The sequence below is a fragment of the Pongo abelii genome, chromosome 22 (genome assembly GCF_028885655.2).
Source record: "Pongo abelii isolate AG06213 chromosome 22, NHGRI_mPonAbe1-v2.0_pri, whole genome shotgun sequence".
NCBI lineage: Eukaryota > Metazoa > Chordata > Mammalia > Primates > Hominidae > Pongo > Pongo abelii.
Window position 1 is genome coordinate 882,533 of NC_072007.2, and position 72,089 is coordinate 954,621.

The window sequence follows — 72,089 nt, forward strand, 5'->3', positions numbered from 1 at the left end:
ACAATGCTCCCTGTGGGCAGCACCAAGGCGAGAGTATAGAGTCACATCACCTACGTTCTAGGTCCAATGATATGTCCCTATTTTATTTGTGAGCTGGGCTTAAACAGAAGGGTCTAATCACTCAGGTGCTGGACAAATGTGTATGTTTGTCACAATGACACCTGCAGGAAGTTCCAGAGATGAGATTAATCACGCACATATTCTGGTTTTAGGCATGAGAGTGATCACCTTCTATATGTTTGATCTAAGTACACAAGTCACTATCTCAATATGGACTAAATTTGTGCATGGCAGCCCCATTTTCTCTTGCAGACTTTCTCCCCTAATTGAAATCACAGATTCCCAGGTGTGCTGACTCATGATCTGAGAGTCATCAACACATCTGTGATTCTCACACACGAGAGTCAGTTTTTCAACTTTTTTCTATTGTACTTTAAGTTTTAGAGTACATGTGCACAATGTGTAGGTTTGTTACATATGTAAACATGTGCCATGTTGGTGTGCTGCTCCCATTATCTCCTCATTTACATTAGGCGTATCTTCTAATGCTATCCCTTCCCCATCCCGCATCCCAAAACAGGCCTCGGTGTGTGACGTTCCCCTTCCTGTGTCCAAGTGTTCTCATTGTTCAGTTCCCACCTAGGAGTGAGAACATGCGGTGTTTGGTTATTTGTCCTTGCGATAGTTTGCTGAGAATGATGGTTTCCATCTTCATCCATGTCCCTACAAAGGACATGAACTCATCATTTTTTATGGCTGCATAGTATTTCATGGTGTATATGTACCACATTTTCTTAATCCAGCTTATCATTGTTGGACATTTAGGTTGGTTCCAAGTCTTTGCTATTGTGAACAGTGCCGCAATAAACATAAGTGTGCATGTGTCTTTTTAGCAGCACAGCATGGTACTGGTACCAAATCAGAGATATAGACCTCAGAAATAATGCCACACATCTGCAACTATCTGATCTTTGACAAACCTGACAAAGACAAGAAATGGGGAAAGGATTCCCTTTTTAATAAATGGTGCTGGGAAAACTGGCTAGCCATACGTAGAAAGCTGAAACTGGATCCCTTCCTTACACCATACACAAAAATTAATTCAAGATGGATTAAAGACTTAAATGTTAGACCTAAAACCATAAAAACCCTAGAAGAAAACCTAGGCGATACCATTCAGGACACAGGCATGGGCAAGGACTTCATGTCTAAAACACCAAAAGCAATGCCAACAAAAGCCACAATTGACAAATGGGATCTAACTAAACTAAAGAGCTTCTGCACAGCAAAAGAAACTACCATCAGAGTGAACAGACAACCTACAGAATGGGAGAAAATCTTTGCAATCTACTCATCTGACAAAAGGCTAATATCCAGAATCTACAAAGAACTCAAACAAATTTACAAGAAAAAAGCAAACAACCCCACCAACAAGTGGGCCAAGGATATGACCAGACAGTGCTCAAAAGAAGACATTTATGCAGCCAAAAGACACAGGAAAAAAATGCTCAATTTTTCAACTTTTGAAACTGCCTTAGAGTATGTCATTCAGAGCCTCAAAAGTGAAATATGATCATGTGAAAGAACGACAATCTTCAATGTTGGCTGGGTGTGCATCCCAATGTCATTATATTACTGTGTGCTGAGCCCTATTAGGACTTTCTGTGTTGCACCTGAGGGTTTTATATGGTATGCATGACAGTCTCAATTCTTTCTGAGATTTTCATGCTGGTGTGGACCCATGATCAAACCTGTGGCCTTAAGACTACATATGAGTCAACATCTTTACAATTGGCGGGGTCCAGATAAGAGAATCATCACCTTTCTATGTGCTGGGTTTATAACGAAGTTCCCATTCCAACTGTGGTCAGATCTTTACATATGAGAGCCACAATTCCAACTGTAAACTGCATTCATCTGTGAAATTCAGGACCTCACCAGTGGATTCTGTTTATATGTGAGGGTGAAAATCATAATGGTCAGGAGGGTGCAGGGGGTGAATAGGAGAAAAAAATTTCACTTCTGTGCTGGGCCCTGTAATGAGACTCTGTATCACGTGAGAGATTTATGTAATATGTGAGAGAGTGGATGGTCTTAACGAGGAGAACCAGGGATTTTTTTTTTTTTCATTTCCCTAAGTGTAGGTAGGAGAAGCAGGATCTCTCCTATTGGCTTGTTTGACATATGAAAGTCATTATTGCACCTGTGAATTGTGCTCCAAGATATATGTCACAATTACACCTGCATATAGAAAGAGAGCAGGAGAGTAAAATCAGTTGGACGTCGGGTCAGGGATATGTCCTTTCCCTGAGAAAAGGGACCAGGCAACAGAGTCACATTATCTGAATGCTCGGGCATGGGTATGTTGCAATCCACTCCTCAAATTAGGACCCAGGCAGCAGAGTCACATCATCTGGGTGCTGGATCTAGCAATACGTCACAATACTCTCTGTGGTCAGGATGCAGGTAGAAGAGTCACATCTTCTTGGTGATGAATGCAGAAATACGTCACAAGTTTCTCTGTGTATAAGGTAGAGGAAAAAACCTTTTATCCCCTAAGTGTTGGGCCCAGGGATATGTCAAAATACCCAAAATATGCAAACCCAGGGAAAAGAGAACAGTCACATCACCTTGGTGGTAGGGTCAGTGATATGTCACAATCCCCTCTTTTGGAAGGGCCCAGATAAGAGTGGAGAGTCACATCACCTAGGCAATGAATAGAAATGTATGTCATAATACCCCTGTTGGCAAGATCTATGCAGAAGAATCACATCACCTACGTGTTCAACCCAGATATGTGTTACCATACACCATGTATGCAGGGCCCAGGCAAGAGAAAAGGCCACATCAGCTCGGTTCTGGGCCCAGCAATATATCACAATACCCTCTAAGAGGAGGTAAAAGACAGGAGAGTCACATCACCTAGGTCAGAGGAGCAGAGCTATATGGTAATGCCCTGGGTGTGTGGGCCCAAAAATAGAGGAGAGTTACATCACCTGAAGACTGCACCCAGCTATAAGTCACAATGACCCTTGTGGGCAGCACCCAGGCGTGAGAAGAGAGTACCATCATGTAGGTGCTGTGCCAGGCTGTATTTCACAATCTCCACTATGGATAGGTTTCAGGGAGAATAGGAGCGTCACAGCATCTAGTTGATGAGTCTAGAGATATGTCAAAATGAACCCTCTGAAGAGACCAGGATGCAGAATCACATGATCTGTGTGCTGGGCCTAGCAATAACTCACTCTCCCTTCTGTAAACGCGGCCAAGGCAGAAGATGAGGGTCACATCTTTAAGGTGATGAACGTGGAAATATTTCACAAGGCTCCCTGTGACAAGACCCAGGCAGGAGATTCCCTTCCCTCAGTTGTTGGGACCAGAAATACATCACAATGTGGGGCTCAAGCAAAAAACAAAAGAAACATCACCTATTTTCTGGGCTTAAAATTATGTCTCACTCTCTCCTAAGGGCAAAGCCTTTGTTAAAAAAGTAGAGTCTTGTCAAATACTTGATGGGCTCAGAGATATGTCCCAACGCCATATGTTACAAATTGCTGTAGGCAGGGTTCAGGCAGGAGACTCACTTTGGTGTTGGGCCCAATAATGTGTCACAGTGCTTTCTGCTTGCAGGGCAAAGTCAACAGATTAATGTCATCTAGGAGTTGGACCCAACAATGTATCACAATCTCCTTCCAAACAAATCCTAAAACACAAAAGAAAAGTAAGATGAGCTAGGTGCTGGGCACAGTGATATGGCACAATCCCTTCTTTAAGCAGGGACTAGGCAGGAGAAGAAAATCACACCACATGGGTGATGGGCACATAGATATTTCACAATGTCCCCTTAGGCAAAGCTCAGGAAAGAGAGGTAGATCATCTAGGTTTCGGATGCAACAATATGTCAAAATGGCCATTGTTGACAGGACACCGGGAGAAGAGTCACATAACCTGGATGTGGGAACCAGCAATACATCACAATGCCCCTGTGAGTAGCACTAATGCAACAGAGAAAACTTACATTACCTGGGTGCAAGGCCAAGTGATAAGTCCCAATGTCCCCTGTGGGTAGCACCAAGGCAGGGGATAAAAGTCACATCACCTGGGTGCTGGCTTCAGTGATATGTCAGAATCCCATCTGTGAGCTGGGCACAGGAAACAGAGCTAAAATACTCGGGAGCTGGGCAGAGATGTATGTCACAATCCCTCCTGTAGAAAGCGACAGGGATGAGATGAACAACTCCACATATGTCCAGATTCCAGGTATGAGAATTTGTATGTTGGGCCTAAGTACACCAGTCCCAATCTCAGCAGTGAACTGGATTCATAAATGAGTCTTCTCTGGCTGAATGTGTCCCCTTAGGAGAGTTACATTCTCACAGATGTGATGAATTTTGTTCTGAGAGTCACCCACCTACCTGTGGAAAAGATCATTTTATGAGAGTCAATTTTCTTTTTTTTTCTTTCTTTCTCTCTTTCTTTCTTTCTTTCTTTCTTTCTTTCTTTCTTTCTTTCTTTCTTTCTTTCTCTCTCTCTCTTTTCCTTCCTTCTTTCTTTGTTTCTTTTCTTCTTTGCTTTCTTTTTTTTTCTCCCTTGAGATGGCGTCTCACTCTATCGCCAGGCTGGAGTGCAGTGGGACGATCTCGGCTCTCTGCAACCTCTGCCTCCTGGGTTCAAGCGACTCTCCTGCCTCAGCTTCCTGAGTAGCTGGGATTACAGGTACATGCCACCACACCCAGCTAATTTTTGCATTTTTAGTAGAGAACGAGTTGGCCAGGCGCAGCGTGCCATACCAGTAATCTCAGAAATTTGGGAGGTGGAGGTGGGTGGATCAATTGAGGTCAGGAGTTTGACACCAGTCTAATCATTATGGTGAAACCCCGTCTCTACCAAAAATATAAAAATTAGCTGGTCATGGTGGCATGAGCCTGTGGTACCAGCTACTCGGGAAGCTGAGACAAGAGAATTGTTTGAACCTGGGAGGCAGAGGTTGCAGTAAGCCTAGATGCTGCCACTGCACTCCAGTCTGGGTGACAGAGCAAGACTCTGTCTCAAAATAATAATAATAAATAAATAATAGAGAGACGGGGCTTCACCATGTTGGCCAGGATGGTCTTGATCCCCTGACCTCGTGATCCATCCGCCTTGGCCTCCCAAAGTGCTGTGATTACAGGCGTGAGCCACTGCGCCCAGCCGGTTGTGCCCATTTTTGAGGATGGTAACTTTTATTGTCACCAGAGTGTGCATGAGTGTTACAATTTCACCTGTTTGCTGGGCCCTGTTAAGACACTATTTACCTCCTTTGGGCCTTGTACAGTATGCATTAAACATAATCCACTCTGAGGTCTTCATGCAGATATGAATCTATGATCATACCTGTGGCCATAAGCCCAGGTATGACAGTCAACATCTCTCCAACTGGCTGGATCCAGATAAGAGGGTATTTACTTGGCTGTAAACTGGGTTCAGAAATAAGTCACTATCCCAACTGTGACTGGATGTCCACATATGATAGTTACAATTCCAACTGTCGACTGCATTCAGGTATGAGATTTAGGGCCTCTGAAATCACATCTGTTCCTGTGTAAGAATGACAATTCTGATGATTGGTGGGTGTGCACACAGAGAACACGATCTCACCTGTGTTCTGGGCCCTGTGATGACACTGTACCATGTGAGTGCTTTACGTGATATGCAAGAGTGCTTATTTTCTCTGACCTTCATAGTAAAAGAAGACCCATAATTTTGCACGTTTTGTTAAGCCTGGCTATGAGAGAAAGTATCTCTCCTATTGGTTGGTTTAAGGTAAGAATGTCATCATCACACCTACGTGCTAGGCCAAAATATATGTGACAACTTCACATTTGGGTAGTCAGCAAGCAGGAGAGTCTCATCACCTGAGTCTGTGTCAGGGATATGTCACAGTCTCCCCTGAGGACAGGGACAAGGCAAGAGAGTCACATCCCTAGATGTTCTGCCAGGGATATGTTCTTGCTCCCTCCTGAAAGCATGACACATGCATCAGCGTCACCTCACCTGGCTTCTGGGCCCAGTGATATGTCACAATTTTCCCTGTGAACAAGGCACAGGCAGGAGAAACACATCACCAGTTTGCTGGGCCCAGAAATATGCTGCAATTTTTCTTGGAAGCAGGGCTCAGGCAGAAATGTAGGGGATCACATTTTCTAGGTGATAAATGCAGAGCTATGTCACAAGACCCCCAGTAGTCAGGGCCATGGCAGAAGCTCCCTATTGTCTATGTGATTGGCCCAGTGATACATCACAATAGCTAAATTATGCAGGGCACAAGGCAAAGAAGAGAGTTGCATCACCTAAGTGATGAACAAAAAGATATGTCATAATACCCATGTGGAAATGGCCCATGCAGGTGAGTCACATTACCTAGGCGTTGGACCCAGTGATATGTCACAATACACAATATATGCAGGGCCCAGCCAAGAGTGAAGAGTCAAATCACCCAGGTGCTGGGCCCGGTGATACATTGTAATCTCTCTTTGGTCAGATCCCTAGCAGTAGAAGAAACTCACATCACCTCGGTACTGAGGTCAGCCATATGTCACAATACACCTGAGAAATGAGCCCAGGCAAAGAGTCCTATCATTTAAGTGAGAGGCCCACAGATATTTTGCAATGCCTCCTGTGGGTGGTGCTCAGTAAAAAGACAGTCACATTACTTAGAGTCTGGCCCCAGCGATTTGTAAGAATCCCAGCTGTGAACAGGCACCAGGCAGGACAAAAGAGTCCCATCACCTGGGTGATCAGTGCAGAGGTATGTCACAATGCCCCCTGTAGGCAAAGCCTAGACAAGAGTTACATCACCTGGGTGTTGGACCCAGCAATATGTCACAATGGCTCGTGTGGGCAAAGCACAGGACAGAGTCACATAACAAATTGACAGGACCAGTAATAGGTCAGGATACCCATTATGGGCAGCGCCAAGACAGGAGAATAGAAGCATATTAATTAGCTGCTGGATTCAGGGATATATCACAATCTCATCTGTGGGCTACACCCAGGCAAAAATGTCAAATCACTCAGGTGCTGGCTAGAGGTGTACGTCAGAATCACACCTGCAGGAAGGTCCGTGGATGAGATTAACAATCCCACATAAGTGCCGGTTCTGTGTATGAAAGTGAACGCCTCCTGTATGTAACATCTATGTGCATAAGTCACAATCTCAATGGAGGAATGGATTTTTTCCATGGCAGCCTTAATCCCTTTTGAAAACTGAGTTATCTTAGTGTAGTCACAGCCTCACAAGTGTTTTAGATCTTGGTCAGGGAGTCACAAACCCACTTGCGGACAAAATCCACTTATAAGGCCAATTTTCCAACTTTTGGCTGCCTCTGGGTGTGAGTTTCAGAACCTCAATTATGGCCCATGTTCATGCGGGAGAATGACAATTTTGACTGATGGCTGGGCTCAGGCAGGAACCTTTCATCCTGCAGGTGTTGAGACAAAGGATATGACACAACACCTAAAATATGCTGGGTGCATGTGAAAAAGGAGACTCATATTAGCTGGTTGCTAGGTCCAGTTATATGTCACCACCTCTCTTTTTGGCAGGACTAAGGAAAAAGAGGAGAGTCAGAGCTAAAGAAATGTCATCATATATCTGTGGGTAGGGGTTATACATAAGAGTTGCATCACCTAGTCATTGAACCCAGCCATATATTATAATACACAATGTATACAAGGCCCAGGCAAGAAAGGAGAGTAATATCACGTAGGTACTGAGTCCAGCAATATGTCACAATATCCTCTGAGTGGAAGCTCCAAGCAACAGGGTAACATTACCTAAGTGAAGTGCCCAGAGAGATGTTTCAATGCCCCTGGTGGGTAGGATTTTGAAAAAGAAGTTACAGAACCTAGGGGCTAGGTCTAGCTATGTGTCACATTCATCTCCAAGATGGATCCCAGACATGAGAGAAAAGTCACATGATGTAGGTACTGGGCAAAGTAGTATGTCACAATCCTTACTGTGAGCAGGCCCTAGGAAGAAGTAGAGAGTCATATACTCTAGATAATGGGCCCAGAGGTATTTGACAATGACTCCTGTACGTAGGGACCAGGGAGAAGAATCACATGACCCGTGTGCTGTGCCCATTTATAAGTCCCCCTTCCTTCTGTGGGCATGACCTAGGCAGGGAGAAGAGTCACATCATCCCAGTGCTAGACACAGAGATATGTCACAATGTCTCTTATGGGCAACGCTCAGGTAAGAGAGGAGAGTCACATAAAATAGGTGATGCACCCAGAGATATTTCACAATGCCTTCTGTAAACTAGATCCAGGCAGAAGATTCACATCAACATCAAGTTGGCGCTAAGCCCAGCAACATGTCACAATCCCTTCTGTGTAAACGGACCAGGCAGGAGAAGAGAATCACATTACCTGGCTGAAGAGCACAGAGATATATCATAATGCCCCTGTAAGGAAGGGCCCAGGCAGGGGAGTTACATCGCCTGAGTAGTGGACCCAGCAATATAACACAGTGTCCCATATGGGCAGTGCACAAGCCAGAGAGTCACATAACCTGGGAGTGAGGCCTAGCTATATATAACCATGCTTCCTGTGGGCAGCGCCAAGGCGGAAGTGGAGACTCACATCACCTGGGTGCAAGGTCTAGCGATATGTGAAAATGCTCACTGTGGGCAGTGCCAAGGAAGGAGAACAGAGTTACATCCTCAATATGCTGGATCCAGAAATATGTTAATATCCCATCCGTGGGCTGGGTCCATGCGAGACCATCAAGTCACTCAGGTGCTAGGCACTGGCAAATTTCACAATGAAAGCTGCAAAATGGTCCAGGAATTAGATTAAAAATCCCACAACTGTCTGAGTTGTAGGCATGACATTCAACACCTCCTATATGTTGGGTCTAAGCCCCCGAATAACCATCTCAAAACCAGGCTGGATTTGTGCATCAGAGCCTCAATTCCTCTGCAGACTGACCTGTGTTCCTGTGAGAGGATGACAATAGTTACTGTTGGCTGGGTGTGCATATGAGTGTCACAATCTCACCTGTGTGCTTGGCCCAGTTAGCACACTCTGTGTACTACCCAATGGCCCTATACAGTATGAATGAGAGTTGTAATCAACTATGAGAGCTTCCTAATGGTAGGGACCCATGATCGTACTTGTAGCATTAAGCCCAGGTATGAGAGTCAACATCATTACAATTAACTAGGTCAGGATAGGAGAGTCCTCCCTTGCCTATGAGCTGAGTTTAGAAATGAGCCACCATTTCAACTCTGGTTGGATGTTTATATATGAACACGGGCCTAGCACCAAGGTGATGTGAGTCTTTGGCCTAGACACTTCAAACAGGAGGCAATGTGACATATCTCTGGGCCTATCAACTACTTGATGTGACCTTCCTTTTGTACCTGAGCTTTCACCATAAAAGAGATGTGACATATGTCTAGACCCAGCACCTGGGTGATGTGAGTCTTCTTTATTGACTGAGCCCTGTGTATTTTGGGTATTCTGACCTATCCCTGGACCTAACATCTAGAAGATAAGAAGATCCAGCATGGGCCCTGCCTAAAAAGTTTCTTGTGACAAACTTCTACATGAATCACCTTGGAGATTTGACTCTTCTCTCTTACCTGAGCTTTCTCATAAGAGAGATTGCTAAGTACCTCTGCAGCAAGCACCTAAATGCTGTGACTCTTCTTCCTTGTCTGGTTCATGCTCACAGATGAAAGGGTGGCTTATCGCTCAGTCCAGCACACCGGTTATGTGATTATGCTGCCTGATCTCTTCTCACAGGAGCCATTGTGACATATCCCTGGGCCCAGAAACTATTTAATATGACTCTCCTCAATGACCTTAACTTTGTGCATGGGATAAATTGTGACATATCTCTGGATCCAGCACCTAGGTGATGCGATTCTCCTTTTCTGCATGGGCTATGCTTACAAGAAGGAGGCTGACTTATTGCTGTGTTGACAGCTGATGTGATACGTCTGTTCTTGTTTTCTTAGTTTTTAAGAATTTAAACAAGAGACACGAAGAAAAAAAGTACAGCATAATTTATTGGAAAAGAAAATATTTGAAAGTTAAGTGCAGAATACAGTACATCCTGAGAGATATTCCAGGGTGGGTTGCTCATAAGAGTGAGACAGCGTGGATTGTCACTGGAGAAACACCCTTATGGGAGTGTTACATTATTATTAATAAGGAGGAAGGAAGAGGAGTTGCTACTAAGCATGTTCTGGGTGGTATTCTGGGTGCTCATGCGCAGTAGCTCTACATGCTTGTTCATATGTTGCATGTCTAGTTAGCGTCTTAGATCTCCACCCAGGAGTGTATTTCTGTTTGTTTGTTTGTTTGAGACACAGTCTCGCCGTGTTACCCAGGCTGGAGTGCAGTGGTGTGATCCCTGCTCATTGCAACCTCCACCTCCTGAGTTCAAGCCATGCTTGTGCCTCAGCCTCCTGAGTAGCTGGGATTACTTTCATGCACCACCATACCTGGCTAATTTTTGTATTTTTAGTTGAGACGCGGTTTCACAATGTTGGCCAGTTGAGTCTCGAACTTCTGGTTTGAAGTGATCCATCTTCCTCAGCCTCCCAAAGTGCTGGGAGTACAGGTATGAGCCAACGTGCCTGGCTAGGGGGTGTATTTCTTGTTATTAAAATAAGCAAAAGTTAAGTTTGAGGACAGGTAAATTCTAAACACACATGCTTTCTAGATCAGAAAGACCTTAATGGGGATAGCTTTGCTCAAATAAGCCCAATTACAATGCGAATGCTAAGGCTTACTGTGTTTTCTGTACAGTCACCACAGTTTCTCTATCCCGAGATCATGGTCACTTTCTTGACTATCTATTCGGCCTCAATTTCCCCCTAAGATATTTTAGGGCAATCCTCATATTGGAAGTTGAGGGGTTAGGCCATTTTTTTCTGGAGCTGTTTCCTGCTGAGTGGGTGTTACTTCTGCCTAGCCTGGGCCTTAAAACTTCTTCCTGTGTGATCTGACCGGGTGTAAACAACATCGTTCATGGAGCCAGTGGGCAAGATTTTGGCAGCCAAAGGTGGAAAGCCTTGCAAAACTATCATGCAAACATGGAGCTGCCGCAAGCAAGACAGCAAGAAATCAGTTAACATTTTAAACAAAATTGGAACAAAAGTAAAAGCTGCAAGTATAATAATGACTGATACTATTAAAGAGAGCAAGGCAGGCAATGGACATCTCTTTCATGTTCCCATGGATGTTCCTAGAGATTCAATTTTGTCTGCCTGGGTGATGATATTATTAATATTTTCTTGGACTTAACCAGACTGATTGATCTCAAAAACAGCATTCTTCTTTTAGATATAAACATGCTCCTCTTTGCCTGGCTGGGAGAAGATCCCAGGCTCTTTGGTTTTGTCGGACTACAGTGGCCATGGAGTCCAGACGTTGTTGAGTCTATTGAGGCCCTCTACTGCTTGTTGGGGACACATTGAGGTTTTCTGAGATAGTTTATAATGGATTCCAGAGCCTCCACCTTATGGTGACATTTGTGCTGCAAAAGTATTCTGCATTAAAATGGTGAAAGCAACAAAAGTTTTAAGTCTTTTCTATTTTTTGCCAATAAGCAAAAGTTTTGTGCAGCTAAGTTGGCTGCAGTCATTGGTTCCATTTAGGAAAGGTGAAGTTGAATGGTGGTCAAAGTTAGAACATGGGAGGCTGCAGTAAATGCGCTGAAGTTGTCTGAGAGCCATCAGAGCTGTTGCTTCCATTGGATTAGATAATTTATTGAGAGAACAAGCAGTCTGATGGTCCTCTCTCCATTTGAGACTTTCTGTAAGGGGAGCAATTTCTCTGGCCCTGCATGGTGTGAAGCTCCACTGAGAAAAGCTACAGTTGGGCTGGTCTCTATTGTACCTGGCAAAGGCCGATAGAGAGGAGTATAAGGAGGAGGTGAAAAAAGCTTAGATTCTACAGAAGACTCTGATAGTGTGGGAGATGCTGGGGATTCTAAAGGAGGTGTGGGCCAATAAGGGCCCCTATCTGGAGCTGCTGTTGGGCTGTGCAGTCTCGGGTCCCTTCCCCTTAATAAGAGATGATCTTCTAATGCTTCTGAGGAGCTTTGTGGCTTACTAGGCTTTAGCCCACAGGTGCTGCATAGAGCTGGGTTTTGTTGTCAGGCCAAAAATGTTTGCACATAGGATATTTCAGACAATTTTCCCTGATTTCTACAGAAAAGGTCTAGCTGTAGGAGGGGTTAAAAAGTTCACAGTCTCATTCTTCAGCTATGTTTTGTCAGCTATTCTGTATCCAGGTTAAATAGTATTACAAAAGAAGATAAGGTTTTTTTTGGTTCATCTAGCCAAAAGCTGTTTCAATTTTTAAATATACATCCCAGGGGTGTTTTAATGGCAGTGGAGGAAGCGGCTCCCATGGTGCCGAGAGAATCTTGCAACGTCAGAGCATGTACTAAGTCCGGGAGGCCATGGGCATCACAATGGGAAAAGTGGAACCACCAAAGTGTCCGGCGCTTCCCCTCAAGACTCCATTAACAGAAGCTCTAGGAGGTCATAGTCATTTGCCATACACCGTCCTATCTCTCACCAGTGCTGGACATCTCCAGCCCTACCGAGATGACCCCCACTGCTGGCTGGGGGGCAGATGTCTGGCTGACAAGCCTTTCCCTAATTTACTGGTTTGCCATTTATGATGCCCAATTATAACACCTGCAATACTCCGATTCAAACACCACGACCGGACATCTACATGACTGTGGGTCTTTTGTTCAGCAAAGAAAACCTGTTGAAGAACAATTTCAAGGAGCTGGGAAATGCATAAAGCCTGAAGGGACAGGGTTATCTTAATATTCCTCTCAAAACAAAACAAAACAAAATTGTAAACAGAAAACCTGACCAGAAAATAAATTAAAACAGCCACTAGGTGGTGATCGAGTATTGCCGAAGGGACAGCAAACGCTAAGCTGAGTCTGAAGTGTGGCCAGAAAGATGTGAAACTAAGCAGCAAAGTAGCCCTAATATGAAATGTTAAGAGCAACCCATGTGGTTAGTGTTATTTATGGATAGTACAGAGGCAGCAGCCAAAAGGAGAGCGGACATATATTCTCTCTCTAGAGAATGTAGGTGATTTAAACAGGTTTCCCCCAGAAGTTTAGTGAAACAGCGCTGGAACAACCAGCGATAGTTAACCAGGTAGTCTGGAAGTGCCATAGTATTCACTGCAAGTAAAGGGAAACTGAAATTAATGAAGCGTACCAAGCTCTCTCTGGGCCATGGCAACAGAAATGTTGATGGACACGCAGCAAAAGAAGTACAGCACAGAGTAATTTATTGCACACAAAAGAGAAAACAATACGTTGAAAATTAACTGCAGAATAGACGGTACAGTCTGAGAAAGAGATTCCAGGGCAGCCTGCTCATAAGAGTGAGATAGCATTAATTGTTGCTGGAGAAACCCTCCTTCTGGGAGTTTTACATGATTATTCATAAGAAGGTGGAAAGAAGCGTTATAGTAAGCATGTTTTGAGTGGTCTTCTGGGTGCACATGTGCAGTAGCTGTACATATTTGTGCATATATTGCATGTCTCATTAGCATGCAATGACATTGCACCCAGGAATGTGTTTTTACTATTAAAATGAGCAAAGGTTCAGCTTGAGGACAGATAAAATCAAAATGCACATGATCTCTAGAAGTAAAAGTCCCTACTGAAGATAGTGGATTTCAAAGAACCCAAGTGCTCCGCAACTTAAAACTGGCCCCCATGAAGCTGGAACACTATCTGTTCCTGAGGGATCCGGTCCCATTTGTGTCTCTGAGACACTGGCAAGCCAGGCCTGACTTGAGATGAGACTGAAGATTTTAAGTGTAAAATGCCTAAATAGCAGCTTCAGGTTGTATTTTGGAGCTTCTCCGCTCACGCCTTGGAAATGGGGGTTTCTCCTTTGCTCTTAGCAGATTTTGTGCAACCCAATAATTAACCTTCCTGATGCCTCGACTTTCACATTCGTGAAAAAGGCACCATTGAGAGTGACGTTTCCAGGAAGGCACAGCCCTTGTCCGCCCCTGCAGAGCTCTGAAGCTGTTCACAAGCAGGCCAGGTGGAAGATTTCTCTAAAAAGTGATTGAGCACGTGCTCTGGCTAGAGAAAAAAGAGGGCTGTGGCACAATGGACGGTGTCTCAGACATCAGGACAGTTTCCACAGCAGTTTAGGGAAGAAGGCAGCGCCCTAGGCTGCAGAGGGTGCAGTGCTCTGGAAGGAACCCTGGGTGCAGCTGAAAGAGGAACCTAAGAAGCATAGGGCCAATCGGTTGAGGACAACCCCCCCAATTTGGGCAAAGGTAAGGTATCTTCGTAGGGTAATATCCTCCTCAACGCTCAGCCCAGACCTGTCCTCCAGGTCCACCTCTGTACTCACTCTCCGTGGCAAAGAGTCGGCATAGCATAAGAACTCAGCAGTGCTTTGGACACTGGGAAGTCCACAGCGCACTGTCCCTCCCTCCCTCCAGGGCTATGCACCCCGGATCCTGGTACATGCTGGAATTATAGTTCTGAAGCCTACCGACAAACAGGCTGAGAGCAGTGAACGGACTACAGCTCTCAGCATATTAGGTGGTGCGTGTACCACTTTGCCCCTTCTTCCAGGGCCATGCCTCACCCCGGAGACTGGCGCATGCTGGGATTGTAGTCCTGTAGCCCTTTGACCAAAGGGCTGGGAGTGTTTATAAGAATACACCTCCCAGCAATCTTAGGGAGGGGCACACAGCCCCGCCTCTTCCTCCAGCGACACTTATTGTCCCTGAGACAGGTGCATGCTAAGATTGTAGTCCTGAAGCTCTGCGACCAAAGGGCTGGGAGTGTTTATGAGCATATATCTCCCAGCAAGCCTAGGAAGAAGCACACAGCCCCGCCTCTTTTTCCACTGATGCGCACTTCCCCTGACCCCAGTGCATACTGGGATGGTAGTCCTGCAGCCCTGTGACAAGAGTTCTGGGAGTCTTTATGAAACTACATCTCCCAGGAAGAAGAAGGAGGCGTCCACAGCCTAGCCTTTTCCTCCAGTAATGCGTACTGTCCCTGAGCCGGATGCATGCTGGGATTGTAGTCCTGCAGCCCGGTGATGAAAGGTCTGCGAGTGTTTATGAGACTACATCTCATACCAAGCCCAGCGAGGCGCACACAACCCTGCTTCTTTCTCCAGTGATGCCAACTTTCCCTGACCCCGGTGCATGCTACGATTGTAGCGCTGCAGCCCTGTGACCAGCGGACTGTGAGTGTTTATGAGACTGCATCTCCCACCAAGCCCAGAGAGGCTTGCAGAGCCTTGCCCCTTCCTCCACTGATTAGCGCACGCTCCCTGAGCCCCGTGCATGCTGGGATTGTAGTCCTACAGCGATGTGATGAAAGGGCTGGGAGTGTTTATGAGACTACCTCACCCAGCAAGCCCAGCGAGGTGCGCACAGACCTGACTCTTCCTCCATTGACTTGCTCACTCTCCCTGAGCCCGACGTATGTTGAAATTGTAGTGCGGTATCCCTGTGGCCAAAGGACTGCAGTGGTTATGAGACTGCATCTCCCAGCAAGCCCAGAGAGGCATGCACAGCTCCACGTCTTTCTCCAGTGACGCACACGGTCCCTGAACTCGCTGCATGCTGGGATTGTAGTCCCGCAGCCCTGTGATCAAAGGGCCAAGAGTGTTTATGAGACTACGTCTCCCAGAAAACGTAGGGAGACGCACACAGCCCCACAGCTTTTCCCAGTGACGCATACTGTTTTTGATCCCTATATATACTGGGATTGTAGTCCTGCAGCCCTCTGACAAAAGGTCTGAGAGTCCTTATGAAACTACATCTCCCAGCAAGCGCAGTGAGGTGCGCAGAACCTTCCCCTAGTTCTCAAGTGAAGAGGAATGTCGGTGAGCCCCAAGCATGCTGGGATTGTAGTCTTATAGCACTGTGAGCAAAGCGCAAGGAGAAGCCATGGGACTACATCTCCCAGGAAGCCCAGCAAGGCGCACACTGCCATGCCTCTTTTTACTTAGACTATCGCACTGTCACGGAGCTGGGTGCATGCTAGGAATGTAGTTCGGCAGCCCTGTGAGCAAAGGGCTGGACGTGTTTATGAGAACACATCTCCCACTACTCCCAGAATGTGCACACAGCCCTGCCTCTTCCTGCAGTGACTAGCGCACTGTCCCTGAGCTGGGTGCATGCTGGGATTGCAGTCCTGGCGCTCTATGACCAAAGGGCTAGGATTGTTAATAAGACTACATCTCCCAAAAAAGCATAGCGAGAAGCGCACAGCCCTCCCTCTTCCTCCTGTGACGTGTGCAGTCCCTGAACCCAGTGCATGCTGGGGCTGCCAGTGTAGTCCCTCAGCCGTGTGATGAAAGGGCTGGGAGGGTTTATGAGAATACATCTCCCAGCAAGCCCAGCGAGTAGCAAACAACCCCGCCTCTTCCTCCAGGGACGCGCAATTTCCTTGAGCCCTGTTCTGGCTGGGATTGTAGTCCTGCAGCCCTGTGTCCAAAGGGTTAGGAGTGTTTATGAGAATACATATCCCACCAAGCCCAGCGAGCCGTGCACAATACCGCCTCATCCTCCAGTAACGTGCACTATCCTTGAACTTGGTGCATACTGGGATAGTAGTTCTGCAGCCCTGTAATGAAAAGTCTGGGTGACTTTATGAAACTACATCTCCCAGCAAGCCAAAGGAGGAGCACAAAGCTTTGCCTCTTCATCCAGATACACCCACTAATCCCTGATCCTGGTGCATGATGGGAATGTAGTCCTGCAGCCCTGTGACCAAGGGCTGGGAGTGTTTATGAGACCGCATCTCTCAGCAAGCAAAGCAAGGCCTGCACAGCCCCGCCTTTTCCTCCAGTGACGCGCACTGTTCACTAAGGAGTGTTCATGAGATTACATTTTCCAGCAAGCCCAGCTAGTCATGCACAGCTCTACCTCTTCCTCTAGCGATAAACACTGTCCCTGATTCCATTGTATGCTGGGATTGTGGTGCTGCAGCCCTGTGACCAAGGGGCTGGGAGTCTTTATAAGACTACATCTCCTAGCAAGCCCAAGAGGGGCTCACAGCCGTGCACCCCCCTCCAGCCCCACTTTTCCTTCAGTGCTGTGCACTGTCCCGTGAACCTGGTGCATGGTGGAATTGTCCTGTTGCGGGATTCAGGAGGACGAGAGAGACCTCGGGTTGAAACAGGAGAATCTTTATTGAGTGCACTCAGGACCAGCTGACTCACGTCGAAAAGACTGGGCCTGGAACAAAGACAGCACCTGACTTTTAGACACACTTCACAAAAGGGGGTGGGCTAGCTTCAAGCAAGATTACAGTGGCATGAAAGCAGGAATACAGAGGCAGGACAAAGACAGGATTACACATGACCGTTGTCAAGCAACCCACATGTCCATTATCTAGGTTTCCCTGGGCATGGGCTTATCCTATAACCCTCACTGTGGTGCCCAAACAGCTGTAGTTCAGCCTACTCAGGCTTCTCATGAATTTCATTGTACTTCTTCGATAAAACAGAATACTTGAAGTCACTAGTTACAGAGAACAAGAATCTATAAACTATTTCCATAAAACAAAGGAAATTTGTTTTTCTTTTCCCTGTGTTGGGGAAGAGCTGGGAGAGTCTCCAGAGCACATTAGATAATATTATCAAGACTTTTCCTGGGTCTGGGCTGAGCCTATTGCTGCCTCTGGGACAAGTCAGCCTAATACAAGAAAACTTATTTCTCTTTCTTTTTAATTTTATTTTTCTTTAATTTCCTTCCTTAGGCCCCCAGCCCTGTGACCAAAGGCCTGGGAATGCACAGTTACACATCTGTTTACTTGTCATGAGACTCTTTTCCTTTACCCCCATGAACATACTTACCACACCTTCTTTCAAATCTTATCTACTGATTACAGCATCTTGCACTTCTTGAGAATAGATTCTATGGTCTGCTTTTTATCTTGTGAATCGATTACATTTTCATGCTTCTTCACACATCTCATGAATTTTTAAATTGTGTGACAGGAACTACAGGGACTCTGGATTGTGTTGCATTTCTTTGAAAATTATTATGTTAAGAGGGAGTTAATTTGAATAGATTCAAACCCCAATCCTTATCTCTTCTACAGTGGCATAGCTAAAATCTTCATTCGGTTCTTCTAAACAGTGTGCGTTTCTATATAGCAAAATATAGTATTTTATTAAGCTTTATTATACTTATCTGTGAAATAGTTATTCAACGAACTAGTTTACTTCATTATTACTGGAAGTCAGAACCTCAGTTGTGTTCACTTTTTGGATTTTATATAAGTGAAATTATATAATATGTATACTTTTACATGTACTTTCTTCTATGCAACTTTATATTTATGATATTAATTCATGCTATTGCAGATAACTATAGTTTGTTTATTTAAAAAAATATTTTTTACATTTTGGCAAAGTATACATAAAATTAACCATTTTAGCTACTTTAAGTGTGCACCTGAGAAAAATTAACCACACTCACATTGTTTTGCATCTATTATTCCCATTCATAGGGACCTTCTTTCAACTTCCAAAACCAAAATTCAATACACATTAAATAAAAACTCCCTGTTACTCCTCCTTCAGCTCCTAGGAACCACTCTTCTACTTGGGTTTCTAGAATTTAACTACTCTAAGTGTCTCATAAGTGGAATGATACAGTATTTGTCCTTTTATGACTGGCTCATGTCACTTTGCACAATGTCCTTAAGGTTCATGCATGACGTACCATGTGTCAGAATTTCCTTATTTTACATAACTGAATAATATTCCAATGTATGTATAAATCACATTTTATATATTGATGATAATTCAAACAACACGGGTAATTCAAAAACCTTTTGGGTGATGTGAGTAATGCTGCTATGAACCTAGGTGTACGTGTATTATTTTGTGTCTTTGCTTTCACATCTTTTGCTACATACCCAGATGTGAAATTACGGGTTTATATGGTGAGTTTATGTGTAAATTTTTTAGTTACTATGCTGCTATTTTACAGCAGCTGCAGCATTTTACATTTCCACCAACAGTGTACAAGGATTCTAATTGCTCCACGTCCTTACCAACACTTGTGATTTTCTGTTTTCTTTTCTTTTGGTACTAGCTATGCTGATGCGTATTAAGTGATATATCATTTGGGGTTATATTTGCATTTTACCAATGATTAATTTTGTTGAGCACCTTTTCATGGACTTATTAGCCATTTCACATAATTTTTAGAGAAATGTCTGTTTAAGTATTTTGCCCATACTTTAAACAAGTAGTTTGTTTCATTATTGCTGAATTGTTCTTTGTATATTCTGGATAGAGTCCTATTTATCTATTTTTCTTTTGTTTCTTGCGTTTTTGGTGTCCTGTTAAAAAAAAAAAATTACTGCCAAATCCAGTGTTATGACATGTTTTACCTACATTTTATACTAAGAATTCTGTAGTTTTAGCTCTTACATTTAGGGTTTTGATCCAGTTAGTTAATTTTTTCTTATGGTATAAGTTAAGGGCCCAGCTTCACTCTTTTACATGTGAGTACCCAATTTTCCCTGTGCTAATTGTTGTAAAGGCAATTCATTTCCCATAAAAATCATTTGACCATATATATGAGGGTTTACTTATATTGGCTTTCTATATTACTCCATTAGTCTATTTGTAGCATGCTATTTTGGAATTTTGTAGTAAGTTTTGAAATTATTAAATGTGACTTCTCTAACTTTGGTATTTTTTTTCAAAATTATTTTTGCAATCCCTTGAGATTCCTCATAAACGTAAAAATTGATGTTTTAATATCTACACAGAATAATTGGCATTTTACTTCTTGGTTACTTCCTAAGTATTTTATTCTTTTGATGCTATTGTAAATTGAGTTGTTTTCATAGTTTTCTTCTCAGATTATTCATATGACTACATAAAATACAGTTTATTTTTCTATGTTGATTTTGTATGCTACTACTCTGCTGAATTTATTAGTTTTAATATTTTTTGTGTGGAATCTTTAAGATTTTCTCCATAAAAGAATATATTTTCTGTACATCTGTACACACTTTGATGCAGTTTATTTCCTTGTCTTTTTTAATTTCTCCGAGTGAAACTTCTAATACTGTGTTGAATAAAAGTGGCTGGCAAGAGCAGACATTCTGTCTGTCTTCTGAGCTTAGATGAAAGAATTTTGGCCTTTTCCTCTAGAACATGTTATTTGCTGTGAGTTTTTATATGTTAATTTTACAAAGATGGTTTTATTTTATTCGTAATTTATTATGTTTTTATTATGAAATATTTTGAATTTTGTAAAATGCATTTTCTGTATTAATGAGATAATGTTTTCCAAAAATTTTGTTAATGTGACATATACATTGATTAATTTTCTTATGCTAAAACTTTGGTTAAGAAAGGCTAGCTAAGTGAACCAGTGAGACTGGAAAAAGAATAAAGAAATCTATACTGGTTGTGATCAATTAGTTGTAAACACCATTGCACTGAAACCAGACATATGCTAAAACTTCCTTACATTCCAATAATAAATTCGCCTTCGTCACGGGTTGTAATCTTGCTAGTATGCTGCTGAATGTAATTAGATAGCATGTTGCTGAGTAGTTTTGCATCCGTGTTCATAAGGGATATTATTCTACGGGTTTTTGTAGTCTCTTTGTCTGGCTTTGATATGAGCTAATGCTGGCATCATGGAATAAGTTTGGAACTGCTCTCTTCAGGCTTTTGGTAGACTTTGGAAAGGATTTTTGTTCTATAAATGCTTGATCTAAGTCACTAGTGAAGCCAACAAAACAAGGGCTTTTCTTCATGAAGAGGTTTTTAATTACTGATTCCATATCCTTAGTAGTTTTCTATCTATTCAGATTCTGTATTTCGTTGTAATCAAGTCTTGTATACCTAGGAATCTGCCTACTTTATCTAGGTTTTCCAATTTACCATCCTATCATAGTTCACCGTACACTTTTATGAACATTTTATTTCTTCAAATTAGTAGTAATGTCCCACTTTCATTTCTCATTTTAGTATCTGAATATGCTGTTAATTTTTTGTGTGTGTAGCTGAAATTTTGCCAATTGTTAATTTTTTGAAGAAATGAGAATGAACTTTTGGTTTTTTGGAATTCTGTTGTTTGTATAACCTGTATTGCATTTATCTCTGCTAAAATCTTTAATACTTTCTCTTTCTCTTTGCTATGTATCTAATTTGATCTTATATGTCTAATTTACTAGGTGATAAAGTTATTATTTATTTGAAATCTTTGCTCTTTTTAAATGTATTTTAGCTGCAAACTTTTCATCTTAGCACTGTTTTTGCTGTTTCCCATAACTTTTGATATGTTTTGTTTTCATTTTTCTTCCTCTGTAAGTATGTTCCTACTTCCTCTGTGATTTCTTCCTTTACTTATTGGTTGTTTAAGGGTATGTTGTTTGATTTATACAATTTTGTAAACTTTGTAGCGTTTTGTCTGTTATTGATTTAATTTGAGATCTACTATACAGCCCATCCTGGAGAATTCCCCATGTGCATTTGAGAAGAGTGTGTACTCTCTTTTGTTGGATGGAGTATATTGTATATATCGGTTAGATCAATTTGGTTCATTGAGTTAGTCAAGTCCTTTATTTCCTAATTTATGATCTATCTCATTTTTCTATTCATTACTCAGAGTGGAGTATTAACATCTTCAACTATTATTTTAGAACCGCCTATTTGTCCCTTTAATTCTGTCAACTTATGCTTTCTATATCTAAATGTTTTATTATTAGGTATGGGTTTAAACTATTTCTATCCTCCTGCCAAATGGACATTCTATGACTATATGATGTCTTATTGTCTCTTGTAACTTTTTAAGTCTATTTTGTCTGCTATTAATATGGTCATCCCCTGTCTCTTTTTCATACTATTGGTATGAAATAATTTTTTTCTTCCTTTTTTTATAACCCTGAAGTCCTCTGGAAAGCCAACAGCAGCATTACTTAATTTAAAAAGCAGAGAAATCTTAAATCAATAGCTTAATGTTTGTAAAAGCATTTAAATGGAAATGAACTACCCAGTCCACCAGGAACAAAGGATATCAGTTGGATCTAAGGATAATCATGCCAAAAAGCTATAGGAGGAAGAGCTGCTGGGAATTAGGACTGTGATAATGGTCTTTGGGACCAAGAAGGAAATGGGGAAATGGGGATTCTTAGGGTCAGGTGCATGCTTAGCAAAAGACCCAGAAAACCCTAAGCTGTCACCTCTGTATTTTAAACTCTGCACAAGTAGAAAGTAGAGGCACAAGGAGAGTTGTAACTTCATGCTCATTGGTAAAGGCATGCTCCAACACACATACATAGATCCCAGGTGAAAAAAAATCAGATATTTATTTTTAGTGAAGGTTAAAAAATCTGGAGTCTTACTTTCCAACTAAGGTTCAGTGAAAATATTTGGGGAGATTTGCATTGATCAATTCATCCTGAGGTCAAGAAAATCTTGATTTTGACATTTGGAGCCTCCAGTAAAGGATTAGCCTCCACCTAGAGGTGTTCTTTGGCCTTTTGGACTCAGAGACATCTTGACACTACTACTGGTTACACTGATTTGAAAGTCAGCTAAGAGCTTGCTAAAGAACTCCTGACAAACTAAATTTGACCTATAGAGGGCTAGGGAATCCCCAACTAGTTGAAATTTTGTGCTTCCTTCTATCCTCTGAAACAAAGCTGCTGTCTCTGTGGGGCCCCCAATTTACTGAGTATTTCTTATATGACTGGTCCTCGTTCATAGATGAGTCAGGAAAGCTGAAATCTCATGATGTCCACTGGGCTGCTATGTCTGTTTTACCTGTGCCAGCCATACAGAACCTGAAATTTATGGTTGCTCCTCTCAAAGGTCAGAACTAAGGCTTTGGGGTAAATGCCCATATTCTATCTGTTTGGTTATCTACAATGGAAACTGTAGACTGTCTGAATATCTTTTGGGCTGCAAGCTGGAAACAATCCCAGATGCTGATCTAACTGGGTCACTCATCTAGAAGTCCATGGTAAGTGTTTGTTTTCTAGAGAGTAACAACAATCAAGCTGCAGATTCAACCTAAATCTGTGTCTAACGCAGAGTCTAATACTGCAGGCCAGATTTGGGGTTGCTGGAGAAAGTTGACCTATTTGTCTCATGATTGAACAATTCCTAGACCATAACTAGCAGAATAACCAGAAGTGGACTTTTAGCCCACTTCTTGAGATATCAGTCACCACTGTTGACATCTTCAGCATAATAGTCATGTGATTCCAGCCATACCATGTGTCTCTTGAAGCTAATCTGTGCCACCTTTTAGGCTTTTGAGACCAATTGAGCTCTGAATTTTGGCATTTATCACCACATCTACTAAAACGGGCCAACTCTATGATGTTCCCTCCTGTTCCACACATGTTGGTTAATTTGTTGATTAGGTATGCTTTTCTCTATAAGGGGATTATCTCTTCCTGATTGCCTCCAAGATAAGGATGAAATGGTTGGGGGATCTAAGAATCCATTTCACAAGCTTGGAATTTCATGCTAATAATTCCTGGGTGAAATGTCTTTCTTTCCCATAACTGCAATTCTAGGCCAGCCTGGCTTGTGTACCCTCTGAGTTGCATCCCAGCCTAGTAGCAGTTATGGGACTCCAACTTAGTTCTAGTTAAGTTTTATGTAAATATTCTTGTCTCTATTTTACCTGGCTCTACTAGATAAAATGTCTAGAAAAAAGTAGAGGGCGACTAGAATAAAGGTGAGATTATAGGTACCGGAATGAGACACACTGATTATGTGGAGGTAGAGGGAGAACAACAACCTGTAACCGGGGGAATGAACAACTTAGACCTCAGAAGCTACGGGGAATGGTGGGACATCAACAACTTTTTTTCTTTCTGAATAACCCCTGGTGCAGCCCACCAAAGAGTCTGAAATACTATTAGACCAGACGGTAAGGCAGAGGCTGTGGATTCAGCTCCTTTTTGTCCCCCACATTACTCTTAAGAATCCTTTAAGACTACTCTATCTCTCTGTGATGTAGGCATGAAACTGTAGTAGGCAGTGTGCACTCTCAGTGCCCATGGTTCAAGGCCATAGTTTTTCAGATGATGGACAACCATTGCTTTTTCCTGAAGAGACTTAGTACCATGTGGCTGAGCTTAAGCGGGACTCTAGACAGCATTGATTGCATTTTCTTCTTCCTCTATGAACTGGGATTTCTCCTTCTGTTTTTCTACTACCTAGAGATGAATCTGTATTTGTCAATATTTAGGTAAATTAGAGACATAAATCAGGTAAGGAACCCTAGACACAGCTTCTAGCATAGCTGGACTCACGTATTTCTCTTCTCACTTTATGATATCAATTATATTGGCACAGGGAGAGATACCCTTCGATGGGGTCTCTCAGGAGCAATTAGAGAAGCATACTTCTAGAGAAGCTGGTAGGACAGGGCAGGAGGACCAGTGAGGATAAAAGCTTCTGTCCAAATTTTTGAGCCTAGATGTGTGTGGCAGATGAATCAGGAAAGATCCCAGATTCCTGGAAGGGATTATTAGGAGAGGATCCATTCACCTTCTGAGTCAGATTTTCAGGGTTAAGTCTGTGGTAGGGCTGCAGAGAAATGCTTGCTTGGGAAAGCCATTGATCATGTGCAACATAGGTGGCTCCAGCACAGGGAGAAGCCCTCTATTTGAGAAACATCATACGTGTGTGGATGTATCTGTGCTCTTCCTCAGCAAAGCACCTTTGACTGAATGATTGTTTGAGAATTATGCGTAAAGAGCGCTATATTATTTTGAATTTAGTAAACATTGGAACAGAAACAAACAATATTATCTACTTTCAAATTGAATAACAGCATGAGCAACTTCCACGAAAATGTCACATGAGGAAATTCCGGAGCCTTGCTCATCCCCGGAAACCTTGAATATCGTGATGCAACCTGTAGGGTTAAACTTATCAACACTTAGTTTTTTAGCATATAGATTTTTCTTTATAAAAAAAATTTTCTTTGGACCTTTATTTTTTTATATGTCATGAAGAATAAATCATTTATTTCCTTTGTGATAAGAACATCACATTTTTACACCTCAAGTATTAATGATGCCATCCTCCATGTAGTTTTGTTGCTATGGCCTGAATGTTTATGTTGCCATTCAAATTCATATGTGGATAATTTTAGGCATGTGGCCTTGGGGAAGTGGTGAAGCGAAGAGTTCTTCGTCTTCATGAATGGAATCAGTGCTCTTTCAAAGGAAGTTGAAGGGAATGCCCTTGTTCCGTTTGCAAGATGGTACCATCTATGGGGAACAGGGCTCTCACCATATACTAAATTTGCTGCTGCCTTGATCTTGCATTTCCAGCCTCTATAACTGTGAAAAATACATTTCTGTTGTTTTTCCTGTACCCAGTCTAAGGCATTTTGTTATAGCAGCCTGGATGCCCTATGACACTTTCTTAGGCACTTTGGTCTATTTCTGAATGTTTAGTTTCAGTGACCTATGAGTTTTTTAATCAGTCAAGATTTTTCACAGGGCTTTCCAGTCTTGTTTTAATTTTTTTTCAGAGTTTTCTTTTCTATTCTTATTTGTGTTTTCATCTACATAATATTTTATAATAACGTGTACTTCCAATATTTAATGGTATCTGTATAGGAACAAAATTGAATTTATAAATAACCTTAAGGACAATTGATGTTGACAATATTGAGTTTTTCTGCCTAAGAATACGATACAAACTGTCTCTTTGCTTATGTCTACTTTCATATATTTCATAAGCTTTCTATGTTTTTTCTCATATTCTGTACATATTTTTGTAATATTTATTCGTTTATTTTATTCTGCTAAAAAGTAATTTGAGACACAATGAAATTGTAAAATGTTTATTTGAGAAAGACCAATTGATAAATTATAAAATATCAGACCAAAAGATATTTAGTGCTTCACTGACTGTGTAAGAAGCAAGTATTTATTGGAAAAATGTAGAAACAAAGAAATCATTTAATTGGTGGTAGCACAACTTTTTTTATTGTTTTCTGTTTGTCTGTTTACCTTGTTGGACAGTTTCTATTTATATAAGGTTGTTGGCTATTCCTGATTGGTTGAGCTTCATTTCTCTTTTTTAAATATGCAGCTACAAGAAATAATTTAAGTTTTGCTTTTATTTGCAAATCAAGCAAGATCGAGATCACTTATGAGACCTAACTAACTTTGTCTGCTCAGAGATTATTGAGACATGATCTCCATTTTAATTTACTTTAACAAATTTTCTGTACTTTTACTTTCCATCCAAACTGTAACGTATAAATTATTATTGGTGTACATATGTAGGCCCATGTTGTGTATGCTTTGAAGACATGTCCTCTTTTCAAACTCATTTGTATTATGTTATTATTGAATTTGCCCCATTTATTGGAATTCTAAACTGCAATCTCCCAACTACAAGAGGTATGAGTTCTGAGGAGGTCACAGTAAAGACGAATCAGAAGAGAAAACAGTTCTCCAACCCACACATGCAGTAAAAACAAATTTCACATGGATACAATGAGTAATTATCTAAAATTTAAATACCCTGGAAACATTAATGTTTATCTCATTACTATGTAATATGGAAATTACAAGACCAAAAAAACCCAAAGAATTATTTTTAAAATAGAAATGAAGCTTTTTATATGATGAAATAATCCATAATTTAAATGTAGAAAGCGAATAGGAAATATATGAAATAAAATAAAATTACATGTAAAGGTGACAATTCCTGTATTACATTTAACAATATCTTACAATAAAATAAGTTGAAACCTACATAATAGAAGAAAGTTTAAAATTAGGCAAATGTTATAGCCAGGTGAAGAATAAATACATATGTCAATAAGCGTTTAATGTATTTTGTCTTAGATTTTATATGAAATAATAAAAAGTAAACAAACCAATAGCATGGTAATTTCACCCTGATTGATTCAAACTGAAAAAATATTAACATTTCTCCATTAGAAGTTGGATTTATGGATTGGCTTCATGCTGCATTCAAGGCACTTTGGCCAGGACCCGACACTCATTGCCAAGAGTCAGCAGGCTAGAAGTTTGCTTTTAAGATGATCTCTGGCCTGCGACCAAGACACTTTGTCCTGATTACTTCTTCAACTCTGCCATAGGTTTTGCTGATATAAATGCAAACCCAGCTCTATACCTACCAAACATCTACATGGCTAGAGCTGCACATTGAGAATTTAGGCACTAGGCAAGAGGTCTTCACAGGTTTCCAAACAGACTTTCCAGAATTTCCCAAAAATACTGACATTGTCTTTTTCAGACCCCATCTCCAAAAGAGAATCAGAGAGGCGGTCTGGAAGCCATTTAGAATCTCCAGCCTCCAACCTAGTAACAATGGACTTGGATACAAAAAGGCAACCCACTGACCTCAAAGACACCAGCCCAGATTCTGGGCATTAAATTCCTGCCTCCCCATGAAAGATCTTATCTGAGTCACATCAAAGCCCACTCTTCTTCAACATTCACCTTCCAGACACGTTCCAAAACAACCCCTCAGAATTGTCTTGAGATGAAACAAAAGGTGATGAAGCTCCAGGTTTGGAATGCCTGCCTCATTCCTCACTCCTGAAAAGTCTACACCTGCTGGTTAGAACTCTCACACCTTAGGGAGCCCAGCCTCTCAGAGTACATCCTCTAACAGGACCTCCTGGCCTCTTCCTCCTTGGAGGACAGTGCCCAAGAATAAGGAATATATGGCCTCCACTCTCACCTGACTTGATTGACTGATGAACTGATGTCTGAGGAGGAAAAATATGTAGGGAACAGCCTGGATCTTTTGAATCCCTGTTTCCCCAGCTATGATGCCTGTGCAAATGGAGGGAGAATCCCCAAGTATTACTGGGTGGTAGACAGACACTGCCTAATAAAATTAAATAAATGTAAGGTGACTTGAAGTGGAATTTATCATATGTCATATACAAAATATTAGTTAGTGAATTTTATGTGAAAACAGTCACAATTTGTAAGAGCATTCAAATATAATTTTAATAGGAAGCTATGAAAATTATCCGAACTTGGTATGTAAATGATTGAGTTTGGGTTAACTATCTGAAGGTCATGAGGTTGGTATCTGCTACTTAATTTCCTAAGACATTTACTTGCAAATGGTTGCCATTTTTGCTCTCAATATAAGAAAATTTTTTCTTGCAGAGAGCATTTCTATGAAAGAAAAACTAGAAATTTTGACAATTTCGGTTATTAAAACGATAAAATTGGTTTGTTTGTTATTCTTAACCAAATGCTCCTACAGATAGCACGTAATACCCATGCTTTGATTTTTTTTTTTTTCACCTTAGGTCAATTGCCTTTCATTTTATTCATCAAACTGTATCTACTGTAGATAGATATTGCAGTTGTCATGTGACCTATGGATTTGTACTTCGTTAGAAATATGAATTCTCAGGCCGAGTATATTGGCTCATGCCTGTAATCCCAGCACTTTGGGAAGCTGAAGCGGTTGGATCACCTGAGGTTGGATCACCTGAGGTGAGGAGTTCAAGGTCAGCCTGGCCAACATGGTGAAACCCCATCTCTCTACTATTTACAGTTCACATTGTACCTTGCAATGAATATACATTTTATCCAAAAAGCCTAAAAAAAATGAAATTGGTGGGGGAATGGCTGGAAGTATAAGTGACACAAAAATGACACATGACTAGTAGCTGTTAAAGCTGGGTGACTGGTCTGTTATACTTTTTTTGTATCGTGTATACGTTTTTAATGTTCTGTAATAAAACACTTGTACAAAATGACAAAGTTTATCTGCACTTATCTCTTAAGGTCTTGGTTACCTTTTGGAAGGAGAAAGTGTCAAGGGCATGAACAAATCTGATTCTTAGATACACAAGTGTATATATTTTGTAATAACTCATGAAGCATTCCATAAACGTTTTGTGCCTATATTGCGGTATGCATGTTATACATCAATAAAAATTTAAATTGTACATATTTGCATAACAATCCTAAATTAATATTTTAGAATAATGGTAATGTTTTGTTTTGTTTTAAAGTGGGGCATGTTCACTCAGGACATCATCAGGTTGTATTAATGTTCCAAGTTATTTATTTATGTTTTAACTTTTGGAAGAGTCCCCTAGGTCTTTTAATTTTAACCTCAACACGGTAAGTAGCGTGGTTTTAACTTTTTGGAATGCAGCTTTGTTTTCAGCAAGGTTCTCCCCGAAGAATGATGCTCTCCCAGGCCAGGGCACACAGCACAGTGACCAGTGCACAGGATGCACTGAGCACACACGGCACTCGGTGAATCAAGAACAGAGCAAGCAGCACTGCCTGGGTCTGCAAAATATACTTTGCAGGAAAAGCAAGTAAAATGGAAAGGTCATAATTCAGCAGCAAACGTTTTTACATTCATTTGAGAAATCATTTCTAACAAAGGTTGCTGGTTAAACCCATGGTTTTGTGGGATGCCTACACATTGTAATCACCTGCACAACTTTAAACCGTATTTTTTTCAGATCCAACTGCAAGGATTCTGATTTAAGTGATCGGTTACAACTTGGGTTTAAAGGATTTTGAAAGTTTTCCTCCCCGCAGGTGATTCTCTCGCGGCAGGGGTAAGAAGCACTGGGTAGGGGTGAGGGATACTTTAGCTGTGAGAGATATCCATGTACGCTTCAGGATTTGCCACATCGGAAATCTGGAGTTCGCGGTCTTAGAAAACATTCTTGCCCTGTTAAAAATTTAAGGATGGCTTCAACACATACTTAGATGTTTGGCTACATTGAAGAAAATGAAAATGCCTTTCCAGAGATCAGTTTCTTGAGACAGGGTTTTGCTCTGTCAATAAGGCTGAAGTGCAGTGGTGTGATCACGGCTCATTGCAGCCTTGACCTCCCAGGCTCAAGCGATCTTCCAGCTCCAGCCTTCTCAGTAGCTGGGACCGAAGGCATGCACCACCATGACTGGCTAATTTTTCAATTTTTTTTCTTTTTTTTTTTTGTAGAGATGGCTTTCTCTATATTGCCTGGGCTGGTCTCAAACTCCTGGCCTCAAGTGATCCTCCTACATCAGTCTCCCTAACAGTTCGACCTACAGGCACAGGCAAGCATGCCTGGTGTATTTAATAAAATGTAACTACTAGAATATTTAAAATTCACATGTGCCTCACTTATTATTTCTTAGAGAATTGCCTCATTTTTGAAATCTCAGGCTGCCTGCTCTAAAGCCTGGATGTGCCAGGAAAGTAAAAAATCTGAAATTTTAAAATAATTGTCATTATATTGTTTCCATGTATGAATAACACATATATATTATTCATAAATAAAAATAATCTTACACACAAATGTAAATGCAAGTATTTTACAGGCAGGGCCAGGGTCCAGTGCATGGAGGAAGTCCTGCCAGAAAAGGATCCAGGAAAAACCTATAATTCTTGCTTTATTCAATCCAGTGTCAAATCACATATGTCACTCATGGCCTCAGGGGGCGGGATGGGGAATTGAACTCTATCCAATCATGGGTGCTGGAGTGGAAAGTATCTAATCAGGTGCATAGCAGGAGAAGAATGGGCAGCTTTTTGGATCTAGGGCAGTCTTTGCCTGTCTCTCCAGTAAGAACTTCAGGACACTAGAGCCACCTCAATGCAATGGCCTGTTTTTTTAGTTGTTTTAATACTCCAAAAGAGAATTAGTTTTCTCATGCATTTTCCAAATGTGTGGCAAACAGGGCCTCAAATCTACCACCTTGTTACCCTAGCGTAACTCTGGCTTGCAGTCACATTTTAAATTTCCAGTTCTTTCCTGACACTCATCAACATTAACTAAATTGTGTAACTCACAACATTATCAACTCTTCTTTATTGTACATTTTAGACACACTAGTTTAATTCTTCATTTTTTCAAAAAGCAGTCGATGACACTTAAAAAAATATTTTTCATTTGTAGACATTTTACAGGAGACAAAAGCAGATAATAATCCCCCGACGCTCCACAGTAAAAGAAAAAAAAAAAAAACCTTTGTGCCCCTTTCTTTAATCTTACCTTGGCACAGACACCCCATCAGAATGTCTTTGGGTTCAGGTTTCATTTTAGAAACTTCACAGGGCAATTCATCCTCAGCCATCCTGTTATTTTTTGGTTTAGAGTTTCAAAACTGTTTGAGGATTCCCCAAGATGCCAACAGTGGCCATGACTCTTAAAGTGTCTAGTAAATAGCATCCCTTGTGTCATCTCCTCTCAGGGAACAGCCCAAGGTATGGGAATGCAGTCTCTCTGTGGAGTGGTTGGATGCACTGTACCTGGAAGGAATCTCCAGGTATACCCTTGTGCTAAAAGCAAACCCCTTAGGATATTAAGATTTTCTTACCCCAACGCTTAGTTTCCATTCCTTAGAGACACATTGCAGTCCAGGCAACTGCATGTTGATACTGAGGAAAAAATGTTCTCAGATTGGTGAAGGGAGAGAAAATATTTTAAAAGACAAAGAAACCCAACCCAGTGAGGCAGTGCAAAAACCCGCAAAGTAAAATGCCCCTCACAGACACAGTGGAGCACAGCGTAGCGGCTCCTGGTAGGACGCTCATGACCCACTTCACTGAACAAGATAGGAGCAGGGAAAATATCCCAAGTCATAGAATGGCTTGACTTGACCCTTGGGTCAGATATGTCTGTGTTTCAATTGGCATTGCCACCTTCTAATTTTGTCACTTTGAAAATATTATTGTATTTATTTTAACTTCACTTTTTCATTAACTGTAAATTATGTTTTGTCAGTGGAGCTTCAAAGGTATGAAAATATTTATAAACACATTAAGTTGGTGGATTTTGAGTACAATTAAGTAGTAATATATTTCATTTGCTAAAAATTATTACTTACCAATTTCTTCAGCACAATGATTGTAGCACATTTCCCAGGTCTGTTTTTTATTTGTTTGAGAGGTGACTTCAAGAAGAATCTCAGAGCTTACTGTTGGAAATGCTACCGGGTGTAAAGACAGGGGTAGTCTCTCTTCCACTACAGTGGTAGGAAATGAATACATATCCACAAGCAAGTGAGGTAGATTAATTGTCAAATTACATAATTTATCCCATCAGTTATTCTTTTTTTCAAAACAGAGAACTTGTGCAAGTGAATATCTCTGTTCCATATGCTGCCATCTGGGTGTCTGAAGGTAATGCTAAGTTTTAGGAGCTGAGACTTCGCACCCCCTGGAAGTGTTCAGATATGATTAATTGTTTACCCAAATGATTTGTTATGAACATAATTAAATTACATGTTTATTTTCTGAAAGGGATAGACACTTTGGCTTTTCTTGATGAGTTATAAGATGTAAGCCCCTTAAAATGTTATTTTTTATTTTATTTTATTTTTTACATGTAGTTTCACTCTTGTTGCCCAGGCTGGAGTGCAGTGGCACGACCTCGGCTCACTGCAAACTCCACTTCCCGGGTTCAAGCGATTCTCCTGCCTCGGCCTCCTGAGTAGCTGGGATTACAGGCATACAACACCACACCCGGCTAATTTTGTATTTTTAGTAGAGACAGGGTTTCTTCATGTTGGTCAGGCTGGTCTCAAACTCCTGACTTCATGTCATCTGCCCGCCTCGGCCTCCCAAAATGCAGGGATTACAGGCATGAGTCACCATGCTCGGCCATAACTTCCTCTCTCTTATACCTTAGATTTGAATAATTTTTGCTGGATTCTTCAAAAATGAAGTATTTTTTAAATTGAAAACTAACTGAATGACTCTAACTGGTAATTAGAGGTCTTAGACCATTGACTAAAAGCTAAGGCCCACCTTGATCCTGCAAAAGGGGACCACTGAAGGCCCAGTTGATTATTCCTGGGTGTCTTCCCTGCAGGTGTCCAAGCCTGCTCACACCAACCATGGAAGGAGCCTTCGTCACTGCCAGAAGATACAGAGCCTTGGTAAGCTGGAAGTTCACAGGCAGATGCAGTTGGGGTTGAGACAGAAGAAATGTTGGGAGATTATTTCTAGAATGGAATTGTTATTCTCCTGAGACTGTTTCTAGATTTGGTCTAAGAAGTTACCTAAGAAGTATTGCAAGAAAGAAAAAGTACAAATGATTAGATCTTTGAGGATCTCAAAGATTAGGTGGAAAAGGGCTTTATTTCATAGGGAGGAGAAAACAAGTTTACAAAGAAGATAGGAAGGGAAGCATAGGATGGAGGGTAGCAAAATCTGATCCCAGATAAGGTAATGTTTCACCTTGAAGTCAGCCTGTTCTTAGGAAGGGTATGTATAAATAAGGGTTGTAGGTTTGCTGAGGCTGTGGGTGAGTCAAAGTTCACGGGCTGGTTGGAAGAAGAGAAACAAGCAAAATTTTTGTAACGAGTACTTTGTTTTGACCACTGAAGACTAAATTACTGAATGATTGTTCATTTTTAAAAATAGGAATTTGCAATCTGTGTCCATCTTTGTGATAGGTTAAAAAAAACAGCAGGGAGCATCCTCAAAGTCATAATGGGAAGCACGTTTCTCTTCACTCAGCTGTTCTTTGAGAATACAAAGAATGGAGGAATTTCTTTGAATATAGCTATTTCCAGGATTACCTTCACCCACAACTGTTCCTTGCCCTAGACATCTCTTCCATTTGGCTGTTTCTGAGTTATATTTTTATAATAAAGTGGTAAATATAATTAGAGTTATTTGTTGTTGTTTTTTTAAGTAATTCTGTCAAATTATTTAACTTGAAAAGGGGTTTATGGGAGTCTCAGATTTATTGGAGGTGGCTCAGAAGTATAGATGGGCTTCCGGGACATGTGACTGTCCTCTGCAGTGAGAGCGGTGATGTGAGACTGAACCCTGAATTTGTGGGGTCTGTGCGAACTCTAAGTTGTGTCAGAATTAAATTTTGGGGCAACAAATGGGTGTTGGAGAATCAGTGGGTTTTCAGGGAACTTTACACATTTAGGATCAAAAGTGATGTAAGAAAAAAGACAATGTGGGGTCCTCTGCTGGAGAGAGACTCCAGGTGTCTCGGGGAAGGTAGGCTCTGCTCTGCACACAGCCTGCTACACCATGCACTGCCCTGTGGTTCCAGGCATCCTCCCAGGGTGAGAAGGACCAAGGACTCTGAGGGAAGAATTTCTGAGAACAGATGCCCTCTGCCCTCCTGCTAACCTGAGGCCACCACATGTTTTTCACCCACCGAACATACGCACTGCGTGTTGATTTGGTCAAGCCCCTCCCAGGACAGGGCTTCGGCATCAAGATTGTTGCCACGCTACCTTTCCTCATAGACTTTCCCACCAAAAACCCACACATGTGCCTACAAGGCCCCGGGCATATGCTCTACCTCAGACACTGAATCTGCAGTGGCAACCTGGTTTTTTCACCATCCCAGGTTTCTGTGCCACCTGATCATAATCTCCCCTTCCTGCATGGACATAGAAATAAGTCAGAACAAAGTTTCACCTAGGTCAGTATCTGTACCATGAACCAGTCCTTCCACCAACCCTATACTGTCTCCCAATTGTGGGTTCTTAATAGCACTTTCCCCTCTTTTACCTTTTAGTTCACCTCAAACGCTTTTTTTTATGTGCACACAGTGTGCCCAAGGCCACCCTTCAGTTGCCTGAATCCAGCACCTACTAAAATTCAGATGTCCAGTAGTTCAAGACCACGGACCTAGACCAACTTTTTGCAGGAGGAAATACAAGTTAGAAATGAGAGGCTCTATTCTCCCATTTGAAAATAAAAACAATATATTTTTTCCTTTTCCCTTTTCTTAAACAATGTAATTTACAAAACTTTTATTATTAATTTTTTGAGAAAGAATCTTACTCTTTTACTTAGTCTGAAGTGCAATGGCATAATCATAGCTCACTGTAACCTTAACATTTTGGGTTTGAGAAGTCCTCCTGCGTCAACCTCTTAATTACCTAGGACTATAGGCATGCACCACCATGCCTGGCTAACTTTATTTATTTCATTTTATTTTATTTTTCAAGACAGTGTTTTGCTCTGTGGGCCAGGCTAGAGTGTAGTGGCATGATCTTAGCTCAATGCAACCTCCGCCTCCCGGGTTCAAGCAATTCTCCTGCCTCAACCTTTTGAGTAGCTGGTACTACAGGTGCAAAACACCATGCCTGGTTTATTTTTTATTGTTATTATTTTTAGGAGAGAAAGGGTTTCACCATTTTGGCCAGGCTGGTCTCTAACCCCTGAACTCGTTATCCACCTGCTTCCAACTCCCAAAGTGCCGGGATTACAGAAGTGAGCCAACATGCCCAGCCATATTTATTTTAGTTTATTTTTTTATGGTGACAGAATTTCACCATGTTGCCTGTACTGGACTCAAACATTTGGCTTCAAGAGATCCTCCTGTCTTGGCCTCCCCAAATGTTGGGATTACAGGCTGAACCACCTTGTCTAGCCTGGTAAACTTTTACACGTACCTTTTTTTTCTCTGCTTTTTGAAATATAAGCAAATCATTTTAACAGCTAAATAAGCCTTTTGCCATTATTCGTGATACAGAATTGTCTGTATCTAAGACCTGGAAACTATTGCTTTGTTTTTTAATTTGGCATAGATTTATCTATTTTTATTTTCAGTCTTTTGAAGTAGGCACAGCTCACTACAGTGGCTCATGTTTTTAATCCCAGTGCTTTGGGAGGCTGAGATGAGGGAATTGCTTGGGCCCAGGACTTTGAGACCAGCCTGGGCAGCATGATGAGATTCCTTCTTTATAAATAATTAAAGTAAACTAGCAGGCCATGGTGGCACAGGAGGCTGAAGTGAGAGAATCATTCGAGCCTAAGAGTTTGAGGCTTCAATGAGCCATGATCACACCACTCTACCACTATAATCCAGCTTGGGTGACAGAGGCAGACCCTGTCTCTAAATAAATAAGTAAATGAAAAAATGTGTTTTTCCATACATAAAAATAAGTAAATAAACAGATAAATAAAATAGACATGGATTTGCTTAGAATAAAGCTAATTAGAAGATAACAGAAAAGAGAGCACCAAAGATGGGCTTCACCCTCGCAAATGATTCCAGCCTATTAGGACACTCACAGAATATTCCCTGCAGCATGACCCACATGAAAGTAGAATGTCATCATGTCAGGCTGCACCAGCGTCGGAAGACTAAACGCTGTGGGGAAGAATCTCTCTTATGGAATATTACCAAAAAGTGAGAGCCCAGCTCCTGCCCTGATGGGCTACAGAGATGAGTTCTTGAGATAACACATTTCCTAGAGTAGTTTAACCTTTTTTGTGTGTAACACTTTCTCCATTTTCCTGCGAAATCCTCCCTAGTAATAGTGTTAGCTTTTAAGTTTTCAGGGTCTGGAAGGACTGAAGCTGCATTCTGCAGGAGATACCTGGGGCAGAAAACTAATACAAACTTCAGCCACAGGCGTAAATACTCATGACCTATTGTAAAATGAAAACAATACAAAAGTCTTTACTGTTATTCACACAACTGTGTGAACAGAGACTTTCCACATAACCAATTGCCACTGAGACTGATGAAGGTCAGATTCCACTGAAACAAGACTATGAGTTACTCATGGGAAGGCCGTAGGACAAAGCCCAGAAATTTTTCATATTTGAGTCTGGGTCCTGGGTCTTTCCCGGTCTTCTCGGGTTTCTGTCTGTAGAGACCCCTATGTGGCTTCTCTCAGCACAGCCCGGTGCTGGCTGTGGTTGCTGGTTTAGTGCACCTGCCCTTTTTCCAAAAAGAGGAAGGAGTTGGCCACATCAAACAGCTCCTCATCAATCTGAATGCAGCTTTGTAAAAAGTGCCTAGAAACCACGCAAAGAAAAGTCAGTGGTCTGCCTTGTTTTCACCGTATGTGACACCTCCATTAGAAATTCTTCTTTTCTCTGCACTCCAGCCTGGGTGACTGAGCGAGACTTCATCAAAAGAAAGAGTGAGAGAGAGAAGGAAAAAAAGGAAGAGAAAGAAAGAAAGAAAGGGAAAGAGAAGAAAAGAAAGGAGAAAAGAAAAGAAAAGGAAAGGAAAGGAAAGAAAAGAAAAGAAAAGAAAAGAAAAGAAAAGAAAAGAAAAGAAATTCTGCTCTTCAGAATAGGCACATAAGGAGATTCTGTATAAATCTCCATCAAGGAAGGAAACCAGAGGACAAGTTAAAGTCTTGGAATTCACATCTGAGTACACAGACTCGTTCTCCAACGCTCTTCTTTTTATTCTGCCAGCTATGGCCTGGGTATGAACAAGACAGATACACAAGGGTTCCAACACCTGACAGTCTGCTTCACTCCAAGAAGAGTGCCCTCCCTCTTGTCCCCCCTACAACTCATGGTACCAAGAAGTGGTGTGGGACTGCCCAGATGAGTTGACAAGAGAGGCCTGGTGTGGAGGGGCCTGTTTTGGGCTGCCCTGTGTTATTTGCAGGTGCACCCGGCCAATAGCCCGGGGCATCAGGGATGAAGGCTGAGTTGACATCTGTGCTATCAGATAAGACTTTTACATTGAGCCTTTGTAAGGCCGAAACTCAGAAATTTCAGGGCACAGTGAAAGAACATCTCACTCCCTTGAGCATCTCTCACCAACAGAGGTGGATACAGAGCTGTCTCAAGAATGTGGGTTCCTGGTTTCTTAACTGCTGTTGGGTTCTGTCACCAAGAAAGTGTGTTAAACTCTTCAAGATTCCATCTACTGGGCCCCTTGAAGACCTACCCAAAGGCCCCACTGTGCTACTGATGGCTCAGTCTCCTCTTCCATGTCAACTCTTTATTTGTACACAATTATGCAAACACAACTTCCCCTTAATTCCCTGGAAAGAACTAAATGCAGCCTGGGTTCCAGGATAGAAGAGATAGCTGGAACATAACCTTCTTTTTCTTACCATCTCTGGAACCCAATAAAATTCACTGTGTATTCGAGGCTTCCCCAGCCTCCTAGCATGCACAGTGGGGATGATGCTAACATCTACTTCCTAGGGAATGGATTAGGTGTATATAAGATAAGACATAAAAATAATGATGTGGTGTCACCTGTAGATGATGCACACACTTAGAGATGGAAGCATTAGGAGAATAGGTGGGAGGTAGCATGGGCCACAACTCAAACAGGCTTTTAGTCTGGCAGGGTGATCTTGGGAATGTCACTTCTCCACTGGGCCTCATTTTCATTCTGCTCCAGTACGAAGTTGAAATTAAATGTAGATATTGTCCTCCGGCATTCATATAGTTTAGCTGTTTGTCCCTACCCAAACCTCATTCTGTATTATAACCCCCAGGTGTTAAGGGAAAAACCTGAGGGGAGTTGATTGGATTATGGGGACTGGTTTTCCTCGTGCTGTTCTTGTGATAGTGAGTTCTCACGAGATCTGATAGTTTCATAAGCATCTGGTATATCGCCTGCTCTCACTCACTTCACTTGTCAGCCACTGTAATTGGAAGGTTTCTGAGGTGCCCCCCCAATTATGTGGGACCGTGAGTCAATTAAACTTCTTTTTTATGTTACCCAGTCCCAGATACTTCATCATTGCAGTATGAGAATGCACTAATACAGGAATTCAACTTTACAGTGCTTTCTCTTTATATTTAGAATTATATCCATGTGTCTTATCACACCTATGACAGGGGAAGTCTTCACAAAGTCTCCCAGAACTAGGTGGTCAGTGACTCGGTTTTTATTGAATAAAATGGCCTACTGCCTGACGCCAGTAGTATGGCCCTCCGGTTTTGAGGAAAATAACATCTTGTAGGTTGGCCAACAAGGGGATAGGAGTCCAGCTCAAATTTGTTTTGTGATACTGGCTTTAAGGCAGTGATTAGAAAAGGCCTAAGATGTGGGTTCTGTAGGGGATTGCTGGAAGGAAAGCAGGAATATGGAAAGTCATGAGACATACACAGTCATCTCTTCTTGCTTCCTCACAGGTCACATGCAAATTCAGGGAGAGTTAGTATGAAACACACAAAGGAAATTTGGGCTCTAACATCTGCACACTGATTCTTCATGGACTTCAGTTGGCCATATTGGTTCCAACAATTTCAGCCAATGTTTAAAAATCTCATAAGCAGATAAAATTTTAGTGTTTCAACAAGCCGTTTCTTATCTTTCATTCTGAAGATCCGTTTTTTAAGTCATATTTCTTAACAGTTTAGAGAGTACAAACTCAGCTTCTGTCCAATGAAATACAGAAAAGGATTTCACTTTTGTATTAGTTCAGGCTGCTATGCCAAAGAACCATAGATAGGCAGCTTATAGACAACAGGACTTAATTTCTCATACTTCCAGAGGTTCAAATTTGAGATCATGGTGTCAGCATCGTTGAGCTCTGGTGATGACTCGCTTCTCAATTTCAGACTGCACACTTCAGGTTTTATCCTCATTTTGTAGCAGGAGGATGAGAGCCCTCTGCAGTTTCTTGTATAAAGCCAGTAATCTCTATATAAGAGTCCCACCCTCAGGGGTTAATTACATCCTACCTCCTTATAGCATTACACCGGGGGTTACAATTTTAACACAAACATAGAAGAAAAATTTCTGTAACTCTCAAGTCTTTTTTTCTCTCTTTGTTTTTTTTTTGTTTGTTTGTTTTTGTTTTTGAGACACAGTTTCACTCTTGTATCCCAGGCTGGAGTGCAGTGGTGTGATCTCGGCTTATTGGAACCTTCGCCTCCCAGGTTCAAGTGATTCTCCTGCCTCAGTCTCCCAAGTAGCTGGGATTACAGGCATGTGCCACAACACCTGGGTCATTTTGTATTTTTAGAAGAGACAGTGGTTTCACCATGATGTCCAGGCTGGTTTCAAACCACTGACCTCAGGCGATCCACACGTCTCAGCATCCTAAAGTGCTGGGATTACAGGTGTGAGCCACCGCACCCTGTCAAGATTTTTTTAAAGCTCTCATTTTTCTCCTACTGGGTTTTTCCTGTTTGCGCCCTTGATCTTTCTCTCTGTCTCTTTTTGTGTAAACCTTTTTGTCTAATTCTCTCTCTCTATTGTATTCCTCAAACACAGAAAGCAAGCTCCAATGCTATGAGATGCTCCATGTAGAGACCCACATAACAAAGACCTTAGGGGGTGCTCAGACCAGTAGAGAGAAGGAAAGTCAGGCTGTCTGTCCACACTAAACCCTGCCAATTTTCACACGAGTCAGCTTAAAGGCTCATACTTTCCCAGTCCAGCTTCAGTTCAGACCACAGCCCCAGTCTCATAGAAGACCTGAAGGCAGAGGTAGCCAGCCGAAGTGTGTCCAGATTCTGGTCCACACAAATTATGAGATATTATATGTCATTGAAAAGTCCTGAGTTTTAGGGCAATGTTGTCAGAAAGGAGCAGATATCTAGCCTCATCTCCCAGGTCCTAGGATTCTCCATCCCTCTGCTTATATCTTCCTAAGGCTGTCTGCAGCCAAACTAGTTCCTTTGTAACCTCTGTCAAACTCACACCTCTGAGTCCCTTCACTAAGGGTGGCTTCTCCCTGACACATTCTTGTGCAGATGCCTTCCTGTTGTCATCCTCATCATGGATTAAAAGTCACCACAGTGAGACCTGAGGTCCTCCCATGCAATAATTTTCCAGCTTTTCTTCTCAACAATCTACTTAATATTATAGTCCTTGCTCTTTCTTTTCACATATACTTGCTTTAGTACTTTTGTCCAGCTGTCCTCAGACTGTTTGGTCCTGGGTTGGGGTGTGCAGGTATGATGTAATAATTTTCTGTACCACATGTTGGACCCACCAGGTTAGCTGGCAAAGGGTGAGTGCAAGGGAAAACAGACTGGCTGTGGTTATATGGGGGATCTCTAATATCCCTTCCTCTTTTCACCACATGATAATGTGGAGGTCACTCATAACAACATGAGTTGTGTGACTCTTACTTGTTCCAGCTGCTCCAGCAAAGCTCAGTGGGCACCAGAAACAGCAGGCTGTAACCACCTCCAGGTCATCACTAATACTACAGCCCCATGCAGGAGTACTACGGAACAAGTCAAGTACCTTGATTTTTGTGTCTTCAAGACACTGGTTCTTCAAGGTCCTAGGGGATAAAGTAGCAGGATCTGAAGGTCCAAAGTACAATGAGTGACCTAGGAATCCTCTTTTGCCCTCTCTTTGCCTCCACCATTTCGGTTGTGCTATTTACTCATGAGGTATCCTCCCCTTATCCAGTGAAACCATTTTCTACCACTTTCAAATGAAGACCTTAAGAACCCAAAAGTAGTTGGGATTTTCGTGGACTTCAGCCTCAGAGTCCAATGCTCTGGCACATTTAACTCTGTCTCATCTTCATCTACCCAAGAAGCCTCTCAAGTGGCCATGCTTCCCTCTGATTTGAAGGACCTGCAGAGAGTGGATGCATTTTTGCAGTCTCAGAGCAAGAATGCAGGCTGGCAGACACTTATGAGTATGTGAAATCATCGAGGTCACCCACTTCAGGCACTCCTTTTTATGAGGAAGAAAACAGGCTTTCCTGTAGGCATTGTCTACATTAGGCTGAAGTGGAGCATAGCTCATTTTACTTCCAGGTGCCCTCAGAGCTGGATGCAGAACCCCAGTCTTGTCATCTTGAAACTGACACGGAGAGGTCCCCATGTGAAAAGAACCCTAGATCTGCTCATTTTCTGTGCACTTGAATGTGTAGCTACAGACTCTAATTTCCAAAACAAACCTGATAGGTGGGACGGAGCCAAGGCCTAGGAAGCTGGAGCCCTCCCTAATGGTCTGGAGCCTGCCTACCTCCTGAGATCTGGACGAGTCCCTGCCTCTTTTGGGACCTCAATTACCCAATTGTAATGAGAAATTAAATGTAAAACTGCATAAGCATATGCTCTGTGAGAATTTGGTGTCAGAGTCCTCAATACTGGATGATTATTGGGATGGGGTGGGTTTGGGCCCCATGGGTTCTCAGGCCTCCTGTCATACCCAGTGCAGTATGTGTAGAGCTCTGGACAGCCAGGTCTTCTTTCCTGAGCCAGCTGATTACAATACAATTGAACAAGGGCTCTCACCTTAAATATGGTTTCACAGGATAACCCACCTTCAGCCACCACCTGCTCTGTGCTTCCTATATTTTGGGGAGCTGATGAAAACCCCCAGAATATTGAGGGAGCCCAAGAAACTAGACTTGTGGGCCTGGAGAAAAGAAAAAAAACACTTTTCTATGTCTCCCAAACTGTAGAATCTCTTGTGAAATATTTAATTTTGATTATATCTGAGCTTGATAATATGTTCATATGTTAACAGCTGCTTAAATTTATTCTTTCTGTGAAGTGTGGGATAATGTCTTTGCCATGTTTTAAATGAACTTCTAAAAGCTCTCTTGAGAGTGGAGATGTGAGCATCTTTGTGATATAAACTGCACAAATTTGTTGCCAGTTTGTTCTTTTTGTTTTTTTTTTAAATGTTTTGTTTTATTCTGGTTTGGATGTCTTTTGGGGTTTTGTTTTGTGGCTACTTATTACTACAATGTAACTTCTCCTCTAATTGACTGACAGGTTTGTACATTCTCAATAAAATATTTTGGTAAAGTCTTTGTAAATACTGTGTAGTCAATTTTACATTACAGAAACATAAAACAGTTAAGACTATCATGATGAAAAAGAAAGACTGAGGGCTTAAAAAGTAAAATACAACACAGCTAAAGTAGTGTGTAAAGGGAAACTTATAACACTAAATGACCACAAGAGAAAGCAGAAAAGGTCTAAAATAGACACCGTAACATCACAATTAAAAATACTAGGGAAACAAGAGCAAACAAGTTCAAAAGATAGCAGGAGACAAGATTTAAGATCAGAGTAGAACTGAAGGAGATAGAGACACAAAAACCCGTCAAAAAAATCAATGAATCCAGGAGCTGGTTTTTTGAAAAGATCAAGAAAATAAGTAAACTTCTAGCCAGACAAATAAGGAAGAAGAGAAGAATCAAATACATGCAAAAGGAAATGATAAAGGGGATATAACCATTGATCCCACAAAAATAAAAAGTATCATTAAAGAATATAGTAAATATCTCTTTGCAAATTAACTAGAAAATCTAGACGAAATGGATATATTCCTGGACACATATACCCTCTCAAATCCAAACCAGTAAGAAGTCGAATCCCTGAATAGCCCAATAACAAGTTCTAAATTTGAGACAGTAATTACTAGCCTACCAACCAAAAGAAGTCCAGGACCAGACGGATTCACATCCGAATTCCACCAAATGTACAAGGAGGAGCTGGTACCATTACTTCTGAAACTACTTGAAACAATAGAAAAAGGGGTACTCCTCCCTAACTCATTTTATGCGGCCAGCATCATCCTGAAACCAAAACCTGGCAAAGGCACAACAAAAAAGGAAAATTTCAGGCCCGTATCCCTGATGCACATCGACGCGAAAATCCTCAATAAAATACTGGCAAACCGAATCCAGCAGCACATCAAAAAGCTTATCCACCACAATCTAGTCAGCTTAATCCCTGGGATGCAAAGCTGATTCAACATATGCAAATCAATAAATGTAATCCATTACATAAACAGAACAAGTGACAAAAACCAGATGATTATCGCAATAGATGCAAAAAAGACCTTCAATAAAATTCCACACCTCTTCATGGTAAAAACTCTCAATGAATTATGTATTGATGGAACCTATCTCAACATCATGAGAGTTATTCATGACAAATGCAGAGCCAATATCATACTGAATGGGCAAAAACGGGAAGCATTCCCTTTGAAAACCTGCACAAGTCAAGAACACCATCTCTCCCCACTGCTATTCAATATAGTGTTGAAAGTTCTGGCAATCAGCCAAAGAAAGAAAGAAAGAAAGCGTATTCAAATAGGAAGTCAAATTGTCTCTGTTTGCAGATGACATGATTGTATATCTAGAAAACCCCATCATCTCAGCCCAAAATCTCCTTAAACTCATAAGCAACTTCAGCAAAGTCTCAGGATACAAAATCAATGTTCAAAAATCACAAGCATTCCTATACGCAATAATAGGCAAACAGAGAGCCAAATCATGTGTGAACTCTCATTCACAATTGCTACAAAGGGAATAAAATACCTAGGAATCCAACTTAAAAGGGATGTAACGGACCTCTTCAAGGAGAACTACCAAACGCTGTTCAAGGAAATGAAAGAGGACACAAACAAACGGAAAATAATCCGTGCTCATGGATAGGAAGAATCAATATTGTGAAAATGGTCATATTGCTCAAAGAAACTTATAAATTCAGTGCTATCCTCATCAAGCTCCCGTTGACTTTCTTTACAGAATTAGAAAAAAAAAAAAAACTACTTTAAATTTCATATGGAATCAAAAAAGATCCTGCATAGACAAGACAATCCTAAGCAAAAAAACAAAGATGGAGGCATCACGCTAGCTGTCTTCAAACTATACTAAAAGGCCACAGTAACCAAGACAGGATGGTACTGGTACCAAAACACAGGATCTTACCCTATCTCCTCGGACAGAGTGCAGTGGTGCAATCACAGCTCACTGTAACCTCAAATTTCTGAAGTCAAGCAGTCATGCTACCTATGTATCCTGAGTAAATATGACCACAGTTGTGCACACTACCACTCCTGTACAGTTTCTTTAAAAAAAACGTGTACAAACAGAATGTTGCTATATTGCCTCGGGTGGTCTCAAACTCGTGGTCTCAGGCAATCCTACTGCCTCAGTCTGAAAGTGCTGGCATGAGCCACCATACCTGGAATTTTTTCTCTTTTAAGAATAAAAGGACTTTAAATAATTAATAGTAAAATAAAATAAAGAAAAGTATTGCATAACGATAAAGGGTTCAATTCAACAAGAAGTCTTAACTATCCTAAATGTAGATGCACCCAAATTTGGGGAACATAGAGTTATACAACAAGTACTGCTAGACCTACAATAAGACTCAAGTAGACACACAATAATAGTAGGGGAATGCAACTCCCCACTAAGTGTTTGACAGATTATCTAGGCAGAAACTTAACGAAGAAATTCTGGAGTTTGATTTGACACTTGATCAATTGAAACTAATAGACATTTATAGTATACGCCACACATCATCTATGGAAAGTAAATTCTTCTCATCTGCTCACAGAATATACACTAGGATTGAACACTTCCTAGCCATAAAGCAATTATCCATACATTTTTAAAAAATTAAAATTATGCCAACCATACTGTCAGGCCACAATGGAACAAAGGTAAAAATCAATACCAAGAAAATCTCACAAAATCGCAGAATGATATTGAAATTAGACAACTTGCTCCTGAATAAATTTTGGGTAAACAACAAAATTAAGGCAGAAAATTAAAAAAATTTTGAAATAGATGAAGAGACACAATATAACAAAATGTCTGGGATGTAGGAAAAGCACTGTTAAGAGGAAAGTTGAGAGTGCTAAATACCTGCATCAAGAAGTTAGAAAGATCTCAAACTAACAATTTAAAGTCACACTTAGAGAAACTAGAAAAATAAAAACAAACTAACCCCAAAGCTAGCAGAATGGGAAAAATATTCACAACCTATGAACCTGAAAAAATCTAATACTCACAACATGTAAGAAACTTAAAGAATTCACAAGCAAAAAATTACCCCATGAAAAAGAGGGCAATAACTGACACTGTTCTAAAGAATACATACAAGAGGCCAAATAACATGAAAAATGCTCATCATCACTAACCATCAAGGAAATGTAAATAAAAACCACAATAAGACACCATCGTACACCAGTTAGAATGGCTTTTGTTAAAACGTAAAATGATAATACATGTTGAAGAGGTTTTACAGGGAAAAAAATCACTTATACACTGTTTATAGGGATACAAATTAGTTCAGTCACTGTGGAGAGCAGCTTGGAGCCTTTCCAAATAACCGAGAGTTAAACTATGATTCAACCCAGCAATTTCACCGCTGGGTATATACCCAGAAGAGAATAAATTCTTCTACCAAAATAGCACATGCACTTGTTGGTTCATCACTGCACTATTTATAAGAGGAAAGACATGAATCAACCTAGGTGCCTATTAATGGTAATTTTTTTTTTTTTCTGAGATGAAATCTCACTCTGTTGCCCAGGCTGGAGTGCAGTGGCTCAATCACAGCTCACTACAACCTCCGCCTCCCAGGTTCAAGCAATTCTCCTGCCTCAGCCACCCGAGTAGCTGGGACTATAGGCCCATGCCACCACACCCGGCTAACTTTTATATTTTCAGTAGAAACGGGGTTTCATTATGTTGTCCAGGATGGCCTCGATCTCCTGACCCCATGATGCACCCACATCAGCCTCCCAAAGTGCTGGGATTACAGGCGTCAACCACCGTGTCCAGCCTATTAATGGTAAATTGAATATAAAAAGTGTCACATGTACACCAATACTACTTAGCAAAAAAAAAAGACAAAAAAAAAAAACAAAACAAAACTTGTCCTTTGCAGCAACGTTAATAGAACTAAAGGCCATTATACACAGCAATTTAATGCAGAAATGGAAAAGGAAAATACTGCATGTTTTCACTTATAAATGGAAATTAACACCGTGTACAAATGGACATAAAAACAAAAATAATAGACAACTCTTAGAGGGTGGAGAGAGGGAGGGACAAAGAACTGAAAAACTGTCTACTTAGTACTATTCTCACTGCCTGGGTGATGGAACTCCTCACATCTCAAACCTCAGCACTATAAAAAATACCCATGTAAAAAACCTGTGTAGGTACTTCCTAAATCTAAAATAAATTTGAAATTCTTAAAAGAGGTCTTACTCTCTCACCCAGACAGGAATAGAATACCATGATTATAGCTCAATGCAGTCTCATATTCCTGGGGAGCTCAAGCAATATTCTTACATCAGCCTCCAACTTCCTGAGACTACAGGAACATTCCGCCATGCATGGTTAATATGTAGAAACATTTTTTACATACAGCTTCTCACAATATTGCCCAAGGTGGTCTCAAATTCCTGGCCTTAAGTAATTGATATTGTTTGGCTCTGTGTTCCCGACCGAATCTCACCTTGAATTGTAATAATCCCCACATGTCCTAGAAGGGACCCAGTAGGAGGTAATTGAATCGTGGGGGTGAGATTTTCCCGTGTTGTTCTCATGATAGCAAATAAGTCTCATGTGATTTGATGGCTTTATAAGTGGAGGTTCCCCTGAACAAAGTCTCTTGCTTGCTTCAATAATGGTGAGACCTCCCTAACCATGTGAAACTGTGAGACCATTAAAACTTTTTTCATGATAAATTACCTAGTCTTGTTTTTGTCCTTATTAGCAGCATAAGAATGGTTTAATACAGTAGTCCTCTTGCCTTAGCGTTCAAAGTAGCTGGAATTACATGCACATGTCACTGTGCCTGGCTAAAACACCTAGCTTAAAGATGCTCAGTCAGCTAAAGAACATAGAAAACTAAACAGAAAAACAAAACAATGCATGAAGATAATGAGATTATCAACGAAGTGATTAAAAGTACAAAATAGAAACATAAAGTGTGGAGCTGAAAAGTAAAATACCTGAATTTAGAGATTCACTAGAAGGTCCAGCAACAGGTTTGATCTAGCAGGAAAAAATCCAGCAAGCTTGATAAGAAGTCATTTGAAATTATAGGCTGTGAAGGCTAAAAATAATTTTAAAAATTAAGAGAGCCTAAGGGACTTCTGGGATACCATTAAAATGGCCAATATACTTATAATGGGAATTCTAAAATAAAAAGAGAGAAAAGAGAGCAGCAAAGTTATCTCAATAAACAAACAGTGGCTGAGAATTCTCAAAATTTGAGGGAGAAAATGACCTAAAATTTACTGAAACTTTACCAACTCTAACTATATTCTTTGTTATTATAATGAAGATGCACAGAATACTTTACTTCTGCTATATATTTGAGATAACAAAGACTTAAAAATGATGTAAATCTGTGCCAATAGATGTATAATACAAAATGATATAATTTGTGACATCAAGAAAACACATAGATAGCCATAAAGAGGCAGGGTTTTATATGCAATAGTAGCTATTCTTGGTAATATCTACAGTAACAACAAAGAAAATACCTATAGTACTTAGGATTTTGAGACTAGTCTGGGCAACATGGCAAAACCCTGTCTCTATGAAAAATAACAAAAATTAGTCAGGAGTAGTGGTGCGCATCTGTGATCCCAGATACTCAGAAGGCTGTGGTGGGAGTATTGTTTGAGTTGAGCCTGAGAGGCAGACCTTGCAGTAAGCAGAGATTGTGCCACTGCACTCCAGCCTGGGTGACAGAGCAAGACCATGTCAAAAAAAAAAAAAAAACGAAATACCTATAGTACACACACACTAAGACACACACACACACAGAGAACAGTGAGAAAAGAATTAAAACATGTCACTACAAAAATCAATAATACACTAAGAAAGAGAATAAGAGAGAAAAACAGGAACAAAATAGCTACAGAACCGGCCAGGCGTGGTGGCTCACGCCTGTAATCCTAACAATTTGGGAGGACGAGGCGGGTGGATCAACGAGGTCAGGAGATCGAGACCATCCTGGCTAACACGGTGAAACCCCGTCTCTACTAAAAATAATAAAAAGAAAAAATAGCTGGGCGTGGTGGCGGGCACCTGTATTCCCAGCTGCTGGGGAACCTGAGACAGGAGAAAGGCACGAACCCAGGAGGCGGAGCTTGCAGTGAGCCAAGATCTCACCACTGCACTCCAACCTGGGTGACAGAGTGAGACTGCTTCTCAAAAAAAAAAAAAAAAAAAGGCTACAGGACCTAAAACAAAAAAGAAACAAACTGCAATAGGAAATCATTCCTTTAAGTAATTTTTTTATATAAATAAATTACGTCAGTCAAAAATATACTTTCACTAAATAAATTCATGAAACAAGGTTCAACTGTCTGCTTCCTAGAAATAACCAAATTATGATCTGGAACACATATAACACGTACATGAAAGAATAAAAAAATTAAATGCAAAATCAAATGCTGTCACGGTAGACAAAATACATATTATATCAAAAACTTCCTCAAGGGACAAGAGGAAAAGGACAATAAAAACAACAATAAATGCAACAACAATAAGGCAACATAAAACAATAAAAGCAACAACATTGAAACAACATACAGCAATAAAAGCAACATCATTGAAATAACATACAACAATAAAAGCAACAACAGTAACATATGTGCCTTACATCACAGTTCCCAAATATATGAAGCAACATTTTACAGAATTGAAACATGAAGTAGCCAGCACCTGATAACAGTTGATGACTTTTATATCTGACTTTCAGTAACGTAAATTAAAAAAACAAACATAAGATGAATAAGTAAACAGAGGATTTCAACAACACAATAGAACAATTAGACCTAAGAGTCACATTTATATCTCTCCACTCAACAGCAGAATATGCAATACTTTTAATCACACATGCCACAATATTCCAGATAGACCACCTGTTAAGTTCAAAAACAAATCTTAGTAAATTTAAACAGATGGAATTATACAAATTATTGCTACCTATGATACAATAAAACAAGAAGTTAAAAACACTAGCATGTCAAAGAATAAGTAAAAATTAAACAACAAATTCTCAAACACTTGTTCAAGAGGTTGTAGGCTTAATATTGTTAACATGTCACTACTAAAGAAAGTGGTATACAGATTCAATGTTCTTTCTTTTCTTGTCTTTCTTTTTATCTTGAGATGGAGTTTTGCTCTTGTTGCCCAGGTTGGAGTGTAATGGTGTGATCTCAGTTCACTGCAACCTCCACCTCCTGGGTTCAAGCAATTCTCCTGCCTCAGCCTCCTGAGAAGCTGGGATTACAGGCCTGTGCCACCACACCCGGATAATTTTGTATTTTTAGTAGAGACGGGGTTTCTCCATGGCTGGTCTCAAACTCCTGACCTCAGTTGATCCACCTTCCTCAGCCTCCCAAAGTGCTGGGACTACAGGCACGAGCCACCAACCCCAGCTGATTCAATATACTTTCTATCAAAATACCAATGAAACTTTTTGCAGAAGTTTTAAAATATTCTACAATTTTTATGGAATTTCAAGGGATCACAAACAGCCAAACAACATTGGGGAAAAAAATGTAAAGATAGAGGCATCATACTGTCTAATTTCAAAACATACTACAAACTTATAGTAATCAAAACAGTTTGGGACTGACATAAACACAAATGAATGAAAAAACAGATGAGAGAGTCCAGACATAACACCTCATGGGTTTAGTAAACATATTTTGAAAAAGTGTTCCAAGAATTCACAATAAGGAAAGAACAGTCTCTTCAACAAACAGTATTGGGAATAATAAAAATTTACAAGGACAAAATAACAAAGTTAGACATTACCTTGCACTAAATAAAAACATGAACTCAAGGCGGGGTGTGTTGGCTCACACCTGTAATCCCAGCACTTTGAGAGGCTGAGGCAAGTGAATCAAAAGGTCAGGAGATCAAGACAATCCTGGCCAACATGGGGAAACCACGTCTCTACTAAAAATACAAACAAAAATTAGTTGTCAGTGGTGGCACATGCCTGTAGCTCCAGACACTCGGGAGGCTGAGGCAGGAGAATCTCTGGAACCTGGGAGGCAAGAGTTTCAGTGAGCCGAGATCATGCTACTGCCCTCCAGCCTGGCGACAGAGAAAGACTCCATCTCAAATAAAGAAATAAACTCAAAATACCTAATTTTTTGTAGTTATTAAAATCGAATTTTAAACTTTATTTTTCACATCGTTTACTATCAGCATACAGAAAGCTAATACTTTGTTGATTTTTTGCAATGTTATTGAATTTGTTAGTAGTTCTAATAGTTTTTGGTGTAGTGTTTAGAGTTTTTCACATATAAGATTATTTTGTCCACAATCAGAGACCATTTGACTTCGTCCTTTCCAATTAGTATGAGTTCTAGCTCTTCCTCTTGCCTAATGTCCTTGCCTAGGACTTCCTGTACTATGATGAATAAGAGGGCTGAAAGTGGGGGTGATTTGTGTTGTTCCAGATCTCAGAGAGAAAGCTTTCAGCTTTTCCTTATTCAGTATAATGTTAGCATTGCTTTGTCATAAATGACCTTTATTGTGTTGAGGCACATACCTTCTATTCCTAATTTGTTAAGAGTTTTCATCATAATGAATATTGAATTTCACCCAACGCTTCTTCTGCATATGCAAAAGGTATGCAAAAATTAAAATACTTAATGTGGTGGTCAATACAGGGTGTCAAATTGATTGGAGGATGGAAAGCATTGATCCTGGGTATGCCTGTGAAGGTGTTGACAAACGAGATTAACATTTGAGTCAGTGGGCTGGGAAAGGGAGACCCACTCTTAATTGGGTGAGCACCATCTAATGAGCTGCCAGTGAATGTAAAGCAGGCAGAAAAATGTAAAAAGGAGAGACTGGCCTAGGTTCCCAGCCTACATCTTTCTCCTGTGCTGGATGCTTCCAGCCCTCAAAAACCAGACTCCAAGTTCTTCACCTTTGGGACGTGGACTGCCTCTCCTTGCTCCTCAAACTTGCAGACAACCTATTGTGGGATCTTGTGATCTCTCCAGGGAAGCCCGACTAATACACCTAGCAACAAACTTAACTAAAAAGGTAAAAGATCTCTACTCTGAAAACAACAAAACATGGATAAAAAATATAAAATACAAATGAATACATGAAAAAATCTTGTGTTTATACACTGGAAGACTACTGTTAATATAGTTACCCAAAGTGATCTACAGATGTAACTTGATTTTTATCAAAATATCAATGAAATTTTTTCAAAGAAGTAGAAAAAATATTCTAAATTTATGTGGATCCACAAAAAACTCTGAATAGACAAACAACTTTGAGCAAAATAAGCAAAGGTAAAGGCATCATTTTATCAAACTTCAAAACTTCCTATAAAGCTATAGTAACCAAAACAGTACTGTACTGGCATACAAATCAACAAATAGACTAATGTGCCCTATAAGCCCAGAAGTTAATTTATGCACCTAAAGCCAACTGATTGTCAACAAAATTGCCAAACACACACTTTAGGGAAAAGCTAATCTCTTCAATAAATGGTGCAGGGCCATTTAAATATTTATATTCAGAAAAATTCTACTAGACCATTGGGCCTTGCCATATATGAAAATCAACTCAAACTAAAGACTTAAATGTAATGCCATAAATTATGAAACTATTAGAGAAAAACTTAAAGAAAGCTTTATAACATTGGACTGGGAAAGGATTATTAAAATAAGATGTCAAAACATACGCAACAAAATCAAAAATAAGCAAACAACATTATGTCAAACTAAAATGCTTTTTCATATTAAAAAAACAACTAAAAGGTTGAAGAGACAGCTTAGGCAATGAAAGAAAACGTTTTCAGGCTATACATATGACAAAAGGCTAATATTCAGAATATATAAGAAACTTTAAAATATCCAAATAAATACACTTATAATCTAATTTAAAAAGTGCAAAAGATCTTAACAGACGTTTGTGAAAAAGAGATACAAAAATGGCTAACTGGAACATAAAAAGATGTTCTACATTACTAATCACCAAAGAAATGCAAATCCAAACCACAATGAGGTACCACCTCACTCCCATTAGAATGGTTATAATAAAAATAAATAAATAAATAAATAAAAAGTACTAATGAGGATATAAAAACTAGTGAATGTATACATTGTTGGTGGAATTGTAAATTAGTATCGCCATTATAGAAAATAGTATGGAGGTTACAGAAAGACATTGAAAATAAATCTATTATATGATCCAGCAATTTTACTCCTGGCTGTATATCCAAAAGAAAGGATATCACTGTGTCAAAAAGTTATTTGCATTCTCGTGTTAAATACAGAGCTATTTATAATAGCTTATATATGGAATCAATTCAAATGTACAGCAACAGATAAATAGATAAGGAAAATGTAATTTATATACACAGTGAAATCCCATTCAGCCATAAGAAAGGATAAAATTCTCTCAGTTAAGAGAGCATGGATGAACCTTGAGCATACCATGTTAAGTAAAATAAGGCACATAGAGAAACACAAGTACTTTATGATCTTATTATCTCACTCATTTGTGTAACCTGTAAAAAAGGGTTGATATAAGCAAAGAGTACAACGCGGGTTACCAGAGACTGAAATAGGAGGACGGGAAAAGGCTGCTTAACAAGCACTGTGTTACAATTAGACAGGAGAAACAAGTTTTTGTTTATTATTACACAGTAGAATAATAATAATTAATGAAAAGGTATTGCATATTACAAAATACCTAAAAGAGACCAGTTGTGGTGGCACATTGCTGCAATCCATACATTTTGGGAGACTGAGGTGGGAGAATCACTTGAAGACAGAAGTTCAAGGTAAGCCTGGACAACATAATGTGACCCTGTCTCTGTGAAAAATTAAAACATTATCCAGGCAGGGTGGCAGGTTCCTGTGGTCTCAGCTAATTGGGAAGCTGAGGTTAGAAGATTGTTTGAGGTTACTGTGAGCTAGGATTGCACCATTCCACTCCAGTCTGGGTGTTAGAGCAAGATCCTGTCCCTAAAAAAAGTTAATACATAAAGATAAAATAGCTAGAGAAGAAGCTTTTGAGTGTTCTCACCACAAAAATAACACACGCATGAGGCAATAAATATACTAAGTATTCTGATTTTTATTGCTATACAACATATACACATAATTGTTTCCCCAAAATATGTACAATTACATGTGTCAATTTTAAAAAATGAAGACTATAATGTAAAACCTATAGCTGTAAAATTCCCAGCACAATACAGAAGGGTGAAGCTTCATGACAATTGGTCTTGGCAATAATTTGGGGGATGTAACATCAACGGATCAGACAACAAAAGCAAGGGAATACAGATGGTACTAAATCAGTGTGAGAAAAATATCCCAAACAGGCAAAGCAGAACATGGAATAGATATATGCACAATTATGTACACTGCAGTATTACTCACAAACATACTACCTGGAAGCAAATGTACCTTTAAGGATGAGTAGATTCAACAAACAGGACACGTATATTCACTGGGATAGCATTCGCCTTAAAAATAAGGAAATCTTGAAAAGTACTACAATAAGGACAAATCTTGAAAACATTCGGTAAAGTAAAACAAGACAGTCAAAAAGGAAAACCGTATAATTACACTTATATAAAATATTTAGTCAGTCAAACTCATAGAAACCAAGTGTTGTAGTCTCAGCAGTGCACCAAGATGAAACAGTATCTCGTAGTCTGAGATCACACCCAGAGTTCTTTTTTCTACCTCTAAGGAGATTAAGGAGCATGAACACAAAGGTGAGGTTGGAGTGGAAGGTTGATAAGCAAGAGAAAAAAGCTCTTTGCCAGCAGAGATAGGTGTCTGAACGGGGTGCACTCTATGAGGCTGGGGTCCAGGGTTTTTATGGACTGGGAAGGGAAGGGAAGGGAATGTGCATAGTTCACAGGCCTTCTTGAAAAACGTGTGGCTCAGCTTGGCCCATGACTTTGGCCCGGTACCAATCAGGAGCTGAAGGGATGATTCATAGATGCTACTTAGCTTGGCCCAGGACTTATCAGAAGATAAGGTGACAGCTTGGCCAAGCAGCTTGGCCCGGGAGCAATTAGGGGCTGAAGTAATTATTCATAGAGATTAGACTTACAGTTCAAATAAAGGAGAGTATCGACCGGAATGCACCAGAGCCCACTGTGCTTATGCCCACAAAAGGAGAAGAAACCTTTTCCTGGGAGCCCACTGACTGTACAAAGGGCAAAGGAGTTTCTTTTTCTGTTCTTTCTTTCTTTCATTTTTTTTTTTTGAGATGTACTTTCTTCTTTTTATTTATTTATTTATTTATGTATTTATTTATTTATTTATATATTTTGAGATGTAGTTTTGCTCTTGTTGCCCAGGCTGGAGTGCAATGGTGCGATCTCAGCTCCCAGCAACCTCTGCCACCTGGGTTCAAGCGATTCTCCTGCCTTAGCCTCCCAAGTAGCTGGGATTACAGGCATGCTACAGCATGCCCTGCTAATTTTGTATTCTTAGTAGAGACGGAGTTTCTCCATGTTGGTCATGCTGGTCTCGAACTCCCGACCTCAGGTGATCCGCCCTCCTCTGCCTCCCAAATTGCTGGGATTACAGGCATGAGCCACCGTGCCTGGACAAACAAAGGCATTTCTATGCCAGTTCTGTCTTGTTCCCTTAACTAAGTGGGCTGGAGGTTTGTACAAGTTTCTATCCAAATGGGCCAGAGGTTTTCCTATCTGTGCAGCCATGGGCAGGTCTCCAAGCACAACACCAAGGGCTAGTTCCCTTGTTGGTGTCTGCAGCTTGATTTTTTCCAGGATTCATTTTATATTATGCAGGGGTGAGACACTGACCCAAGGTCCAGGGACTTTCCAGGGACCCTTCTGTTGCTACCTACCTAAAGCAAGCTAACTAACTTCTTTCACAAGTAATGAGTATTCACTTTTACTTTTGTAAGACAAAAATTATCTAAAACCTATTGCAAAACAATAGAACTATACTTACCACTTCGAAACCATATACTTAAAATGTTAGAAATGACAATGGCATATTTTTAAGACAATTAGAAACTTAAGACTACCTAAAGGGCACAGTTACAAAATCTTCAAACATCCCCTTCAAATAATATAGGGTTCTCCTCACATAATTGTTTAGATTTAACTATAAGTTGATTGTGAATTTACGATTATTTCCCTGACAACTCACCAAGATAGAATAAAATAATCACTAGAAACCAAGAAAAAAAGGGAAATTTATAGCACTAATGTCCACATCAAAAAGCGAGAAAGGGCTGGGCATGGTACCTCATGCCTGTAATTCCAGCACTTTGGGAGGCTGGGGCAGACAGAACACTGGAGGCCAGCTGTTCAAGACCGGCCTGGCCAACATAGCAAAACCCCATCTCTACAAAAAAATACAAAAATTAACTGAGTGTGGTGATGCACATCTGTAATCCCAGCTACTCAGGAGGCTGAGACAGCAGAAATGACTTAAAACTGAAAAGTGGAGGTTGCAGTGAACGGAGATCATGCCACTGTACTCCAGCCTGGGCAACAGAGTGAGACTCTCCCACAAGAAAAAAAAAAAAAAAAAACCTAGACAGATCTAAAGTTAACAGACTAACATCTTGATTAAAAGAACAAGAAAACCAAGTGAAAAAGAACCTGAAAGCTAGCAGAAAACAAGAAATAACCAAGATCAGAGTAGAGCTGAAGGACATAGAGACACCGAAAACTCTTCCAAAAAAAAAAAAAAAACTGAACCAATCCAGGAGCTGTTTTTATGAAAAAAATTAATAAACCAGATGGAACACTGGCTAGACAAATAAATAAGAAAAGAAAGAAGAGCCAAACACAATGAGAAATAATAAGGGAGATATCATCACTGATCCCATGGAAATAAGAACAACCATCAGAGAATACTATAAACAGCTCTATGCACATAAACCTGAAAATCTAGAAGAAATGGACAATTTATTGCAAAAAAAAAAACCCTCCACAAGACTGAACCCTGAAAAGATCAATAATGTGTTCTGAAATTGAGGCAGTAACAACTAGCCTACCAAGCAAGCTGGATTTGACCAGAGGTACAAAGTGGAGATGGTACATTTTCTCCTAAAACTACCCAAAAAAAAAATTGAAGACCAAGAAGTTCTCTCTAACTCATTCTATCAGGCCAGCATCATCCTGATACCAAAACCTAATATAGATACAACAACAACAAAACATCATGCTATCATCTTTGATGAACACCGTGCAAAAATTCACAATAAAATACTGGCAAACTAAATCCAGCAGCACATTAAAAAGTGGATCCACCACAATGGAATTGGCTTTGTCCCCAGGATGCAAGGTTGGTTCAACATATGCAAATCAGTAAATGTGACTCATCACATAAAGAGAACTAAATGCAAAAACCACATGATTATCTCAATAGAGGCAGAAAAAGTATGCAATAAAATTCAACATTCCCTCACGTTTAAAATTCTCAATAAACTAAGAACTGAAGAAACATACCTCAAAATAATAAGCGCCATATAAAACAAACCCACAGACAATATCATACTGAATGTGCAAAAGCTGGAAACATTCCCCCTGAAAACTGGCACAAGAAAAGTATGTCTTCTCTCACCACTCCCATTCGACACAGTATCGGAAACCTTGGCCAGGAAAATCAGGACAGAGGAAGAAATAAAGAGTATTCTAATAGAAAGAGAGGAAGTCAAATTATCTTTGTTTGCAGATGACCTGATCCTATATCTAGTAAGTTTCATCTTCTTAGCCCCAAAGTTTCTTTAGGTGATAAGCAACAGTAGCAAAATCTCAGGATATAAAATCAATGTGCAAAAGTAGCTAGCATTCCCATACACAAACAACAAGCAAGCAGGGAGACGAATAATGAATGAACTTTCATTCACTTTTGCTATAAAGAGAAAAAAATACCTAGGAATACAGCTAAGAAGGAAAGTGAAGGACCTCTTCAAGGAGAACAACAAACAACTGCTTACAGAAATCAGGGTGGACACAAAACAAATGTAGAAACATTTCATGCTCATGGAGAGGAAGAATCAGTACCATGAATATGAGCATATTGCCCTAAGTAATTTATAGATTCAATGCTATTCCCATTGAACTACTGACATTCTTCAGAGAATTAGAAAAAAAAAAAAAACACTTTTAAAATTCATATGGAACCAACGAACAGCCCAAACAGCCAAGCCAACCTTAAGAAAAAAAAAAAAAAAAGCTGAAAGCGTCACTGCCTAACTTCAAACTATACTAGAAGAGTACAGTAACCAAAGCAGCACAGTACTGGTATAGAAACAGACACATAGACAAATGAAACAAAACAGAGAGCCTAGAAATAAAGCCAAAAACCTACAACAACCTGATCTTTGACAAAGTCAACAAAAACAAGGAATTAGGGAAAGATCTCCCTATTCAATAAATGATGCTAGGAGAACTGGCTAGTCATATGCAGAAATTTAAAACTGGAACCCTTCCTAACACCATAGACAAAAGTTAACTCAATATGGATTAAAGACTTAAATGTACAACCTAAAACTATAAAAACCTTAGAAGAAAAAATCTAGATAATACCATTCAAGATATAGGCAGAAGGAAAGATTTGATGACAAAAAGGCGAAAAGCAATAGCAACAAAAACAAAAATTGACTAATGGGGTCTAATTAACTTAACAGCTTCCGAAGAGCCAAAGAAACTATCATCAGAGCAGAGAACCTAGAGAATGGGAGAAAAATTTTGCAACCTATCCATCTGACATACGTCCAATACCCAGAATCTATGAGGGACTTAAAATTTACAAGAGAAAAACAAACAACCCCTTTAAAAAGTGGTCAAAGGACATGAACAGACATATCTCAAAAGAAGACATACATGTGCCCAACAAACATGAAAAGCTCAAATCACTGATAACTGGAGAAATACACATCAAAACAACAATGAGATATCATATCACACCAATTACAATAGCTATTAATAAAAAGTAAAAATGAAAATAAAAACAGATGCTGGTGAGGTGGTGGAGAAAAGGGAACACTTTTACGCCGTTGGTGAGAGTGTAAATTATTTCAAGCACTGTGGAAGAGCGTGTGGAGACTCCTCAAAGACCTAGAAGCAGAAATACCATTTGACCCAGCAATACTATTGCTGGGTATACACCCAAAGGAATAGAAATCTATTTTAAATATACATGCATGCATATGTTCATTGCAGCACTATTTACAATAGCAACGTCATGTAATCAATCTACATGCCCATCAATGATAGACTGGATAAAGAAAATGTGGTACACCTACACCATGGAACACTATAAAGCCATAATATGTAATGAGATCATGTCCCTTGCAGGGACATGGTTGGAGTTTGAAGCCATTAATCCCAGCAAACTAATGCAGGAACTGAAAATCAAACACCACCTATTATTATTCTAACTTATTAGCGGAAGCAGATCAATTAGAACACATGGACACACTAGGAAGATCAACACACACTGGACACCTGTTTCATGGCATGGGGAAGGGGAAGGAGAGCATCAGGAAGAATAGCTGCGGATGCTGGCCTTAGTACCTCGGTGATGAGATGATCTGTGCAGTAAAGCACAATGGCACACGTTTATCTATGTAAGAGACCTGCACATCCTGCACATGGAGCCTAAACTTAAAATAAAATTTGAAAAAAATGTTTATCACATATGGACCCCTGAACTTAAAATAAAAGTTGAAAAAAAATGCGTATCTGGTGGATTCTCTATGTTAGACCCAAACTGAGGATCCTGAAGCTCCCGCTGGGAGAATCCGGGCTGGGGGCACCCTGGGGAGCCACTACCAAGGCCGTCCACCATCCCTACAGGCTGCCTCCCTTCCCGGCCAGTGATGGAAAGGAGATGGGGAATGTGAACAGCTGTGGAACTCAGACTCTCGGGAACTGAATCAGGCCCCAGCCCATGCCCCCCATCCCAGTCCAGCCAGCGTGCCAGCCAGTCTTCCCACCCAGCCAGCCCAGCCCTTAGGATTGTTAGATGGAACAAGCCTCCATCATCACCCAGGCATGGAGGGAAGATGCCCTGGTCCTTACCAAGCAAGGCCTGGTTTCCAAAGTGCTCTCCGAAGAGGCCTCATGTTTGTCACACCTTAGAAGGCCCCTTTCTGCTCTTCTTGCACCCAGCATGTTGGCCAGTCACGTTCCCCTGCTGAGCTCTCCACACATAAGGAGGAAGTCAACACCATTGCTAAGTCGGATCAGCTCCAGGGGCTCCAGTTTCAGTTTTATCAGATCCCTGGAACCTGCCTGCTCCCAGAGGTGACAGAGAAAAATCAAGGAAGGATCTGTACGGTCACTGGCTTGGATGAAACCATTGTGCATAGCTCCTTGAAGCCATTCAGCAATGCTGACTGCCTAATGCCTGTAGAGATTGAGGGGACCAGGCACCAGATCCTTTTGCTCATGAGGTCTTGTATAGATGAGTTCCTGAGATGACAGGAGGAACTGCTTAAATGTGTTTTTTTCATTGCTCTCTTCATTTCAGCCTGAACAAGTATGCAGATCCTGTTGAGAGGTGACAGCGTGCTGGCAGTCCTCACAGCCCTCACTCGCTCTCAGGGCCTCCTCTGCCAGGGCTCTCACTTTGGCGGCACTTGAGGAGCCCTTCAGCACGCCGCTGCAGTGTGGGAACCCCTTTCTGGGCTGCCCAAGGCTAGAGCTGGCTCCCTCAGCTTGCGAGGAGTTGTGGACGGAGAGGTGCGGGCGGGAACCGGGGCTGCGCACGGTTCTTGTGGGCCAGCGCGAGTTCCGGGTGGGCGTGGGCTCGGTGGACCCCGCACTCGGATTGGTTGGCCTGCCCCACCGGCCCTGGGCAGTGAGGGGCTTAGAACCTGGGCCAGCAGTTGGTGTGCTCAATTTCTCGCCGGGCCTTTGCTGCCTTCCCACGGGGCAGGCTTCTGGACCTGCAGCCCGCCATGCCTGACCCTCCCACCCCTCCATCAGCTCCCATGCGACTTGAGCCTCCCTGATGAGTGCAACCCCCTGCTCCACGGCACCCAATCCCATCAACCACCCAAGGGCTGAGGAGTGCGGGCACATGGCACGGGACTGGCAGGCAGCCCCACCTGCAGACCCGGTACAGGATCCACTGGATGAAGCCAGCTAGGCTCTTGAGTCTGGTGGGGACGTGGAGAACATTTATGTCTAGCTAAGGGATTGTAAATACACCAATCAGGACTGTGTATCTAGCTCAAGGTTTGTAAACACACCAATCAGCACCCTGTGTCTAGCTCAGGGTTTGTGAATGCACCAGTCGACACTCTGTATCTAGGTACTCTGGTGGGGACATGGAGAATATTTGTGTCTAGCTCAGGGACTGTAAATGCACCAATCAGCGCCCTGCCAAAACAGACCACTCAGCTCTACCAATCAACAAGGATGTGGGTGGGGTCAGAAAAGAGAATAAAAGCAGGCTGCCTGAGCCAGCAGTGGCAACCCACTCGGGTCCCCTTCCACACTGAGGAAGCTTTGTCCTTTTGCTCTTTGCAATAAATCTTGCTGCTGCTCACTCTTTGGGTCCACACTGCCTTTATGAGCTGTAACACCCACCGTGAAGATCTGCGACTTCACTCCTGAAGCCAGCGAGACCATGAACCCACTGAGAGGAACAAACAACTCCAGACACGCTGCCTTAAGAGCTGTAACACTCACCGCTAACGTCTGCAGCTTCATTCCTGAGCCAGCAAGACCACGAACCCACCAGAAGGAAGAAACTCTGAACACATCCGAATGTCAGAAGGAACAAACTCCAGATATGCTGCCTTTAAGAACTGTACCCCTCACCGTGAGGGTCTGCAGCTTCATTCTTGAAGTCAGTGAGAACAAGAACCTACCAATTCCAAACACACTGTGATGGGTGTGCTGGACCAGTGTGGGGTGTTCTGGGGTTGCCTAGCCCATGAGTCGTGTTTATTCCACCAGGGTTGCTATGTCAAGGACCTCAGCCATCTGGGGACGGACCTGAGGAAAACTCTCATCCTGGACAACTCGCCTGCTTCTTACATCTTCCACACAGGGAATGCAGTGCCTGTGCAGTCCTGTTTTGATAACATTCCAGACAGCAGCTGCTGCACCTGATATCAATCTTTGAGGAGACGAGTGGAGAAGATGGTGTCTACACTAGCCTTGGGCAGCAGTGGGCCCTTAGCCTTCCCTGCTTCCCAGCAATGGCCATCACAGTAGGGGATTTTCCCACACTGTGAATTTATGATCAGCCTGAAAGAGTGAAGGCTGGAACACCTACCCACATGGGCCTGGAAAGAGTAAGAAATGATTGAAAAGAGCTTTAGGACAGCTTAGATGCCCAGTGGGTGAATGCCAGACCAAGGATACCCAGAGCTACCTGCCATCAAGTTGTTGGGTTCCTGAGATGTAGGTGTGAGAGAAAGAAAGAGAGCATGTATGTTTTGCCATGAACTGTGGCCCCAATATACAGTGTTTCAGTGGGGGAGAAGCTGAAGGACAAATACTTCCCAAGTTAGCTTGTCTCCTCTCCTGTCACCCTATGAGCCCCTGAGCTCCATAGGGATGAGGACTCTTGAAGGCTCCATTGCAAACCTGGTGTTTCCTCAGTGCAGCAAGGCCTATGCCAAGGAGAAAGGAAAGGTATGCCTTTGGGTGTTCCAGACACACATCTTTTTGAAATATTTCTCCAGCCTGTTGTTGCAGACAAAAGACTACATTTCTGGGAAGATGGGGACTTATGTTCAGACCAGTACCCAAGCCATCAGGTCTTGTGGCCCAAAGGCTGTGCTTACTTAAGTCCAGCCAAGTGCCTGGGATGGATCTATTCTGCGTCTCCCCAAGACTCACCACTTGGCCATAGCCACAAACCTGTGGGGAAGGAAGTTATCTCCCCACCCTGCAAGAGGACAAATAACTGATTTCTGTTCTTTTCACTCTGTTTTAAAATTCTCTTTAAAAAAAAAAAAAGCCTATCCGAAACTGAAAAAAAAAAAAACAAGGAAAAAAGATGTCAGACTTACATAGGTGAAAAACACACAGATATATCTATAAGCAACAAACACAGCTAATTCCCACATATACCAAACATCACTTTGAGATAAAGTGTACCGAGCTAAAAATTATCAATCAACTCATGATATCAAGCTTTAAAAGCAAGAATACAATTAACTGATCTGAGAAAACTTACCCAAGAAAAGAAACGCAATAACATGTAATTGAAAATAAGAAGAGAGATTTTAATGCATAAAATCCTGAATACAACATAGATTTACAAAGAAAAATTTTTTTTTTTTTTTTTGAGACAGAGTCTTGCTCTGTCACCCAGGCTGGAGTGCAGTGGCATGATCTCGGCTCTGCCCAATGGGTTCACACCATTCTCCTGCCTCAGCCTCCCGAGTAGCTGGGAATACAGTTGCCCGCCACTGTGCCCGACTAATTTTTTGTATATTTAGTAGAGACGGGGTTTCACCATGTTAGTCAGGATGGTCTTGATCTCCTGACATCGTGATCCACCCGCCTCGGCCTCCCAAAGTGCTGGGAATACAGGTATGAGTGACCACACCCGGCCAAAAAATGACTCTTTAGATATCTACAGCATTCAACTGCGTGCACTCATGAAAAGCAGACATTTTAAGTCACTGGAATTTAAAAAATTGCAGTAAAATTATACAGAAAATACATTACAATCATTAATAACAGGCTCTAATGAGAAGAATTTAATTAATAATCATTAAAAAGATAGGAGAATTTAATTATGTCCTCAATATATTTCTGCTCTTCTTACCACAGAATATAATAAAACTCTATGACTATAATATAGCTTTCAGGAGCTAAAAAAGCCTTATGTTTCCAAATAAAAGAACAACTAAAATTTTGCAAAATGCGCTGAGCATTACTGAAGTATAAAGTAAATATCTGCAATTAAAATATACCATCATTTAGATACAGACTAAAAAAAAGTATATAAATGTTAATGATTCCTTTCTGCCTGCAGTGAGCTTGAAATTACAACCAAAAATTTTAATAAATATGTTGCACCTACAAGAAATTTTAATAGCTTACATAATATGTAAATTTGAGCAATTTATTTTAGAATTTTTGAATCTAAAAATCACCAGCTTGACACTCATTTCAGAAAGTGAAACATAAACGAGAGTAACATAAGCAAGACGACAGAATGGGTGGTTCTGCGTGCACATCCCCCACAACATAATGCAGCTGCCACAGCAAACATAAGTGCGTTCATGAAAGCCTTGGAATCCAGTTCAGAGTTTGTGACACCCAGCTGGAGGCAAAGACCAAGGAAGACATCTTCAGACGGTAAGCACTTGACCAAGTGGCAAGCTTGCCAATCATGGTCCCGGCTTCAAAACCGAATACTGCCACATCTTACTGTAGATTTGCCTATAACTCATTTGACCTTGGTCCTGCCACTGCAACTATCTGCCAAAAACACGAGAATTCATACTCACCTGAGACAGGTGACAGGCCTGCAGAACTTGGTTCTCTCTATAGTCCCTGAATCAGGCAAAACCCACCTTCTTTACTTCTCCAGCCATGGTCTAGAAGAAATCTTCACATTGATAAGATGAAATGCTAACTAACACTATGAAAAATACTAAAGTATAAATGTCACTAAAAATGCTAAATACATACCGAAATTCAGAATACTCTAAATTGTTATCATCTTAAACCAGACTATTAAAATACAAGATGTTTTATATAAGTCTCATGATAACCACTAGGAAAAAAACTGTAATAAAATAAGAGAAAGTAATTAAAGAATATACAAACAACAAAAATTACACATTGGACGTGGTGGCTCCTGCTTATAATTCCAACACTTTGGGAGGCCAAGGTGGAAGAATCATAAGCTCCTTGGGTGTTGTGGTGTGTGTCTGTAGTCCAAGCTACTTGGGCGGCTAAGTTGGGAGGATTGCTTGAGCCCAGGAGTTTGAGGCTACAGTGAGCTGTGATATGCAACTGCACTTCAGTCTGAGCAAGAAAGCGTAACTTTGTCTCAACAAAAATTAACAATACCACAGGAAAGACAGAACCAGAAAAAAAAAGAAGCAAATTTAAAATGGACAGAAAACCACAAATTTACAATGGTAACTGCTTACCTATCACTACCTTACAAATAAAAAGATTAAATTACCTACTAAACAGATACTGCTGTAGACTGAATGTCATCTCCAAAATTTAGGATAAAATTTAATAGCCAATGTGTTAGAATTAAGAGGTGGAACCTTTAAAAATTAATTAAGCTATAAGAACTCTGCCCTCATGAATGGACTAATGTTCTTATTATGGGAATGGGCTAAATATAACAAGAATGGATCGGTTATATATTTTAAAAAAAGCTCTCTCTCCCTCACATCTTTGGCCAAGTTATTATCCAGCAACTAGACCTTCAACAGATACCAGTATCATGTTTTTTGCCTTCCCAGCCTCCAGAATTATGAGTCAAACAAAATTCTATTCTTTATTACCAGTCTGTGATATTCTGTTACAGCAGCCAAAAGACACTAAAGCAGACAGAGTAGATAAATGAATCTTTTAAACCTGGTAATGTGCTGCTTACAGGAGACTCAATTATGAATTAAGAGCATAGGCTGAAAGTGAAAGGATAGAAAATGATATTACATGCAAATAATAATCAAAGGAGTGCAATGGTAGTTATGCTTAAATTAGACAAAATAGACTTTCTAGCAATGTCTCTCACAAGCATGAAATGAGTTTACCATACTATAATAATAGAGGTTAATTTGTCAAGAGAATATAGCTATATATATATTTATGTGCCCAAAAGGGAGGCTCCTAAATATAAAAAGCAAATATTGCCAGAACTGTAGGGAGAAGTAGAAAGAAATCCAATAATAGAAAACTTTAATGAAATGTATAGAAAAGGACAAATAGTTAATAGCATTGTAAATTGGCAAGGGAAAGCTGGTCTCATGTGTTGCATTTGAGAATGCAGCAAAGAAAGTAGGACCTTATAATTTCACTGCAAGTCTGAGTCAGGCTGAAAAACAGGGTGGTCGATTAGAGGCTCCATTTGCCATACATTAAAAAAACAGGAGAAAACCAGTTCTCTTCTGGAGTGTTCAAATAATTAAAGAGCAGAAAATTAGACTAAAGTGGCTCTAGTGCCCTTTGTTCATAGGTTAAAAAAAAAAAATTTAAAACCTAACTCAAATACATTTCCTATAAACCATTATCTTAGCCTGAAACAAAATGCAGATTTAACCAATGACAAACATACAATTAACCTCTGAATATGTAACTAGGAAATTTCCATCTGCATAGTTCAAATAAGGCGATTACATAACTGGAAACAATTTATGAATTTGGGTTGCTTTCTCATGCATCTTATAAAAGCCTTTCCTTTATGCCCCTCGGGTGGACCACAAATCATGTCTGGGTGCTTTCCATTTCAGCAATCACTGTCTGTTCAGATAAACTGGTTAACGTTTTAACATAGACTCCCGTTAATTTTTAACAAGAGAGACTGTGGACCCCACGGGCCGCAGCTCCTCCCACGCAAACACCCAGTCTCGGTTTTTCCCTGATGACCCACCTGGCATCCCTGAACAATCTGGGAAATACGCAGGGCTGTGGGCGCAGAGCAGGGCGCTGCCCAGGGACAGGACCGGATGGGCCAGGCGGGACGTGGGGGTCCTCGCTGCTGGCCCAGTGGCCATCTTGCAGCCACAGGGGATTGAGGGCCAAGCTGCGGGACGCTCGGAGCTAACCGTGGGGAGGCCGGTCCTGCCGGTTTCACAGCCTGCTCTCCCCTCTCAGGATGCCGAACCCCGCATACTCACCATTTCCCAGCTTCCATGATGTCCTGGCACCTTAACTGTGCGTCCCCAAGGACCTACAGATCACAGGGCAACAGGGGCTGTGAGAGAGTAGCCCGGGGCCCCCAAGGTGGAGGAGACGAAAGAGGAGACGGATCCCAAGCTCCTGTGCCAGCGCCAGCGAGAGACAAAGACCCCGCCAAACGCCGGAAACCACGCCCTCCTTTCCTCTCCGCTCCCACTGCGCACCTGATTGGACAGTTCCTACATCAGTGTCACTGATTGGATAAAACTCCAGGACTCACCCACCCCCGCCTGACTCCTGCCCCTACCTCAACTCCCCCTCAGCGTTAGTGCATTTTTGTTAGTTTGTTTTACTTTAAGTTCTGGAATACATGTGCAGAACGTGCAGGTTTGTTACATAGTTTTACGTGGGCCATGGTGGTTTGCTGCATCTATCAACCTGCCATCTAGGTGTTAAGCCCCACATGCATTAGGGATTTGTCCTAATTTTCTCACTCCTCTTGACCTCAATCCCCTAACAGGCCCCAGTGTGTGATGTTTCATTCCCGGTGTCCATGTGTTCTCATTGTTCAACTCCCACATATGAGTGTGAACATATGGTGTTTGGTTTCCTGTTCCCTTGTTAGTTTGCTGAAGATAATGGTTTCCAGCGTCATTCACGTCCCTACAAAGGACATGAACTCATTCTTTTTATGGCTGAATATTACTTCATGGTGTATATGTGCCACATTTTCTTTTTGCAGTCTATCAATGATGGGCATTAGGGTTGGTTCCAAGTCTTTGCTATTGTAAACAGTGCTGCAATAGACATATGAGTGCATGTGTCTTTATGCTAGAATGATTTATATTCCTTTGGGTATATACCCAGTAATGAGATTGCTGGGTCAAATGGTATTTCTGGTTCTAGATCCTTGAGGAATCACCACACTGTCTTCCATAATGGTTGAACTAATTTACACTCCCTCCTGCAGTGTAAAAGCGTTTCTATTTCTCCACTGCCTCACCAGCATCTGTTGTTTCCTGACTTTTTAATAACTTCCATTCCAAATGGTGTGAGATGTTATCCCATTACGGTTTTGATTTGCATTTCTGTAATCATCAGTGATGATGAGCTTTTTTCTTTTTTCTTTTTGTGTATTTGTGGACCACATAAATGTCTTCTTCTTCTTCTTCTTCCTCTTCTTCTTTTCTTTTTATTTATTTTATTTATTATTATTGTTTTTAAGATGGAATCTTGCTCTGTTACCCAGGCTGGAGTGCAGTGGCAGGATCTCGGCTCACTGCAATATCTGCCACCCAGGTTCAAGTGATTCTCTCGCCTTAGCCTCCCGAGAAGCTGGGATTACAGGCCACCTGCCAATAGACCCCGCTAATTTTTTGTGTTTTTAGTAGAGACACAGTTTCACCATGTTTCCCAGGCTGGTCTTTAACACCTGACCTCATGATCCACCTGTCTCCACGGCTGAAAGTGCTGGGATTACAGGCTTGATCAACCACGCCCAGCCAAAGGTCTTCTTTTGAGAAGAGTCTGTTCATATTCTTTACTCACTTTTTGATGGTATTTGTGTGTGTGTGCAAATTTGTTTAAGTTGCTTGTAGATTCTGCATATTAGACCTCTGACACATGGTTAGATTGCAAAAATATTCTCTCATTCTGTAGGTTGCCTGGTCACTCTGATGATACCTTCTTTTGCTGTGCAGAAGCTCGTTAGTTTAATTATATCTCATTTGTTAATTTTAGCTTTTGCAATTTAGCGATTGCTTTTGGTATTTTATTCATGAAGTCTTTCCTCATGCCTATGTCTTGAATGGCTTTGCCTAGGTTTTCTTCTAGGGTTTTTATGGTTTGGTGTTTTACATTTAAGACTTTAATCCATCTTGATATAATGTTTGTATAAGGTGTAAGGAAGGAGTCCAGTTTCTGTTTTCTGAATGTGGCTAGCCAGTTCTTTCAGCACAATTTGCTAAGTAGGAAATCTTTCCCCATTGCTTGTTTTTGTCAGGTTTGTCGGAGATCCGATGGCTGTAGATGCACGATGTTATTTCTGAGATCTCTGTTCTGTTCCGTTGGTCTATATATCTGTTTTGGTATCAGTACTGTGCTGTTTTGGTTACTGTAGCCTTGTAGTATAGTTTGAAGTCTAGCAGCAGGATGCCTCAAGCCTTGTTGTTTTTGCTTAGGATTATTTTGGGTTGACAGGCAAACAGGCTCGTATAGTTGGGGTCACATGCCCAGAGTATCACAGCTAATTAAGAAGTGAGCTGAGAATTGAAATGCACATGCTCCTTCCCTTACCTGGGTCTGTTGTGTAATGCATCTTAGCAGCTATTTAAGGGTAGGAATTAGAACATTTGGACTTCTTTTTAACTACTTTTTAACCTGCATTTTGATAATGCAGGAAAGACCTTCATCCCATCCCTGAGCCCCTCTTTCAGAACGCTGAACCCCACAGCTGACCACATTGTGGGGTGGCCATTAGGAATCAGGTGGGGAGCGGGGGCCGGGAATAAATACGCATGAATTATGTTGCCCAAATTTGCTCATCTTAGAAAGTCTCTTCCATTCTGTGTGAAGTGATTATTCCAGGGTAATTGTGCCCTGATGCGCTGCATCTCAGTCTGACTTGTCTTTTTGACAATCACTGGATTACTCTCATGAACGGGGATATTCCTCTTTCTATTTTAAAATGGCCAACTGTCCTCTGCAGGTGTCCTGATTTGCTAGTTTAGACCCTGAAGGTAGCGGTGAGAAAATATTTGGGCCACATCAGAATACCTATTCTCAGCTGCAGGATATAAAGAAATTTCTTAATAATATCTAACCATTTTCTCAATAACCATTATATTTAACATTGATAGCTTGGAGGGCAGGGAAGGACACAGATAACAAAATCTTGAAAGTTTAATTTGTTTATAAGATTTTTTTTGGTTCTTGTTTAGTTTTTGGATACAAGGTCTTGCTCTGGTGCCCAGGCTGGAGGGCAGTGGCATAATCATAACTCATAATTTGGTTGTAACTGTTCTTTAAAATATATTTTTGCTGAGAGTGGTAGCTCACACCTGGAATCTAAACACTTTGGGTGGCCAAGGTGGAATCATCGCCTAATCCCAGGAGTTCAAGACGAGTCTGGGCAACATAAGTAGGCTCAGTCTCCAGAAAAAAATTTAAAAATTGGCTGGGTGTAGCTTTGCATGCCTGTAGTCCCAGCTAGTTGAGAGGCTGATGTGAAAGCATCACTGGAGCCTAACAGTTTGAGGCTGCAATGACCCATGATTCAGCCACTGCACTGACAGAGTGAGACACGTGTGTGCGTGTGTGTGTATAAAAAATTTGTATGTGAAAAAAATTCAAGCACCGGAGAAAAATGAAAGCCCATGTTGGAGGATGTGGAGAAATGTGAGTATGGCTCAAGCAACTCAGTGAGACTTGGTTTTCCATCTTGAAGAATTGCCCATCCACACTGAAACCACAGCCTAACAAATGCCCGTTCTCACACTACACCTGCTGGGATAACAGTATGTAGCCTTTTGAAAGAAATAAAATCTTTCACCTAAGAGAAGGACAAGAGAAAAGGAGGGTTTCACATCTAAAGCCTTCATTTTCTTTATGAATCAACAGCACCTTGTCATTTGAGTTGTCCAAAGGCTACTGATAGCACTAATACAGTTAATGAATCAACCAGGAAAAATGGGCCTCTCAGATGAGGAGGAGGCCCAATGGTAAAAAAAAAACCCAATCCATTCTCAGGTTTGCATGGTGCTCGCATCTCAAGAAGTGGTATTAGCCATGTGAACCGTGTTCAATGGACAAGGCCACAGGAAAGATTAGTACAACACATCTATGAGGCCGCAAATCAAACTGGTAGTGGGAGCATGCATGAGGCTTCAGTGGCCGAGAGGCTGGTGGCTACCCTTGGGTGTCACTTAAACCTTCGAGGTGAAGGACGTTTTTTTTCCCAATTGGCTCAGAGAAACTAATAAACATTAAAATTGAGATTTGCTTTTCTTTTCAAAATTTCTAAGACATAGAGGACTCTCTAACACTCCAAAAGACATTCAGCTATTCATGCAGTTGAGGACCTGCCTGCTCTGTAGAGGGATTGCAGAGCAGCAGCTACCACCTTTAGTAGGTTTAAGCTCCTCCTCTCATAGGGACAGGCCACCCCACACAACCACCCTAACTTCATAGGCTCTGGCTGTCAGGTGCACCTGGAGTACTGTCTTCCTTCCATCTCACTATCTCTCCAAGACAGTCCAGCTCAATCTAAAACCTACCCTAGGATGGCGAGTTGTAGACTCTCTTCCATTCTCCTAGCACAGTGTGACTTCTGGAGAGTGCTCCCCCTTCTTCTTACCTCAACTGATGTGAAAAGATCCCGTTCCCGGACAGTTAGATGTTCAGTGACATAAGAGGCCCAGCATGTGCAGGGCCTGGCCCCACAGCGTGGCACCTCTCCCTTACCTTGCGTTCATGCCGGCCTTTTCTCTTCTGTCACCAATGTCAGGTGATGGTCACCTGTGCCACACTCGCATGAGCTTGGTAAGTAGCAGGGGTGTAAACTCCAACAGATTTCCTGTGACTCTACCCTCTTACCTCCCACTCAAGTGACATTATAAGCATAATTTTACATTTGATCTAATTTATGCATAACTTTTTTATAACATTTCTGACAACAGCCCTCACAACCAAATGAGTCTGGGTTACAGAACACACGGGTGAGGCTGGGGTAGCAGGTTTCATTTACTTTATTCCAATGTGAAATGAAGATTGATGATTTAAAACCAAAACAAAGTTGTTTATCAGCTGTGGGGTTGCTACACTTGCTAGCTCATGCTCACTTCCTTTGAAACAAGGTACTGGACAGATCATATTCATAAGTAGCTCTTTGCAAAACCCCAGACAGAAGTCCCAGTCAGACAGAGCTCCCTCAGGCTCACAGGGCGGCAACCTCCTCCTCCTCCATGTTGGACTCTGACAGCAGGCAAGGGAAGGAGCACAGGCAGCAGGGGACAGGGAAGGCCCGGGACTGTAGTGATCCCCAAATGCCCCAGAGCTATTCTCTGTAGAAGGGCGCACTCACGTCTCACTCTTTCAGTGCAGTGGCTGAATCATGGGTCACTGCAGCCTCAAACTCTTAGGCTCCAGTGATGCTTTCCCCTCAGCCTCTCAAGTAGCTGTGTGGCAAAAAGCCTCCTATTTTTTGACTTAAAACCTGGACTTTAAGCCAGGTTGGGCCTGGGAAGAGTGGCAGCAAAAGCAGCAGCCAAATATACACACTCTAGATGTCTACACTCATGGACACAGGCATATTCCACACTTGCTGGAGCACGAGAGGCCTGAGAGGCACCTGTTTGCCAGCTGCTAACTGATGTCCACACACCCCATTCACCCCATTCATTCATTTAGGTCTCTGCATCGTATATTCGCTCAGCCAGTGCAAACACATCTCCTGGGGGGCATCATGAATTGCACCACCAGCCCCTCTTGTACGGGGAGGGAGTCAGGAGGAATCTGGTCAGCTCCTAATCCCCCAGGACAAAGGTAATGCCCTCTTTTCAGGACTTACATCCAGCAGCGCCATCTCGGGATGGGTTTTTCAAACACAAGCAGCATGAGGTAGCAAGCATGTTGTGACAGGCTCAGGGCCATGGGCAGCCGGCTGCTGGAGAAGCAGCACAGGGCAGGCACATCTGCGGGTGGCACCATGAAAAGCCAAGGCAGCCACAGCCTCTAACCCCAACAGCCCCAGCCCAGATGGCATTCAAATCTTCTCGGATAGTATTTGGGTACCCGATGCCC

General features: G+C 41.2%; 2 long non-coding RNA genes across 2 annotated transcripts; one reads left to right on the forward strand and one right to left on the reverse strand.

The window, feature by feature from the left end:
* The first annotated feature begins 4,418 nt into the window (after positions 1 to 4,418).
* LOC134760832 (uncharacterized) lies at positions 4,419 to 30,901 on the forward strand. The gene is made up of 2 exons (XR_010138829.1): positions 4,419 to 4,716; positions 30,018 to 30,901. It is a non-coding gene; the product is annotated as an uncharacterized LOC134760832 (long non-coding RNA).
* Positions 29,973 to 47,329, reverse strand: LOC134760831 (uncharacterized). Its single transcript, XR_010138828.1, has 2 exons — positions 31,889 to 47,329; positions 29,973 to 31,439 (listed from the first exon to the last, which is right to left on the reverse strand). It is a non-coding gene; the product is annotated as an uncharacterized LOC134760831 (long non-coding RNA).
* Positions 47,330 to 72,089: the final 24,760 nt, after the last annotated feature.